General features: G+C 43.0%; 3 protein-coding genes across 3 annotated transcripts in view; all 3 read right to left on the bottom strand.

Annotated features, from left to right (window-relative positions):
• Positions 1-1,530: 1,530 nt before the first annotated feature.
• On the bottom strand, positions 1,531-40,634 carry LOC140929440 (uncharacterized). The gene is made up of 56 exons (XM_073379240.1): positions 40,569-40,634; positions 35,964-36,035; positions 34,482-34,810; positions 32,143-32,281; positions 31,419-31,747; positions 31,022-31,160; positions 30,298-30,626; positions 29,901-30,039; positions 29,177-29,505; positions 28,780-28,918; positions 28,056-28,384; positions 27,659-27,797; positions 26,935-27,263; positions 26,538-26,676; positions 25,814-26,142; positions 25,417-25,555; positions 24,693-25,021; positions 24,296-24,434; positions 23,572-23,900; positions 23,175-23,313; positions 22,451-22,779; positions 22,054-22,192; positions 21,330-21,658; positions 20,933-21,071; positions 20,209-20,537; positions 19,812-19,950; positions 19,088-19,416; positions 18,691-18,829; positions 17,967-18,295; positions 17,570-17,708; positions 16,846-17,174; positions 16,449-16,587; positions 15,725-16,053; positions 15,328-15,466; positions 14,604-14,932; positions 14,207-14,345; positions 12,362-12,690; positions 11,965-12,103; positions 11,241-11,569; positions 10,845-10,983; positions 10,121-10,449; positions 9,724-9,862; positions 9,000-9,328; positions 8,603-8,741; positions 7,879-8,207; positions 7,482-7,620; positions 6,758-7,086; positions 6,361-6,499; positions 5,637-5,965; positions 5,240-5,378; positions 4,516-4,844; positions 4,119-4,257; positions 3,395-3,723; positions 2,998-3,136; positions 2,508-2,602; positions 1,531-1,704 (listed from the first exon to the last, which is right to left on the bottom strand). Exons 2-56 carry the CDS (start codon positions 36,028-36,030, stop codon positions 1,531-1,533), a joined length of 12,504 nt encoding a protein of 4,167 aa, XP_073235341.1. The 5' UTR covers positions 36,031-36,035; positions 40,569-40,634.
• A 3,886-nt stretch (positions 40,635-44,520) lies between these two features.
• LOC140949955 (uncharacterized) lies at positions 44,521-59,074 on the bottom strand. Its single transcript, XM_073399110.1, has 13 exons — positions 58,671-59,074; positions 58,302-58,406; positions 56,909-57,061; positions 55,747-55,855; positions 54,838-54,875; positions 53,682-53,755; positions 53,498-53,586; positions 52,373-52,545; positions 51,169-51,390; positions 50,263-50,363; positions 49,443-49,664; positions 48,733-48,949; positions 44,521-47,394 (listed from the first exon to the last, which is right to left on the bottom strand). Exons 1-13 carry the CDS (start codon positions 58,842-58,844, stop codon positions 45,145-45,147), a joined length of 3,927 nt encoding a protein of 1,308 aa, XP_073255211.1. The 5' UTR covers positions 58,845-59,074; the 3' UTR covers positions 44,521-45,144.
• Positions 59,075-67,131: 8,057 nt separating this feature from the next.
• LOC140949869 (uncharacterized) overlaps positions 67,132-70,557 on the bottom strand; it is a 17,553-nt gene continuing 14,127 nt past the window's right edge. Inside the window, exon 4 of the mRNA XM_073399015.1 lies at positions 67,132-70,383. Coding sequence (XP_073255116.1) covers positions 67,397-70,383 — 2,987 coding nt within the window. The 3' untranslated portion in view covers positions 67,132-67,396. The remainder of the gene's footprint in view (positions 70,384-70,557) is intronic.

Raw genomic sequence — 70,557 nt, forward strand, 5'->3', positions numbered from 1 at the left:
GAGTTTGTGTCCAGGTAGAAAACGATCTTACCTTGATTCCGACCTGTCCTTGCTCCGTGTAGTATTGAAAGTTGACACCGTCGTCACTGTACTGCACTTTGTACTTGGTTACCCACTGGCCGTATCCATTTCTGCCTTGCGTTGCTAGGCCGGTTACCTTGGTGTGCTTATTACCCAAATCAATCTGCAGCCACTGGCCGAGGTTATTGTGTTTAGCTGACCATGATCCTGCTTTGCCGGGAACTGCTTTAAAGTGGAGTCTTGCCTGGATGGCAGCATGATTGGCATCCCACTCCGTAGAAGCACGAAGTTGGCCATTTGAGATGGCACCGCTTTCCATGCCCAGAGCATCCTGACATTCTGGAGATTGAGAAATAAAAGAGACCGTTGGTCGAGTTCAAAAGGATCATTAAATTAAGCGACCTGCTAGCTGTGTTGTGGCGCGAAATTGCAATTGGACAACAATCATCGCTGCGCCATTTGTTTGAGCAAGACTTATAAAAGGCGGAAAGACGGTATAGTTCGGAGAGTTTGTTACGGAGCTAGCGAGTGGACCATTGACGACGCAGTTTTTGTGCACGGGCTGTTGTAAGAGTGGGTACAAAAATTTTCATGTACTTGGAAATTGTTGGCTCTGAAGGGCGGGCGGCGAGCGTTTTCGGTTTTGTGGCCACAGATGCCAATTTCTGACGCGTATGGAGGAGATTGTGCCAAAAAGTGGTAGGCTAACTTTGGTGACGAAAATGCAGCGTTACCTTTACACCCATACACCTCCACCCTCATGGATATGTGAGCGTGCCAAGCTGTTGGTCTAAAACGGATGTAGCGCGCTCTGATTGCATGGCTGAGCTCGTGGTAGACCACAGTGTCCTGGTCTGCGTTTCCAACAAACTCCTGAAAGTAGAACGTGGACTTTGTTTGGAAAAGATCCTTCAACTATGTATAGGTAAGAGGTTGTGAGGCTTAGAAAGGAAGCAACAGCAGCGTTTTGGACGGGTGCAAAAGCATGGGAGATTAGAGGAGTAACATTGTTAACTTGGCGTTGGTTTTGCGCTTGGTGTTTGGCTTTTGCCGTGGACATTACGTAGTGGATATGTCAAGGAACGATAATTAGGTTAGGAGAGTTTGTGTCCAGGTAGAAAACGATCTTACCTTGATTCCGACCTGTCCTTGCTCCGTGTAGTATTGAAAGTTGACACCGTCGTCACTGTACTGCACTTTGTACTTGGTTACCCACTGGCCGTATCCATTTCTGCCTTGCGTTGCTAGGCCGGTTACCTTGGCGTGCTTATTACCCAAATCAATCTGCAGCCACTGGCCGAGGTTATTGTGTTTAGCTGACCATGATCCTGCTTTGCCGGGAACTGCTTTAAAGTGGAGTCTTGCCTGGATGGCAGCATGATTGGCATCCCACTCCGTAGAAGCACGAAGTTGGCCATTTGAGATGGCACCGCTTTCCATGCCCAGAGCATCCTGACATTCTGGAGATTGAGAAATAAAAGAGACCGTTGGTCGAGTTCAAAAGGATCATTAAATTAAGCGACCTGCTAGCTGTGTTGTGGCGCGAAATTGCAATTGGACAACAATCATCGCTGCGCCATTTGTTTGAGCAAGACTTATAAAAGGCGGAAAGACGGTATAGTTCGGAGAGTTTGTTACGGAGCTAGCGAGTGGACCATTGACGACGCAGTTTTTGTGCACGGGCTGTTGTAAGAGTGGGTACAAAAATTTTCATGTACTTGGAAATTGTTGGCTCTGAAGGGCGGGCGGCGGGCGTTTTCGGTTTTGTGGCCACAGATGCCAATTTCTGACGCGTATGGAGGAGATTGTGCCAAAAAGTGGTAGGCTAACTTTGGTGACGAAAATGCAGCGTTACCTTTACACCCATACACCTCCACCCTCATGGATATGTGAGCGTGCCAAGCTGTTGGTCTAAAACGGATGTAGCGCGCTCTGATTGCATGGCTGAGCTCGTGGTAGACCACAGTGTCCTGGTCTGCGTTTCCAACAAACTCCTGAAAGTAGAACGTGGACTTTGTTTGGAAAAGATCCTTCAACTATGTATAGGTAAGAGGTTGTGAGGCTTAGAAAGGAAGCAACAGCAGCGTTTTGGACGGGTGCAAAAGCATGGGAGATTAGAGGAGTAACGTTGTTAACTTGGCGTTGGTTTTGCGCTTGGTGTTTGGCTTTTGCCGTGGACATTACGTAGTGGATATGTCAAGGAACGATAATTAGGTTAGGAGAGTTTGTGTCCAGGTAGAAAACGATCTTACCTTGATTCCGACCTGTCCTTGCTCCGTGTAGTATTGAAAGTTGACACCGTCGTCACTGTACTGCACTTTGTACTTGGTTACCCACTGGCCGTATCCATTTCTGCCTTGCGTTGCTAGGCCGGTTACCTTGGTGTGCTTATTACCCAAATCAATCTGCAGCCACTGGCCGAGGTTATTGTGTTTAGCTGACCATGATCCTGCTTTGCCGGGAACTGCTTTAAAGTGGAGTCTTGCCTGGATGGCAGCATGATTGGCATCCCACTCCGTAGAAGCACGAAGTTGGCCATTTGAGATGGCACCGCTTTCCATGCCCAGAGCATCCTGACATTCTGGAGATTGAGAAATAAAAGAGACCGTTGGTCGAGTTCAAAAGGATCATTAAATTAAGCGACCTGCTAGCTGTGTTGTGGCGCGAAATTGCAATTGGACAACAATCATCGCTGCGCCATTTGTTTGAGCAAGACTTATAAAAGGCGGAAAGACGGTATAGTTCGGAGAGTTTGTTACGGAGCTAGCGAGTGGACCATTGACGACGCAGTTTTTGTGCACGGGCTGTTGTAAGAGTGGGTACAAAAATTTTCATGTACTTGGAAATTGTTGGCTCTGAAGGGCGGGCGGCGAGCGTTTTCGGTTTTGTGGCCACAGATGCCAATTTCTGACGCGTATGGAGGAGATTGTGCCAAAAAGTGGTAGGCTAACTTTGGTGACGAAAATGCAGCGTTACCTTTACACCCATACACCTCCACCCTCATGGATATGTGAGCGTGCCAAGCTGTTGGTCTAAAACGGATGTAGCGCGCTCTGATTGCATGGCTGAGCTCGTGGTAGACCACAGTGTCCTGGTCTGCGTTTCCAACAAACTCCTGAAAGTAGAACGTGGACTTTGTTTGGAAAAGATCCTTCAACTATGTATAGGTAAGAGGTTGTGAGGCTTAGAAAGGAAGCAACAGCAGCGTTTTGGACGGGTGCAAAAGCATGGGAGATTAGAGGAGTAACATTGTTAACTTGGCGTTGGTTTTGCGCTTGGTGTTTGGCTTTTGCCGTGGACATTACGTAGTGGATATGTCAAGGAACGATAATTAGGTTAGGAGAGTTTGTGTCCAGGTAGAAAACGATCTTACCTTGATTCCGACCTGTCCTTGCTCCGTGTAGTATTGAAAGTTGACACCGTCGTCACTGTACTGCACTTTGTACTTGGTTACCCACTGGCCGTATCCATTTCTGCCTTGCGTTGCTAGGCCGGTTACCTTGGCGTGCTTATTACCCAAATCAATCTGCAGCCACTGGCCGAGGTTATTGTGTTTAGCTGACCATGATCCTGCTTTGCCGGGAACTGCTTTAAAGTGGAGTCTTGCCTGGATGGCAGCATGATTGGCATCCCACTCCGTAGAAGCACGAAGTTGGCCATTTGAGATGGCACCGCTTTCCATGCCCAGAGCATCCTGACATTCTGGAGATTGAGAAATAAAAGAGACCGTTGGTCGAGTTCAAAAGGATCATTAAATTAAGCGACCTGCTAGCTGTGTTGTGGCGCGAAATTGCAATTGGACAACAATCATCGCTGCGCCATTTGTTTGAGCAAGACTTATAAAAGGCGGAAAGACGGTATAGTTCGGAGAGTTTGTTACGGAGCTAGCGAGTGGACCATTGACGACGCAGTTTTTGTGCACGGGCTGTTGTAAGAGTGGGTACAAAAATTTTCATGTACTTGGAAATTGTTGGCTCTGAAGGGCGGGCGGCGGGCGTTTTCGGTTTTGTGGCCACAGATGCCAATTTCTGACGCGTATGGAGGAGATTGTGCCAAAAAGTGGTAGGCTAACTTTGGTGACGAAAATGCAGCGTTACCTTTACACCCATACACCTCCACCCTCATGGATATGTGAGCGTGCCAAGCTGTTGGTCTAAAACGGATGTAGCGCGCTCTGATTGCATGGCTGAGCTCGTGGTAGACCACAGTGTCCTGGTCTGCGTTTCCAACAAACTCCTGAAAGTAGAACGTGGACTTTGTTTGGAAAAGATCCTTCAACTATGTATAGGTAAGAGGTTGTGAGGCTTAGAAAGGAAGCAACAGCAGCGTTTTGGACGGGTGCAAAAGCATGGGAGATTAGAGGAGTAACGTTGTTAACTTGGCGTTGGTTTTGCGCTTGGTGTTTGGCTTTTGCCGTGGACATTACGTAGTGGATATGTCAAGGAACGATAATTAGGTTAGGAGAGTTTGTGTCCAGGTAGAAAACGATCTTACCTTGATTCCGACCTGTCCTTGCTCCGTGTAGTATTGAAAGTTGACACCGTCGTCACTGTACTGCACTTTGTACTTGGTTACCCACTGGCCGTATCCATTTCTGCCTTGCGTTGCTAGGCCGGTTACCTTGGTGTGCTTATTACCCAAATCAATCTGCAGCCACTGGCCGAGGTTATTGTGTTTAGCTGACCATGATCCTGCTTTGCCGGGAACTGCTTTAAAGTGGAGTCTTGCCTGGATGGCAGCATGATTGGCATCCCACTCCGTAGAAGCACGAAGTTGGCCATTTGAGATGGCACCGCTTTCCATGCCCAGAGCATCCTGACATTCTGGAGATTGAGAAATAAAAGAGACCGTTGGTCGAGTTCAAAAGGATCATTAAATTAAGCGACCTGCTAGCTGTGTTGTGGCGCGAAATTGCAATTGGACAACAATCATCGCTGCGCCATTTGTTTGAGCAGGACTTATAAAAGGCGGAAAGACGGTATAGTTCGGAGAGTTTGTTACGGAGCTAGCGAGTGGACCATTGACGACGCAGTTTTTGTGCACGGGCTGTTGTAAGAGTGGGTACAAAAATTTTCATGTACTTGGAAATTGTTGGCTCTGAAGGGCGGGCGGCGGGCGTTTTCGGTTTTGTGGCCACAGATGCCAATTTCTGACGCGTATGGAGGAGATTGTGCAAAAAAGTGGTAGGCTAACTTTGGTGACGAAAATGCAGCGTTACCTTTACACCCATACACCTCCACCCTCATGGATATGTGAGCGTGCCAAGCTGTTGGTCTAAAACGGATGTAGCGCGCTCTGATTGCATGGCTGAGCTCGTGGTAGACCACAGTGTCCTGGTCTGCGTTTCCAACAAACTCCTGAAAGTAGAACGTGGACTTTGTTTGGAAAAGATCCTTCAACTATGTATAGGTAAGAGGTTGTGAGGCTTAGAAAGGAAGCAACAGCAGCGTTTTGGACGGGTGCAAAAGCATGGGAGATTAGAGGAGTAACGTTGTTAACTTGGCGTTGGTTTTGCGCTTGGTGTTTGGCTTTTGCCGTGGACATTACGTAGTGGATATGTCAAGGAACGATAATTAGGTTAGGAGAGTTTGTGTCCAGGTAGAAAACGATCTTACCTTGATTCCGACCTGTCCTTGCTCCGTGTAGTATTGAAAGTTGACACCGTCGTCACTGTACTGCACTTTGTACTTGGTTACCCACTGGCCGTATCCATTTCTGCCTTGCGTTGCTAGGCCGGTTACCCTGGTGTGCTTATTACCCAAATCAATCTGCAGCCACTGGCCGAGGTTATTGTGTTTAGCTGACCATGATCCTGCTTTGCCGGGAACTGCTTTAAAGTGGAGTCTTGCCTGGATGGCAGCATGATTGGCATCCCACTCCGTAGAAGCACGAAGTTGGCCATTTGAGATGGCACCGCTTTCCATGCCCAGAGCATCCTGACATTCTGGAGATTGAGAAATAAAAGAGACCGTTGGTCGAGTTCAAAAGGATCATTAAATTAAGCGACCTGCTAGCTGTGTTGTGGCGCGAAATTGCAATTGGACAACAATCATCGCTGCGCCATTTGTTTGAGCAAGACTTATAAAAGGCGGAAAGACGGTATAGTTCGGAGAGTTTGTTACGGAGCTAGCGAGTGGACCATTGACGACGCAGTTTTAGTGCACGGGCTGTTGTAAGAGTGGGTACAAAAATTTTCATGTACTTGGAAATTGTTGGCTCTGAAGGGCGGGCGGCGGGCGTTTTCGGTTTTGTGGCCACAGATGCCAATTTCTGACGCGTATGGAGGAGATTGTGCCAAAAAGTGGTAGGCTAACTTTGGTGACGAAAATGCAGCGTTACCTTTACACCCATACACCTCCACCCTCATGGATATGTGAGCGTGCCAAGCTGTTGGTCTAAAACGGATGTAGCGCGCTCTGATTGCATGGCTGAGCTCGTGGTAGACCACAGTGTCCTGGTCTGCGTTTCCAACAAACTCCTGAAAGTAGAACGTGGACTTTGTTTGGAAAAGATCCTTCAACTATGTATAGGTAAGAGGTTGTGAGGCTTAGAAAGGAAGCAACAGCAGCGTTTTGGACGGGTGCAAAAGCATGGGAGATTAGAGGAGTAACGTTGTTAACTTGGCGTTGGTTTTGCGCTTGGTGTTTGGCTTTTGCCGTGGACATTACGTAGTGGATATGTCAAGGAACGATAATTAGGTTAGGAGAGTTTGTGTCCAGGTAGAAAACGATCTTACCTTGATTCCGACCTGTCCTTGCTCCGTGTAGTATTGAAAGTTGACACCGTCGTCACTGTACTGCACTTTGTACTTGGTTACCCACTGGCCGTATCCATTTCTGCCTTGCGTTGCTAGGCCGGTTACCTTGGTGTGCTTATTACCCAAATCAATCTGCAGCCACTGGCCGAGGTTATTGTGTTTAGCTGACCATGATCCTGCTTTGCCGGGAACTGCTTTAAAGTGGAGTCTTGCCTGGATGGCAGCATGATTGGCATCCCACTCCGTAGAAGCACGAAGTTGGCCATTTGAGATGGCACCGCTTTCCATGCCCAGAGCATCCTGACATTCTGGAGATTGAGAAATAAAAGAGACCGTTGGTCGAGTTCAAAAGGATCATTAAATTAAGCGACCTGCTAGCTGTGTTGTGGCGCGAAATTGCAATTGGACAACAATCATCGCTGCGCCATTTGTTTGAGCAAGACTTATAAAAGGCGGAAAGACGGTATAGTTCGGAGAGTTTGTTACGGAGCTAGCGAGTGGACCATTGACGACGCAGTTTTAGTGCACGGGCTGTTGTAAGAGTGGGTACAAAAATTTTCATGTACTTGGAAATTGTTGGCTCTGAAGGGCGGGCGGCGGGCGTTTTCGGTTTTGTGGCCACAGATGCCAATTTCTGACGCGTATGGAGGAGATTGTGCCAAAAAGTGGTAGGCTAACTTTGGTGACGAAAATGCAGCGTTACCTTTACACCCATACACCTCCACCCTCATGGATATGTGAGCGTGCCAAGCTGTTGGTCTAAAACGGATGTAGCGCGCTCTGATTGCATGGCTGAGCTCGTGGTAGACCACAGTGTCCTGGTCTGCGTTTCCAACAAACTCCTGAAAGTAGAACGTGGACTTTGTTTGGAAAAGATCCTTCAACTATGTATAGGTAAGAGGTTGTGAGGCTTAGAAAGGAAGCAACAGCAGCGTTTTGGACGGGTGCAAAAGCATGGGAGATTAGAGGAGTAACGTTGTTAACTTGGCGTTGGTTTTGCGCTTGGTGTTTGGCTTTTGCCGTGGACATTACGTAGTGGATATGTCAAGGAACGATAATTAGGTTAGGAGAGTTTGTGTTCAGGTAGAAAACGATCTTACCTTGATTCCGACCTGTCCTTGCTCCGTGTAGTATTGAAAGTTGACACCGTCGTCACTGTACTGCACTTTGTACTTGGTTACCCACTGGCCGTATCCATTTCTGCCTTGCGTTGCTAGGCCGGTTACCTTGGTGTGCTTATTACCCAAATCAATCTGCAGCCACTGGCCGAGGTTATTGTGTTTAGCTGACCATGATCCTGCTTTGCCGGGAACTGCTTTAAAGTGGAGTCTTGCCTGGATGGCAGCATGATTGGCATCCCACTCCGTAGAAGCACGAAGTTGGCCATTTGAGATGGCACCGCTTTCCATGCCCAGAGCATCCTGACATTCTGGAGATTGAGAAATAAAAGAGACCGTTGGTCGAGTTCAAAAGGATCATTAAATTAAGCGACCTGCTAGCTGTGTTGTGGCGCGAAATTGCAATTGGACAACAATCATCGCTGCGCCATTTGTTTGAGCAGGACTTATAAAAGGCGGAAAGACGGTATAGTTCGGAGAGTTTGTTACGGAGCTAGCGAGTGGACCATTGACGACGCAGTTTTTGTGCACGGGCTGTTGTAAGAGTGGGTACAAAAATTTTCATGTACTTGGAAATTGTTGGCTCTGAAGGGCGGGCGGCGGGCGTTTTCGGTTTTGTGGCCACAGATGCCAATTTCTGACGCGTATGGAGGAGATTGTGCCAAAAAGTGGTAGGCTAACTTTGGTGACGAAAATGCAGCGTTACCTTTACACCCATACACCTCCACCCTCATGGATATGTGAGCGTGCCAAGCTGTTGGTCTAAAACGGATGTAGCGCGCTCTGATTGCATGGCTGAGCTCGTGGTAGACCACAGTGTCCTGGTCTGCGTTTCCAACAAACTCCTGAAAGTAGAACGTGGACTTTGTTTGGAAAAGATCCTTCAACTATGTATAGGTAAGAGGTTGTGAGGCTTAGAAAGGAAGCAACAGCAGCGTTTTGGACGGGTGCAAAAGCATGGGAGATTAGAGGAGTAACGTTGTTAACTTGGCGTTGGTTTTGCGCTTGGTGTTTGGCTTTTGCCGTGGACATTACGTAGTGGATATGTCAAGGAACGATAATTAGGTTAGGAGAGTTTGTGTCCAGGTAGAAAACGATCTTACCTTGATTCCGACCTGTCCTTGCTCCGTGTAGTATTGAAAGTTGACACCGTCGTCACTGTACTGCACTTTGTACTTGGTTACCCACTGGCCGTATCCATTTCTGCCTTGCGTTGCTAGGCCGGTTACCTTGGTGTGCTTATTACCCAAATCAATCTGCAGCCACTGGCCGAGGTTATTGTGTTTAGCTGACCATGATCCTGCTTTGCCGGGAACTGCTTTAAAGTGGAGTCTTGCCTGGATGGCAGCATGATTGGCATCCCACTCCGTAGAAGCACGAAGTTGGCCATTTGAGATGGCACCGCTTTCCATGCCCAGAGCATCCTGACATTCTGGAGATTGAGAAATAAAAGAGACCGTTGGTCGAGTTCAAAAGGATCATTAAATTAAGCGACCTGCTAGCTGTGTTGGGGCGCGAAATTGCAATTGGACAACAATCATCGCTGCGCCATTTGTTTGAGCAAGACTTATAAAAGGCGGAAAGACGGTATAGTTCGGAGAGTTTGTTACGGAGCTAGCGAGTGGACCATTGACGACGCAGTTTTTGTGCACGGGCTGTTGTAAGAGTGGGTACAAAAATTTTCATGTACTTGGAAATTGTTGGCTCTGAAGGGCGGGCGGCGGGCGTTTTCGGTTTTGTGGCCACAGATGCCAATTTCTGACGCGTATGGAGGAGATTGTGCCAAAAAGTGGTAGGCTAACTTTGGTGACGAAAATGCAGCGTTACCTTTACACCCATACACCTCCACCCTCATGGATATGTGAGCGTGCCAAGCTGTTGGTCTAAAACGGATGTAGCGCGCTCTGATTGCATGGCTGAGCTCGTGGTAGACCACAGTGTCCTGGTCTGCGTTTCCAACAAACTCCTGAAAGTAGAACGTGGACTTTGTTTGGAAAAGATCCTTCAACTATGTATAGGTAAGAGGTTGTGAGGCTTAGAAAGGAAGCAACAGCAGCGTTTTGGACGGGTGCAAAAGCATGGGAGATTAGAGGAGTAACGTTGTTAACTTGGCGTTGGTTTTGCGCTTGGTGTTTGGCTTTTGCCGTGGACATTACGTAGTGGATATGTCAAGGAACGATAATTAGGTTAGGAGAGTTTGTGTCCAGGTAGAAAACGATCTTACCTTGATTCCGACCTGTCCTTGCTCCGTGTAGTATTGAAAGTTGACACCGTCGTCACTGTACTGCACTTTGTACTTGGTTACCCACTGGCCGTATCCATTTCTGCCTTGCGTTGCTAGGCCGGTTACCTTGGTGTGCTTATTACCCAAATAGATCTGCAGCCACTGGCCGAGGTTATTGTGTTTAGCTGACCATGATCCTGCTTTGCCGGGAACTGCTTTAAAGTGGAGTCTTGCCTGGATGGCAGCATGATTGGCATCCCACTCCGTAGAAGCACGAAGTTGGCCATTTGAGATGGCACCGCTTTCCATGCCCAGAGCATCCTGACATTCTGGAGATTGAGAAATAAAAGAGACCGTTGGTCGAGTTCAAAAGGATCATTAAATTAAGCGACCTGCTAGCTGTGTTGTGGCGCGAAATTGCAATTGGACAACAATCATCGCTGCGCCATTTGTTTGAGCAAGACTTATAAAAGGCGGAAAGACGGTATAGTTCGGAGAGTTTGTTACGGAGCTAGCGAGTGGACCATTGACGACGCAGTTTTTGTGCACGGGCTGTTGTAAGAGTGGGTACAAAAATTTTCATGTACTTGGAAATTGTTGGCTCTGAAGGGCGGGCGGCGGGCGTTTTCGGTTTTGTGGCCACAGATGCCAATTTCTGACGCGTATGGAGGAGATTGTGCCAAAAAGTGGTAGGCTAACTTTGGTGACGAAAATGCAGCGTTACCTTTACACCCATACACCTCCACCCTCATGGATATGTGAGCGTGCCAAGCTGTTGGTCTAAAACGGATGTAGCGCGCTCTGATTGCATGGCTGAGCTCGTGGTAGACCACAGTGTCCTGGTCTGCGTTTCCAACAAACTCCTGAAAGTAGAACGTGGACTTTGTTTGGAAAGATCCTTCAACTATGTATAGGTAAGAGATTGTGAGGCTTAGAAAGGAAGCAACAGCAGCGTTTTGGACGGGTGCAAAAGCATGGGAGATTAGAGGAGTAACGTTGTTAACTTGGCGTTGGTTTTGCGCTTGGTGTTTGGCTTTTGCCGTGGACATTACGTAGTGGATATGTCAAGGAACGATAATTAGGTTAGGAGAGTTTGTGTTCAGGTAGAAAACGATCTTACCTTGATTCCGACCTGTCCTTGCTCCGTGTAGTATTGAAAGTTGACACCGTCGTCACTGTACTGCACTTTGTACTTGGTTACCCACTGGCCGTATCCATTTCTGCCTTGCGTTGCTAGGCCGGTTACCTTGGTGTGCTTATTACCCAAATCAATCTGCAGCCACTGGCCGAGGTTATTGTGTTTAGCTGACCATGATCCTGCTTTGCCGGGAACTGCTTTAAAGTGGAGTCTTGCCTGGATGGCAGCATGATTGGCATCCCACTCCGTAGAAGCACGAAGTTGGCCATTTGAGATGGCACCGCTTTCCATGCCCAGAACATCCTGACATTCTAGAGATTGAGAAATAAAAGAGACCGTTGGTCGAGTTCAAAAGGATCATTAAATTAAGCGACCTGCTAGCTGTGTTGTGGCGCGAAATTGCAATTGGACAACAATCATCGCTGCGCCATTTGTTTGAGCAAGACTTATAAAAGGCGGAAAGACGGTATAGTTCGGAGAGTTTGTTACGGAGCTAGCGAGTGGACCATTGACGACGCAGTTTTTGTGCACGGGCTGTTGTAAGAGTGGGTACAAAAATTTTCATGTACTTGGAAATTGTTGGCTCTGAAGGGCGGGCGGCGGGCGTTTTCGGTTTTGTGGCCACAGATGCCAATTTCTGACGCGTATGGAGGAGATTGTGCCAAAAAGTGGTAGGCTAACTTTGGTGACGAAAATGCAGCGTTACCTTTACACCCATACACCTCCACCCTCATGGATATGTGAGCGTGCCAAGCTGTTGGTCTAAAACGGATGTAGCGCGCTCTGATTGCATGGCTGAGCTCGTGGTAGACCACAGTGTCCTGGTCTGCGTTTCCAACAAACTCCTGAAAGTAGAACGTGGACTTTGTTTGGAAAAGATCCTTCAACTATGTATAGGTAAGAGATTGTGAGGCTTAGAAAGGAAGCAACAGCAGCGTTTTGGACGGGTGCAAAAGCATGGGAGATTAGAGGAGTAACGTTGTTAACTTGGCGTTGGTTTTGCGCTTGGTGTTTGGCTTTTGCCGTGGACATTACGTAGTGGATATGTCAAGGAACGATAATTAGGTTAGGAGAGTTTGTGTCCAGGTAGAAAACGATCTTACCTTGATTCCGACCTGTCCTTGCTCCGTGTAGTATTGAAAGTTGACACCGTCGTCACTGTACTGCACTTTGTACTTGGTTACCCACTGGCCGTATCCATTTCTGCCTTGCGTTGCTAGGCCGGTTACCTTGGTGTGCTTATTACCCAAATCAATCTGCAGCCACTGGCCGAGGTTATTGTGTTTAGCTGACCATGATCCTGCTTTGCCGGGAACTGCTTTAAAGTGGAGTCTTGCCTGGATGGCAGCATGATTGGCATCCCACTCCGTAGAAGCACGAAGTTGGCCATTTGAGATGGCACCGCTTTCCATGCCCAGAACATCCTGACATTCTAGAGATTGAGAAATAAAAGAGACCGTTGGTCGAGTTCAAAAGGATCATTAAATTAAGCGACCTGCTAGCTGTGTTGTGGCGCGAAATTGCAATTGGACAACAATCATCGCTGCGCCATTTGTTTGAGCAAGACTTATAAAAGGCGGAAAGACGGTATAGTTCGGAGAGTTTGTTACGGAGCTAGCGAGTGGACCATTGACGACGCAGTTTTTGTGCACGGGCTGTTGTAAGAGTGGGTACAAAAATTTTCATGTACTTGGAAATTGTTGGCTCTGAAGGGCGGGCGGCGGGCGTTTTCGGTTTTGTTGCCACAGATGCCAATTTCTGACGCGTATGGAGGAGATTGTGCCAAAAAGTGGTAGGCTAACTTTGCTGACGAAAATGCAGCGTTACCTTTACACCCATACACCTCCACCCTCATGGATATGTGAGCGTGGCAAGCTGTTGGTCTAAAACGGATGTAGCGCGCTCTGATTGCATGGCTGAGCTCGTGGTAGACCACAGTGTCCTGGTCTGCGTTTCCAACAAACTCCTGAAAGTAGAACGTGGACTTTGTTTGGAAAAGATTTTTGAACTATGTATAGGTAAGAGGTTGTGAGGCTTAGAAAGGAAGCAACAGCAGCGTTTTGGACGGGTGCAAAAGCATGGGAGATTAGAGGAGTAACGTTGTTAACTTGGCGTTGGTTTTTCGCTTGGTGTTTGGCTTTTGCCGTGGACATTACGTAGTGGATATGTCAAGGAACGATAATTAGGTTAGGAGAGTTTGTGTCCAGGTAGAAAACGATCTTACCTTGATTTCGACCTGTCCTTGCTCCGTGTAGTATTGAAAGTTGACACCGTCGTCACTGTACTGCACTTTGTACTTGGTTACCCACTGGCCGTATCCATTTCTGCCTTGCGTTGCTAGGCCGGTTACCTTGGTGTGCTTATTACCCAAATCAATCTGCAGCCACTGGCCGAGGTTATTGTGTTTAGCTGACCATGATCCTGCTTTGCCGGGAACTGCTTTAAAGTGGAGTCTTGCCTGGATGGCAGCATGATTGGCATCCCACTCCGTAGAAGCACGAAGTTTGCCATTTGAGATGGCACCGCTTTCCATGCCCAGAACATCCTGACATTCTAGAGATTGAGAAATAAAAGAGACCGTTGGTCGAGTTCAAAAGGATCATTAAATTAAGCGACCTGCTAGCTGTGTTGTGGCGCGAAATTGCAATTGGACAACAATCATCGCTGCGCCATTTGTTTGAGCAAGACTTATAAAAGGCGGAAAGACGGTATAGTTCGGAGAGTTTGTTACGGAGCTAGCGAGTGGACCATTGACGACGCAGTTTTTGTGCACGGGCTGTTTTAATACTCGGTACAAAAATTTTAATGTACTTGGAAACTGTTGGCTCTGAAGGGCGGGCGGCGAGCGTTTTCGGTTTTGTGGCCACAGATGCCAATTTCTGACGCGTATGGAGGAGATTGTGCCAAAAAGTGGTAGGCTAACTTTGGTGACGAAAATGCAGCGTTACCTTTACACCCATACACCTCCACCCTCATGGATATGTGAGCGTGCCAAGCTGTTGGTCTAAAGCGGATGTAGCGCGCTCTGATTGCATGGCTGAGCTCGTGGTAGACCACAGTGTCCTGGTCTGCGTTTCCAACAAACTCCTGAAAGTAGAACGTGGACTTTGTTTGGAAAAGATCCTTCAACTATGTATAGGTAAGAGGTTGTGAGGCTTAGAAAGGAAGCAACAGCAGCGTTTTGGACGGGTGCAAAAGCATGGGAGATTAGAGGAGTAACGTTGTTAACTTGGCGTTGGTTTTGCGCTTGGTGTTTGGCTTTTGCCGTGGACATTACGTAGTGGATATGTCAAGGAACGATAATTAGGTTAGGAGAGTTTGTGTCCAGGTAGAAAACGATCTTACCTTGATTCCGACCTGTCCTTGCTCCGTGTAGTATTGAAAGTTGACACCGTCGTCACTGTACTGCACTTTGTACTTGGTTACCCACTGGCCGTATCCATTTCTGCCTTGCGTTGCTAGGCCGGTTACCTTGGTGTGCTTATTACCCAAATCAATCTGCAGCCACTGGCCGAGGTTATTGTGTTTAGCTGACCATGATCCTGCTTTGCCGGGAACTGCTTTAAAGTGGAGTCTTGCCTGGATGGCAGCATGATTGGCATCCCACTCCGTAGAAGCACGAAGTTGGCCATTTGAGATGGCACCGCTTTCCATGCCCAGAGCATCCTGACATTCTGGAGATTGAGAAATAAAAGAGACCGTTGGTCGAGTTCAAAAGGATCATTAAATTAAGCGACCTGCTAGCTGTGTTGGGGCGCGAAATTGCAATTGGACAACAATCATCGCTGCGCCATTTGTTTGAGAAAGACTTATAAAAGGCGGAAAGACGGTATAGTTCGGAGAGTTTGTTACGGAGCTAGCGAGTGGACCATTGACGACGCAGTTTTTGTGCACGGGCTGTTGTAAGAGTGGGTACAAAAATTTTCATGTACTTGGAAATTGTTGGCTCTGAAGGGCGGGCGGCGGGCGTTTTCGGTTTTGTGGCCACAGATGCCAATTTCTGACGCGTATGGAGGAGATTGTGCCAAAAAGTGGTAGGCTAACTTTGGTGACGAAAATGCAGCGTTACCTTTACACCCATACACCTCCACCCTCATGGATATGTGAGCGTGCCAAGCTGTTGGTCTAAAACGGATGTAGCGCGCTCTGATTGCATGGCTGAGCTCGTGGTAGACCACAGTGTCCTGGTCTGCGTTTCCAACAAACTCCTGAAAGTAGAACGTGGACTTTGTTTGGAAAAGATCCTTCAACTATGTATAGGTAAGAGGTTGTGAGGCTTAGAAAGGAAGCAACAGCAGCGTTTTGGACGGGTGCAAAAGCATGGGAGATTAGAGGAGTAACGTTGTTAACTTGGCGTTGGTTTTGCGCTTGGTGTTTGGCTTTTGCCGTGGACATTACGTAGTGGATATGTCAAGGAACGATAATTAGGTTAGGAGAGTTTGTGTCCAGGTAGAAAACGATCTTACCTTGATTCCGACCTGTCCTTGCTCCGTGTAGTATTGAAAGTTGACACCGTCGTCACTGTACTGCACTTTGTACTTGGTTACCCACTGGCCGTATCCATTTCTGCCTTGCGTTGCTAGGCCGGTTACCTTGGTGTGCTTATTACCCAAATCAATCTGCAGCCACTGGCCGAGGTTATTGTGTTTAGCTGACCATGATCCTGCTTTGCCGGGAACTGCTTTAAAGTGGAGTCTTGCCTGGATGGCAGCATGATTGGCATCCCACTCCGTAGAAGCACGAAGTTGGCCATTTGAGATGGCACCGCTTTCCATGCCCAGAACATCCTGACATTCTAGAGATTGAGAAATAAAAGAGACCGTTGGTCGAGTTCAAAAGGATCATTAAATTAAGCGACCTGCTAGCTGTGTTGTGGCGCGAAATTGCAATTGGACAACAATCATCGCTGCGCCATTTGTTTGAGCAAGACTTATAAAAGGCGGAAAGACGGTATAGTTCGGAGAGTTTGTTACGGAGCTAGCGAGTGGACCATTGAGGACGCAGTTTTTGTGCACGGGCTGTTGTAAGAGTGGGTACAAAAATTTTCATGTACTTGGAAATTGTTGGCTCTGAAGGGCGGGCGGCGGGCGTTTTCGGTTTTGTTGCCACACATGCCAATTTCTGACGCGTATGGAGGAGATTGTGCCAAAAAGTGGTAGGCTAACTTTGCTGACGAAAATGCAGCGTTACCTTTACACCCATACACCTCCACCCTCATGGATATGTGAGCGTGCCAAGCTGTTGGTCTAAAACGGATGTAGCGCGCTCTGATTGCATGGCTGAGCTCGTGGTAGACCACAGTGTCCTGGTCTGCGTTTCCAACAAACTCCTGAAAGTAGAACGTGGACTTTGTTTGGAAAAGATTTTTGAACTATGTATAGGTAAGAGGTTGTGAGGCTTAGAAAGGAAGCAACAGCAGCGTTTTGGACGGGTGCAAAAGCATGGGAGATTAGAGGAGTAACGTTGTTAACTTGGCGTTGGTTTTTCGCTTGGTGTTTGGCTTTTGCCGTGGACATTACGTAGTGGATATGTCAAGGAACGATAATTAGGTTAGGAGAGTTTGTGTCCAGGTAGAAAACGATCTTACCTTGATTCCGACCTGTCCTTGCTCCGTGTAGTATTGAAAGTTGACACCGTCGTCACTGTACTGCACTTTGTACTTGGTTACCCACTGGCCGTATCCATTTCTGCCTTGCGTTGCTAGGCCGGTTACCTTGGTGTGCTTATTACCCAAATCAATCTGCAGCCACTGGCCGAGGTTATTGTGTTTAGCTGACCATGATCCTGCTTTGCCGGGAACTGCTTTAAAGTGGAGTCTTGCCTGGATGGCAGCATGATTGGCATCCCACTCCGTAGAAGCACGAAGTTGGCCATTTGAGATGGCACCGCTTTCCATGCCCAGAACATCCTGACATTCTAGAGATTGAGAAATAAAAGAGACCGTTGGTCGAGTTCAAAAGGATCATTAAATTAAGCGACCTGCTAGCTGTGTTGTGGCGCGAAATTGCAATTGGACAACAATCATCGCTGCGCCATTTGTTTGAGCAAGACTTATAAAAGGCGGAAAGACGGTATAGTTCGGAGAGTTTGTTACGGAGCTAGCGAGTGGACCATTGACGACGCAGTTTTTGTGCACGGGCTGTTTTAATAGTCGGTACAAAAATTTTCATGTACTTGGAAACTGTTGGCTCTGAAGGGCGGGCGTCGAGCGTTTTCGGTTTTGTGGCCACAGATGCCAATTTCTGACGCGTATGGAGGAGATTGTGCCAAAAAGTGGTAGGCTAACTTTGGTGACGAAAATGCAGCGTTACCTTTACACCCATACACCTCCACCCTCATGGATATGTGAGCGTGCCAAGCTGTTGGTCTAAAGCGGATGTAGCGCGCTCTGATTGCATGGCTGAGCTCGTGGTAGACCACAGTGTCCTGGTCTGCGTTTCCAACAAACTCCTGAAAGTAGAACGTGGACTTTGTTTGGAAAAGATCCTTCAACTATGTATAGGTAAGAGGTTGTGAGGCTTAGAAAGGAAGCAACAGCAGCGTTTTGGACGGGTGCAAAAGCATGGGAGATTAGAGGAGTAACGTTGTTAACTTGGCGTTGGTTTTGCGCTTGGTGTTTGGCTTTTGCCGTGGACATTACGTAGTGGATATGTCAAGGAACGATAATTAGGTTAGGAGAGTTTGTGTCCAGGTAGAAAACGATCTTACCTTGATTCCGACCTGTCCTTGCTCCGTGTAGTATTGAAAGTTGACACCGTCGTCACTGTACTGCACTTTGTACTTGGTTACCCACTGGCCGTATCCATTTCTGCCTTGCGTTGCTAGGCCGGTTACCTTGGTGTGCTTATTACCCAAATCAATCTGCAGCCACTGGCCGAGGTTATTGTGTTTAGCTGACCATGATCCTGCTTTGCCGGGAACTGCTTTAAAGTGGAGTCTTGCCTGGATGGCAGCATGATTGGCATCCCACTCCGTAGAAGCACGAAGTTGGCCATTTGAGATGGCACCGCTTTCCATGCCCAGAGCATCCTGACATTCTGGAGATTGAGAAATAAAAGAGACCGTTGGTCGAGTTCAAAAGGATCATTAAATTAAGCGACCTGCTAGCTGTGTTGTGGCGCGAAATTGCAATTGGACAACAATCATCGCTGCGCCATTTGTTTGAGCAAGACTTATAAAAGGCGGAAAGACGGTATAGTTCGGAGAGTTTGTTACGGAGCTAGCGAGTGGACCATTGACGACGCAGTTTTTGTGCACGGGCTGTTTTAATAGTCGGTACAAAAATTTTCATGTACTTGGAAACTGTTGGCTCTGAAGGGCGGGCGGCGAGCGTTTTCGGTTTTGTGGCCACAGATGCCAATTTCTGACCCGTATGGAGGAGCTTGTGCCAAAAAGTGGTAGGCTAACTTTGGTGACGAAAATGCAGCGTTACCTTTACACCCATACACCTCCACCCTCATGGATATGTGAGCGTGCCAAGCTGTTGGTCTAAAGCGGATGTAGCGCGCTCTGATTGCATGGCTGAGCTCGTGGTAGACCACAGTGTCCTGGTCTGCGTTTCCAACAAACTCCTGAAAGTAGAACGTGGACTTTGTTTGGAAAAGATCCTTCAACTATGTATAGGTAAGAGGTTGTGAGGCTTAGAAAGGAAGCAACAGCAGCGTTTTGGACGGGTGCAAAAGCATGGGAGATTAGAGGAGTAACGTTGTTAACTTGGCGTTGGTTTTGCGCTTGGTGTTTGGCTTTTGCCGTGGACATTACGTAGTGGATATGTCAAGGAACGATAATTAGGTTAGGAGAGTTTGTGTCCAGGTAGAAAACGATCTTACCTTGATTCCGACCTGTCCTTGCTCCGTGTAGTATTGAAAGTTGACACCGTCGTCACTGTACTGCACTTTGTACTTGGTTACCCACTGGCCGTATCCATTTCTGCCTTGCGTTGCTAGGCCGGTTACCTTGGTGTGCTTATTACCCAAATCAATCTGCAGCCACTGGCCGAGGTTATTGTGTTTAGCTGACCATGATCCTGCTTTGCCGGGAACTGCTTTAAAGTGGAGTCTTGCCTGGATGGCAGCATGATTGGCATCCCACTCCGTAGAAGCACGAAGTTGGCCATTTGAGATGGCACCGCTTTCCATGCCCAGAGCATCCTGACATTCTGGAGATTGAGAAATAAAAGAGACCGTTGGTCGAGTTCAAAAGGATCATTAAATTAAGCGACCTGCTAGCTGTGTTGTGGCGCGAAATTGCAATTGGACAACAATCATCGCTGCGCCATTTGTTTGAGCAAGACTTATAAAAGGCGGAAAGACGGTATAGTTCGGAGAGTTTGTTACGGAGCTAGCGAGTGGACCATTGACGACGCAGTTTTTGTGCACGGGCTGTTGTAAGAGTGGGTACAAAAATTTTCATGTACTTGGAAATTGTTGGCTCTGAAGGGCGGGCGGCGGGCGTTTTCGGTTTTGTGGCCACAGATGCCAATTTCTGACGCGTATGGAGGAGATTGTGCCAAAAAGTGGTAGGCTAACTTTGGTGACGAAAATGCAGCGTTACCTTTACACCCATACACCTCCACCCTCATGGATATGTGAGCGTGCCAAGCTGTTGGTCTAAAACGGATGTAGCGCGCTCTGATTGCATGGCTGAGCTCGTGGTAGACCACAGTGTCCTGGTCTGCGTTTCCAAGAAACTCCTGAAAGTAGAACGTGGACTTTGTTTGGAAAAGATCCTTCAACTATGTATAGGTAAGAGATTGTGAGGCTTAGAAAGGAAGCAACAGCAGCGTTTTGGACGGGTGCAAAAGCATGGGAGATTAGAGGAGTAACGTTGTTAACTTGGCGTTGGTTTTGCGCTTGGTGTTTGGCTTTTGCCGTGGACATTACGTAGTGGATATGTCAAGGAACGATAATTAGGTTAGGAGAGTTTGTGTCCAGGTAGAAAACGATCTTACCTTGATTCCGACCTGTCCTTGCTCCGTGTAGTATTGAAAGTTGACACCGTCGTCACTGTACTGCACTTTGTACTTGGTTACCCACTGGCCGTATCCATTTCTGCCTTGCGTTGCTAGGCCGGTTACCTTGGTGTGCTTATTACCCAAATCAATCTGCAGCCACTGGCCGAGGTTATTGTGTTTAGCTGACCATGATCCTGCTTTGCCGGGAACTGCTTTAAAGTGGAGTCTTGCCTGGATGGCAGCATGATTGGCATCCCACTCCGTAGAAGCACGAAGTTGGCCATTTGAGATGGCACCGCTTTCCATGCCCAGAGCATCCTGACATTCTGGAGATTGAGAAATAAAAGAGACCGTTGGTCGAGTTCAAAAGGATCATTAAATTAAGCGACCTGCTAGCTGTGTTGTGGCGCGAAATTGCAATTGGACAACAATCATCGCTGCGCCATTTGTTTGAGCAAGACTTATAAAAGGCGGAAAGACGGTATAGTTCGGAGAGTTTGTTACGGAGCTAGCGAGTGGACCATTGACGACGCAGTTTTTGTGCACGGGCTGTTGTAAGAGTGGGTACAAAAATTTTCATGTACTTGGAAATTGTTGGCTCTGAAGGGCGGGCGGCGGGCGTTTTCGGTTTTGTGGCCACAGATGCCAATTTCTGACGCGTATGGAGGAGATTGTGCCAAAAAGTGGTAGGCTAACTTTGGTGACGAAAATGCAGCGTTACCTTTACACCCATACACCTCCACCCTCATGGATATGTGAGCGTGCCAAGCTGTTGGTCTAAAACGGATGTAGCGCGCTCTGATTGCATGGCTGAGCTCGTGGTAGACCACAGTGTCCTGGTCTGCGTTTCCAACAAACTCCTGAAAGTAGAACGTGGACTTTGTTTGGAAAAGATCCTTCAACTATGTATAGGTAAGAGATTGTGAGGCTTAGAAAGGAAGCAACAGCAGCGTTTTGGACGGGTGCAAAAGCATGGGAGATTAGAGGAGTAACGTTGTTAACTTGGCGTTGGTTTTGCGCTTGGTGTTTGGCTTTTGCCGTGGACATTACGTAGTGGATATGTCAAGGAACGATAATTAGGTTAGGAGAGTTTGTGTCCAGGTAGAAAACGATCTTACCTTGATTCCGACCTGTCCTTGCTCCGTGTAGTATTGAAAGTTGACACCGTCGTCACTGTACTGCACTTTGTACTTGGTTACCCACTGGCCGTATCCATTTCTGCCTTGCGTTGCTAGGCCGGTTACCTTGGTGTGCTTATTACCCAAATCAATCTGCAGCCACTGGCCGAGGTTATTGTGTTTAGCTGACCATGATCCTGCTTTGCCGGGAACTGCTTTAAAGTGGAGTCTTGCCTGGATGGCAGCATGATTGGCATCCCACTCCGTAGAAGCACGAAGTTGGCCATTTGAGATGGCACCGCTTTCCATGCCCAGAACATCCTGACATTCTAGAGATTGAGAAATAAAAGAGACCGTTGGTCGAGTTCAAAAGGATCATTAAATTAAGCGACCTGCTAGCTGTGTTGTGGCGCGAAATTGCAATTGGACAACAATCATCGCTGCGCCATTTGTTTGAGCAAGACTTATAAAAGGCGGAAAGACGGTATAGTTCGGAGAGTTTGTTACGGAGCTAGCGAGTGGACCATTGACGACGCAGTTTTTGTGCACGGGCTGTTGTAAGAGTGGGTACAAAAATTTTCATGTACTTGGAAATTGTTGGCTCTGAAGGGCGGGCGGCGGGCGTTTTCGGTTTTGTGGCCACAGATGCCAATTTCTGACGCGTATGGAGGAGACTGTGCCAAAAAGTGGTAGGCTAACTTTGGTGACGAAAATGCAGCGTTACCTTTACACCCATACACCTCCACCCTCATGGATATGTGAGCGTGCCAAGCTGTTGGTCTAAAACGGATGTAGCGCGCTCTGATTGCATGGCTGAGCTCGTGGTAGACCACAGTGTCCTGGTCTGCGTTTCCAACAAACTCCTGAAAGTAGAACGTGGACTTTGTTTGGAAAAGATCCTTCAACTATGTATAGGTAAGAGATTGTGAGGCTTAGAAAGGAAGCAACAGCAGCGTTTTGGACGGGTGCAAAAGCATGGGAGATTAGAGGAGTAACGTTGTTAACTTGGCGTTGGTTTTTCGCTTGGTGTTTGGCTTTTGCCGTGGACATTACGTAGTGGATATGTCAAGGAACGATAATTAGGTTAGGAGAGTTTGTGTCCAGGTAGAAAACGATCTTACCTTGATTCCGACCTGTCCTTGCTCCGTGTAGTATTGAAAGTTGACACCGTCGTCACTGTACTGCACTTTGTACTTGGTTACCCACTGGCCGTATCCATTTCTGCCTTGCGTTGCTAGGCCGGTTACCTTGGTGTGCTTATTACCCAAATCAATCTGCAGCCACTGGCCGAGGTTATTGTGTTTAGCTGACCATGATCCTGCTTTGCCGGGAACTGCTTTAAAGTGGAGTCTTGCCTGGATGGCAGCATGATTGGCATCCCACTCCGTAGAAGCACGAAGTTGGCCATTTGAGATGGCACCGCTTTCCATGCCCAGAGCATCCTGACATTCTGGAGATTGAGAAATAAAAGAGACCGTTGGTCGAGTTCAAAAGGATCATTAAATTAAGCGACCTGCTAGCTGTGTTGTGGCGCGAAATTGCAATTGGACAACAATCATCGCTGCGCCATTTGTTTGAGCAAGACTTATAAAAGGCGGAAAGACGGTATAGTTCGGAGAGTTTGTTACGGAGCTAGCGAGTGGACCATTGACGACGCAGTTTTTGTGCACGGGCTGTTTTAATAGTCGGTACAAAAATTTTCATGTACTTGGAAACTGTTGGCTCTGAAGGGCGGGCGGCGAGCGTTTTCGGTTTTGTGGCCACAGATGCCAATTTCTGACCCGTATGGAGGAGCTTGTGCCAAAAAGTGGTAGGCTAACTTTGGTGACGAAAATGCAGCGTTACCTTTACACCCATACACCTCCACCCTCATGGATATGTGAGCGTGCCAAGCTGTTGGTCTAAAGCGGATGTAGCGCGCTCTGATTGCATGGCTGAGCTCGTGGTAGACCACAGTGTCCTGGTCTGCGTTTCCAACAAACTCCTGAAAGTAGAACGTGGACTTTGTTTGGAAAAGATCCTTCAACTATGTATAGGTAAGAGGTTGTGAGGCTTAGAAAGGAAGCAACAGCAGCGTTTTGGACGGGTGCAAAAGCATGGGAGATTAGAGGAGTAACGTTGTTAACTTGGCGTTGGTTTTGCGCTTGGTGTTTGGCTTTTGCCGTGGACATTACGTAGTGGATATGTCAAGGAACGATAATTAGGTTAGGAGAGTTTGTGTCCAGGTAGAAAACGATCTTACCTTGATTCCGACCTGTCCTTGCTCCGTGTAGTATTGAAAGTTGACACCGTCGTCACTGTACTGCACTTTGTACTTGGTTACCCACTGGCCGTATCCATTTCTGCCTTGCGTTGCTAGGCCGGTTACCTTGGTGTGCTTATTACCCAAATCAATCTGCAGCCACTGGCCGAGGTTATTGTGTTTAGCTGACCATGATCCTGCTTTGCCGGGAACTGCTTTAAAGTGGAGTCTTGCCTGGATGGCAGCATGATTGGCATCCCACTCCGTAGAAGCACGAAGTTGGCCATTTGAGATGGCACCGCTTTCCATGCCCAGAGCATCCTGACATTCTGGAGATTGAGAAATAAAAGAGACCGTTGGTCGAGTTCAAAAGGATCATTAAATTAAGCGACCTGCTAGCTGTGTTGTGGCGCGAAATTGCAATTGGACAACAATCATCGCTGCGCCATTTGTTTGAGCAAGACTTATAAAAGGCGGAAAGACGGTATAGTTCGGAGAGTTTGTTACGGAGCTAGCGAGTGGACCATTGACGACGCAGTTTTTGTGCACGGGCTGTTGTAAGAGTGGGTACAAAAATTTTCATGTACTTGGAAATTGTTGGCTCTGAAGGGCGGGCGGCGGGCGTTTTCGGTTTTGTTGCCACACATGCCAATTTCTGACGCGTATGGAGGAGATTGTGCCAAAAAGTGGTAGGCTAACTTTGGTGACGAAAATGCAGCGTTACCTTTACACCCATACACCTCCACCCTCATGGATATGTGAGCATGCCAAGCTGTTGGTCTAAAACGGATGTAGCGCGCTCTGATTGCATGGCTGAGCTCGTGGTAGACCACAGTGTCCTGGTCTGCGTTTCCAACAAACTCCTGAAAGTAGAACGTGGACTTTGTTTGGAAAAGATTTTTTAACTATGTATAGGTAAGAGGTTGTGAGGCTTAGAAAGGAAGCAACAGCAGCGTTTTGGACGGGTGCAAAAGCATGGGAGATTAGAGGAGTAACGTTGTTAACTTGGCGTTGGTTTTTCGCTTGGTGTTTGGCTTTTGCCGTGGACATTACGTAGTGGATATGTCAAGGAACGATAATTAGGTTAGGAGAGTTTGTGTCCAGGTAGAAAACGATCTTACCTTGATTCCGACCTGTCCTTGCTCCGTGTAGTATTGAAAGTTGACACCGTCGTCACTGTACTGCACTTTGTACTTGGTTACCCACTGGCCGTATCCATTTCTGCCTTGCGTTGCTAGGCCGGTTACCTTGGTGTGCTTATTACCCAAATCAATCTGCAGCCACTGGCCGAGGTTATTGTGTTTAGCTGACCATGATCCTGCTTTGCCGGGAACTGCTTTAAAGTGGAGTCTTGCCTGGATGGCAGCATGATTGGCATCCCACTCCGTAGAAGCACGAAGTTGGCCATTTGAGATGGCACCGCTTTCCATGCCCAGAGCATCCTGACATTCTGGAGATTGAGAAATAAAAGAGACCGTTGGTCGAGTTCAAAAGGATCATTAAATTAAGCGACCTGCTAGCTGTGTTGTGGCGCGAAATTGCAATTGGACAACAATCATCGCTGCGCCATTTGTTTGAGCAAGACTTATAAAAGGCGGAAAGACGGTATAGTTCGGAGAGTTTGTTACGGAGCTAGCGAGTGGACCATTGACGACGCAGTTTTTGTGCACGGGCTGTTTTAATAGTCGGTACAAAAATTTTCATGTACTTGGAAACTGTTGGCTCTGAAGGGCGGGCGGCGAGCGTTTTCGGTTTTGTGGCCACAGATGCCAATTTCTGACCCGTATGGAGGAGCTTGTGCCAAAAAGTGGTAGGCTAACTTTGGTGACGAAAATGCAGCGTTACCTTTACACCCATACACCTCCACCCTCATGGATATGTGAGCGTGCCAAGCTGTTGGTCTAAAGCGGATGTAGCGCGCTCTGATTGCATGGCTGAGCTCGTGGTAGACCACAGTGTCCTGGTCTGCGTTTCCAACAAACTCCTGAAAGTAGAACGTGGACTTTGTTTGGAAAAGATCCTTCAACTATGTATAGGTAAGAGGTTGTGAGGCTTAGAAAGGAAGCAACAGCAGCGTTTTGGACGGGTGCAAAAGCATGGGAGATTAGAGGAGTAACGTTGTTAACTTGGCGTTGGTTTTGCGCTTGGTGTTTGGCTTTTGCCGTGGACATTACGTAGTGGATATGTCAAGGAACGATAATTAGGTTAGGAGAGTTTGTGTCCAGGTAGAAAACGATCTTACCTTGATTCCGACCTGTCCTTGCTCCGTGTAGTATTGAAAGTTGACACCGTCGTCACTGTACTGCACTTTGTACTTGGTTACCCACTGGCCGTATCCATTTCTGCCTTGCGTTGCTAGGCCGGTTACCTTGGTGTGCTTATTACCCAAATCAATCTGCAGCCACTGGCCGAGGTTATTGTGTTTAGCTGACCATGATCCTGCTTTGCCGGGAACTGCTTTAAAGTGGAGTCTTGCCTGGATGGCAGCATGATTGGCATCCCACTCCGTAGAAGCACGAAGTTGGCCATTTGAGATGGCACCGCTTTCCATGCCCAGAGCATCCTGACATTCTGGAGATTGAGAAATAAAAGAGACCGTTGGTCGAGTTCAAAAGGATCATTAAATTAAGCGACCTGCTAGCTGTGTTGTGGCGCGAAATTGCAATTGGACAACAATCATCGCTGCGCCATTTGTTTGAGCAAGACTTATAAAAGGCGGAAAGACGGTATAGTTCGGAGAGTTTGTTACGGAGCTAGCGAGTGGACCATTGACGACGCAGTTTTTGTGCACGGGCTGTTGTAAGAGTGGGTACAAAAATTTTCATGTACTTGGAAATTGTTGGCTCTGAAGGGCGGGCGGCGGGCGTTTTCGGTTTTGTTGCCACACATGCCAATTTCTGACGCGTATGGAGGAGATTGTGCCAAAAAGTGGTAGGCTAACTTTGGTGACGAAAATGCAGCGTTACCTTTACACCCATACACCTCCACCCTCATGGATATGTGAGCATGCCAAGCTGTTGGTCTAAAACGGATGTAGCGCGCTCTGATTGCATGGCTGAGCTCGTGGTAGACCACAGTGTCCTGGTCTGCGTTTCCAACAAACTCCTGAAAGTAGAACGTGGACTTTGTTTGGAAAAGATTTTTTAACTATGTATAGGTAAGAGGTTGTGAGGCTTAGAAAGGAAGCAACAGCAGCGTTTTGGACGGGTGCAAAAGCATGGGAGATTAGAGGAGTAACGTTGTTAACTTGGCGTTGGTTTTGCGCTTGGTGTTTGGCTTTTGCCGTGGACATTACGTAGTGGATATGTCAAGGAACGATAATTAGGTTAGGAGAGTTTGTGTCCAGGTAGAAAACGATCCTACCTTGATTCCGACCTGTCCTTGCTCCGTGTAGTATTGAAAGTTGACACCGTCGTCACTGTACTGCACTTTGTACTTGGTTACCCACTGGCCGTATCCATTTCTGCCTTGCGTTGCTAGGCCGGTTACCTTGGTGTGCTTATTACCCAAATCAATCTGCAGCCACTGGCCGAGGTTATTGTGTTTAGCTGACCATGATCCTGCTTTGCCGGGAACTGCTTTAAAGTGGAGTCTTGCCTGGATGGCAGCATGATTGGCATCCCACTCCGTAGAAGCACGAAGTTGGCCATTTGAGATGGCACCGCTTTCCATGCCCAGAGCATCCTGACATTCTGGAGATTGAGAAATAAAAGAGACCGTTGGTCGAGTTCAAAAGGATCATTAAATTAAGCGACCTGCTAGCTGTGTTGTGGCGCGAAATTGCAATTGGACAACAATCATCGCTGCGCCATTTGTTTGAGCAAGACTTATAAAAGGCGGAAAGACGGTATAGTTCGGAGAGTTTGTTACGGAGCTAGCGAGTGGACCATTGACGACGCAGTTTTTGTGCACGGGCTGTTGTAAGAGTGGGTACAAAAATTTTCATGTACTTGGAAATTGTTGGCTCTGAAGGGCGGGCGGCGGGCGTTTTCGGTTTTGTTGCCACACATGCCAATTTCTGACGCGTATGGAGGAGATTGTGCCAAAAAGTGGTAGGCTAACTTTGGTGACGAAAATGCAGCGTTACCTTTACACCCATACACCTCCACCCTCATGGATATGTGAGCGTGCCAAGCTGTTGGTCTAAAACGGATGTAGCGCGCTCTGATTGCATGGCTGAGCTCGTGGTAGACCACAGTGTCCTGGTCTGCGTTTCCAACAAACTCCTGAAAGTAGAACGTGGACTTTGTTTGGAAAAGATTTTTTAACTATGTATAGGTAAGAGGTTGTGAGGCTTAGAAAGGAAGCAACAGCAGCGTTTTGGACGGGTGCAAAAGCATGGGAGATTAGAGGAGTAACGTTGTTAACTTGGCGTTGGTTTTGCGCTTGGTGTTTGGCTTTTGCCGTGGACATTACGTAGTGGATATGTCAAGGAACGATAATTAGGTTAGGAGAGTTTGTGTCCAGGTAGAAAACGATCCTACCTTGATTCCGACCTGTCCTTGCTCCGTGTAGTATTGAAAGTTGACACCGTCGTCACTGTACTGCACTTTGTACTTGGTTACCCACTGGCCGTATCCATTTCTGCCTTGCGTTGCTAGGCCGGTTACCTTGGTGTGCTTATTACCCAAATCAATCTGCAGCCACTGGCCGAGGTTATTGTGTTTAGCTGACCATGATCCTGCTTTGCCGGGAACTGCTTTAAAGTGGAGTCTTGCCTGGATGGCAGCATGATTGGCATCCCACTCCGTAGAAGCACGAAGTTGGCCATTTGAGATGGCACCGCTTTCCATGCCCAGAGCATCCTGACATTCTGGAGATTGAGAAATAAAAGAGACCGTTGGTCGAGTTCAAAAGGATCATTAAATTAAGCGACCTGCTAGCTTTGTTGTGGCGCGAAATTGCAATTGGACAACAATCATCGCTGCGCCATTTGTTTGAGCAAGACTTATAAAAGGCGGAAAGACGGTATAGTTCGGAGAGTTTGTTACGGAGCTAGCGAGTGGACCATTGACGACGCAGTTTTTGTGCACGGGCTGTTGTAAGAGTGGGTACAAAAATTTTCATGTACTTGGAAATTGTTGGCTCTGAAGGGCGGGCGGCGGGCGTTTTCGGTTTTGTTGCCACACATGCCAATTTCTGACGCGTATGGAGGAGATTGTGCCAAAAAGTGGTAGGCTAACTTTGGTGACGAAAATGCAGCGTTACCTTTACACCCATACACCTCCACCCTCATGGATATGTGAGCGTGCCAAGCTGTTGGTCTAAAACGGATGTAGCGCGCTCTGATTGCATGGCTGAGCTCGTGGTAGACCACAGTGTCCTGGTCTGCGTTTCCAACAAACTCCTGAAAGTAGAACGTGGACTTTGTTTGGAAAAGATTTTTTAACTATGTATAGGTAAGAGGTTGTGAGGCTTAGAAAGGAAGCAACAGCAGCGTTTTGGACGGGTGCAAAAGCATGGGAGATTAGAGGAGTAACGTTGTTAACTTGGCGTTAGTTTTGCGCTTGGTGTTTGGCTTTTGCCGTGGACATTACGTAGTGGATATGTCAAGGAACGATAATTAGGTTAGGAGAGTTTGTGTCCAGGTAGAAAACGATCCTACCTTGATTCCGACCTGTCCTTGCTCCGTGTAGTATTGAAAGTTGACACCGTCGTCACTGTACTGCACTTTGTACTTGGTTACCCACTGGCCGTATCCATTTCTGCCTTGCGTTGCTAGGCCGGTTACCTTGGTGTGCTTATTACCCAAATCAATCTGCAGCCACTGGCCGAGGTTATTGTGTTTAGCTGACCATGATCCTGCTTTGCCGGGAACTGCTTTAAAGTGGAGTCTTGCCTGGATGGCAGCATGATTGGCATCCCACTCCGTAGAAGCACGAAGTTGGCCATTTGAGATGGCACCGCTTTCCATGCCCAGAGCATCCTGACATTCTGGAGATTGAGAAATAAAAGAGACCGTTGGTCGAGTTCAAAAGGATCATTAAATTAAGCGACCTGCTAGCTGTGTTGTGGCGCGAAATTGCAATTGGACAACAATCATCGCTGCGCCATTTGTTTGAGCAAGACTTATAAAAGGCGGAAAGACGGTATAGTTCGGAGAGTTTGTTACGGAGCTAGCGAGTGGACCATTGACGACGCAGTTTTTGTGCACGGGCTGTTGTAAGAGTGGGTACAAAAATTTTCATGTACTTGGAAATTGTTGGCTCTGAAGGGCGGGCGGCGGGCGTTTTCGGTTTTGTTGCCACACATGCCAATTTCTGACGCCTATGGAGGAGCTTGTGCCAAAAAGTGGTAGGCTAACTTTGCTGACGAAAATGCAGCGTTACCTTTACACCCATACACCTCCACCCTCATGGATATGTGAGCGTGCCAAGCTGTTGGTCTAAAGCGGATGTAGCGCGCTCTGATTGCATGGCTGAGCTCGTGGTAGACCACAGTGTCCTGGTCTGCGTTTCCAACAAACTCCTGAAAGTAGAACGTGGACTTTGTTTGGAAAAGATCCTTCAACTATGTATAGGTAAGAGGTTGTGAGGCTTAGAAAGGAAGCAACAGCAGCGTTTTGGACGGGTGCAAAAGCATGGGAGATTAGAGGAGTAACGTTGTTAACTTGGCGTTGGTTTTGCGCTTGGTGTTTGGCTTTTGCCGTGGACATTACGTAGTGGATATGTCAAGGAACGATAATTAGGTTAGGAGAGTTTGTGTCCAGGTAGAAAACGATCTTACCTTGATTCCGACCTGTCCTTGCTCCGTGTAGTATTGAAAGTTGACACCGTCGTCACTGTACTGCACTTTGTACTTGGTTACCCACTGGCCGTATCCATTTCTGCCTTGCGTTGCTAGGCTGGTTACCTTGGTGTGCTTATTACCCAAATCAATCTGCAGCCACTGGCCGAGGTTATTGTGTTTAGCTGACCATGATCCTGCTTTGCCGGGAACTGCTTTAAAGTGGAGTCTTGCCTGGATGGCAGCATGATTGGCATCCCACTCCGTAGAAGCACGAAGTTGGCCATTTGAGATGGCACCGCTTTCCATGCCCAGAGCATCCTGACATTCTGGAGATTGAGAAATAAAAGAGACCGTTGGTCGAGTTCAAAAGGATCATTAAATTAAGCGACCTGCTAGCTGTGTTGTGGCGCGAAATTGCAATTGGACAACAATCATCGCTGCGCCATTTGTTTGAGCAAGACTTATAAAAGGCGGAAAGACGGTATAGTTCGGAGAGTTTGTTACGGAGCTAGCGAGTGGACCATTGACGACGCAGTTTTTGTGCACGGGCTGTTGTAAGAGTGGGTACAAAAATTTTCATGTACTTGGAAATTGTTGGCTCTGAAGGGCGGGCGGCGGGCGTTTTCGGTTTTGTTGCCACACATGCCAATTTCTGACGCCTATGGAGGAGCTTGTGCCAAAAAGTGGTAGGCTAACTTTGCTGACGAAAATGCAGCGTTACCTTTACACCCATACACCTCCACCCTCATGGATATGTGAGCGTGCCAAGCTGTTGGTCTAAAGCGGATGTAGCGCGCTCTGATTGCATGGCTGAGCTCGTGGTAGACCACAGTGTCCTGGTCTGCGTTTCCAACAAACTCCTGAAAGTAGAACGTGGACTTTGTTTGGAAAAGATCCTTCAACTATGTATAGGTAAGAGGTTGTGAGGCTTAGAAAGGAAGCAACAGCAGCGTTTTGGACGGGTGCAAAAGCATGGGAGATTAGAGGAGTAACGTTGTTAACTTGGCGTTGGTTTTGCGCTTGGTGTTTGGCTTTTGCCGTGGACATTACGTAGTGGATATGTCAAGGAACGATAATTAGGTTAGGAGAGTTTGTGTCCAGGTAGAAAACGATCTTACCTTGATTCCGACCTGTCCTTGCTCCGTGTAGTATTGAAAGTTGACACCGTCGTCACTGTACTGCACTTTGTACTTGGTTACCCACTGGCCGTATCCATTTCTGCCTTGCGTTGCTAGGCCGGTTACCTTGGTGTGCTTATTACCCAAATCAATCTGCAGCCACTGGCCGAGGTTATTGTGTTTAGCTGACCATGATCCTGCTTTGCCGGGAACTGCTTTAAAGTGGAGTCTTGCCTGGATGGCAGCATGATTGGCATCCCACTCCGTAGAAGCACGAAGTTGGCCATTTGAGATGGCACCGCTTTCCATGCCCAGAGCATCCTGACATTCTGGAGATTGAGAAATAAAAGAGACCGTTGGTCGAGTTCAAAAGGATCATTAAATTAAGCGACCTGCTAGCTGTGTTGTGGCGCGAAATTGCAATTGGACAACAATCATCGCTGCGCCATTTGTTTGAGCAAGACTTATAAAAGGCGGAAAGACGGTATAGTTCGGAGAGTTTGTTACGGAGCTAGCGAGTGGACCATTGACGACGCAGTTTTTGTGCACGGGCTGTTGTAAGAGTGGGTACAAAAATTTTCATGTACTTGGAAATTGTTGGCTCTGAAGGGCGGGCGGCGGGCGTTTTCGGTTTTGTTGCCACACATGCCAATTTCTGACGCCTATGGAGGAGCTTGTGCCAAAAAGTGGTAGGCTAACTTTGGTGACGAAAATGCAGCGTTACCTTTACACCCATACACCTCCACCCTCATGGATATGTGAGCGTGCCAAGCTGTTGGTCTAAAGCGGATGTAGCGCGCTCTGATTGCATGGCTGAGCTCGTGGTAGACCACAGTGTCCTGGTCTGCGTTTCCAACAAACTCCTGAAAGTAGAACGTGGACTTTGTTTGGAAAAGATCCTTCAACTATGTATAGGTAAGAGGTTGTGAGGCTTAGAAAGGAAGCAACAGCAGCGTTTTGGACGGGTGCAAAAGCATGGGAGATTAGAGGAGTAACGTTGTTAACTTGGCGTTGGTTTTGCGCTTGGTGTTTGGCTTTTGCCGTGGACATTACGTAGTGGATATGTCAAGGAACGATAATTAGGTTAGGAGAGTTTGTGTCCAGGTAGAAAACGATCCTACCTTGATTCCGACCTGTCCTTGCTCCGTGTAGTATTGAAAGTTGACACCGTCGTCACTGTACTGCACTTTGTACTTGGTTACCCACTGGCCGTATCCATTTCTGCCTTGCGTTGCTAGGCTGGTTACCTTGGTGTGCTTATTACCCAAATCAATCTGCAGCCACTGGCCGAGGTTATTGTGTTTAGCTGACCATGATCCTGCTTTGCCGGGAACTGCTTTAAAGTGGAGTCTTGCCTGGATGGCAGCATGATTGGCATCCCACTCCGTAGAAGCACGAAGTTGGCCATTTGAGATGGCACCGCTTTCCATGCCCAGAGCATCCTGACATTCTGTACGTGAGAAATATTATAGTGGTTGTTTTTTTCCTTAGTATATAGCTTTGTTTTGGATTGTTGGGTATATTAGAAGATTGTAGTTTGTTATGGACGACGTAGAAAAGACTTTCTTTGTTTTGTTGCTTTTTCTTGTTTAAGTTTTTTTTGATTATGGTTAAAAATATAATTCTTTAGTGATATTTTTGCAGAAGTAAAATCTCAGGTGAGTTTTACTTACTGAAGGAATTACTTTGCAAAGAAACGCAAATCGGGATCGAGGGCTTTAACGAGAAGTTGGCGAAACACGTTGTCCCCGAAAAGAAATATAAAGAGAGGATTTGTAATTTGGTTTCGTTTTGTAAATATAAAAGCATTACTCCTAGGCATTGTTCATGCTAAGGAAACTGGGGTAAGATTTGGCAGTTTGGGCATTTGGCTGGTGTGAGCCTTTACCCTTTTCTTAATACCTTATGGGTTTACAACAGAATTGTGAAGAGTGTAACTGATAACCTGGTCAACATTTATTTCCATCCGCCAAACTGACGTTGACAGATTAATGATTCGTACACAAAGTAAAGGTTAGGGTTAGGGTTTTTGCTATATATATTCAAATCAAACCATTCATTGTCAGGAAATCCTCGGTGGTGTAGGGGTTAAAGTGAAGCATTGCAGAGCCGATGCTCCGAGATGGAATCCTTCTAGTGCTTTCCGAAATTTTTTTCCTTAAAAAGTGAAGAGACTTATACTTTTATGAACAGAAATTTTAAGAGACAGAGAAATTTCATGTAAGAAAAGTGAAATGTCTTGTGAGAGCCACTGAGAGGAAAAGGTCAGTTTGGCGAATGGAAAGAAGTGACGACCTGATAACCTTTACATTACTTAGGTTTCTGGAGTGCTAAGTTACCGTACCTTTACATCCGAATACTTCAACTCTCATTGAAATGTGACCATACCAGGCTGTTGGTTGGAAACGGATGAAACGCGCCCTGATCGGTTTGGTAAGTTTATGGAAAACCACAGTGTCTTGATTTGTATTCCCTGCGAACTCCTAAATTAACAAAACAGACACAGTCTCTGTATTTTTATCATTAGGTAAGTCAATGGATAGTAGTTTTAGTTTTTCGAGTATATTGGAACTACCTGGCTTTTCACTGCTGGGGACAGTTGGGCTAGGGAGAGTTGTTTTTGCGAAAAATGAAGCAGCTTTCTCTAAATAAAAATTCAAGAAAAGGATAAAATTTGGAGTTTCAGTGTTTAATGGTAGAAAAAACACACTTATTTCAATTAATTTTTATAAAATCATGAAATTATAACATGCTCTTGGGAGAATTTGCGAACGTTATATTTGTAATGATCTTTTTCATTGAGAGACAAATACCTTTTTGTCTTATTTACCTGAGTTTGAAAGAATTTTTTAAAATACTTTCCCCCTCAGGGTCGTTGTACAGGGCTAAATGTATACCTATAGGCTTCTTGTCTAAGTACTATCCACCACTATTTGCTTTCCTTTTAGGGAGAGATGTTGAGTATGTTAAGGGCAAAAAAGCCACTATAAAATGAAAATTTCGTTGAATATCAGTTGTGCATAAAATAGTCAGCGCCCTGTTCGTCGTAAAAGTTTGTCTCACCTTGATTGCCACATTTCCTTGTTCCTTGTAGTAATGAAAGTTGACACCATTGTCACTGAATAGTAACTTGTATTTTGTAACCCACTGATTGTATGCATTCCTGCCTTGCGTGGCTATGCGTGTTACTTTTGTATGCTGATTAGCCAAGTCAATTTGCAGCCATTGGTTCATGTCATTTGAGCGAGCTGACCATGATCCTGCTTTGCCTGGAATTGTTTTAAAGTGGAGTCTTCCCTGGATGGCAGCATGATTACCATCCCACTCTGAAGAGGCTTTTATTTGGGCATCTTGTATCGCACCGTTTTGCATACCGAGGGGTGTTTGACATTCTGCAAAAATATGCAAATCTTAACTTTCTGTTAAAAATGTACAGTAAGCTCTCTCGTAAGCGACCACCCATGGTGCACGGAAAAGTGGTCGCTTACGGGAGGTGGTCGCTTATGGGAGGACGTAACAAAGTACTTTTAAACTTAATTGATTAACGTAAGTAGATAAAGATAACAAGTACAATGCAGTTTAAAATTTGTCTCTTGTTAATCATAAATCGCCTAAATGGGGTGCATATACTTAATTGTACTCCAATTCAGACTTAACAGTATTTACATTTCACAATCACTCGGTCGCATTCGAAAGCTTCTCGACGAAATCTAGAATGCTCGATTGCTTTTGTGTTTTGAGCCTTAAGTCAAAAAGAATATCAGGCACTTTCGTCTGCAGACCCCGATTATCGGCGAACTTATCTTTACTTGAAAGTACACTCTGTACTATTATTAAAGTGTATTTTTTGCTCTGGGTCAGCGATGTTAAAAACTGAACATTTGTGACATTCGAGTAACTCTACAAGGAGAGTGGTCGCTTACCAGAATTAGAAACAGAAAACAAAAGAATATGTCAAATTTTTGGCCTTAAAAGTGATCGCGGTCGCGTAAGAAATAGGAAAAGTGGTCGCTTATGAGAGTTTTTGAAACAGTATTTGTGAGAAACAAAACGTTTATTTTTAAAGTGGTCGCTTACGAGAAGTGGTCACTATGAGGAAACTGACTGTAAACAGAATTGTGCAACTTTTCAAATCCATAAGACCCCAAGCTAAAAATATAGTACATTACTTATCACTACATTGTAATGTTAGTACTGCCTTTCCTTTAGATCAAACTGCGTTCCTTCCTTCCTGATGAGTTGCGTTTTGATTCAAAGTCAGTTCTAGACCAGAATCATCCTCGGAGACCCAAGGGCGATCAGTCGGATCTTGACAAACTGCCCCTGCTTTTTGACCCTTCGCGATTGACCACCCCTGGGCCTCCGAGGATGGACCGTGATAGCTCATGACATGTTCCAAAGTCAACAAGAAAACTTAGCATTGTTTGGTCAAATTTTCCAATATTTTCTTTTTCTATTTTGAAGCTTCACATCTTTATTATGGCGCGGGCCAGATTCCAATTCCAAAGAGTTGGCCTTCGAGTACATGGTAAAAAAGGGGCTTACTTGGAATTCCACCTTCCGCTATTGTAAAGCAGACCAACAGTAAAGGTGCCACCGTGAAAGGAATCATTTTCCCTGCGTAGAAAAGAAAAAGAAACTTTGGGAATACTTTCTAAATGTCATATATTCACCCTTGTTTAGACTCTGGACTGCGAATTCCTGAAAACACTGTAGAAATCCTACTGCAGTGTTTTTAATTTTCCCTCCCGTATAGCTTTTCTAGTGTTTCCTTCTTAAACCCAATATATATTTATATTTTATTTACATAAGGAAGTTCAGAAAATTGTGATGCATACTTCATTAACCTTCCTTACATCCGAAATTTATCTCTTTTCTCCTTTCCCCCCAAAATGTCCAATATACTTCACTACATGTAGGTTCCAATCTTCAACAACTAGAGCCCACTAAAGTCATTGGAAGTCTAGTCGTAAAATACCTCGTTAGTTAGGTATGACCCAATACAAGCACTCTTCAATACCTGTTTGATGTATTTTAGAAGCACAGCACAAATAGAAATGAGGCGGTCCAGTGAATTTTATTCGTGCTTCCAGTGAAATCTAGTCTTGTGTGCTGGACCCAAATAAGGAACCTTCAAATTTTAAGTACTTTTGTTGTTAGACAGGTTGATAACAAGCGTGCTACACGCAGGGTTTGTACAGAGTTTAAAATTCTTGAAAAAGTCTTGAAATTTGCCCTGCAGTTTTCCAGACCTGGAAAAAGTCTAGAAAATGGAGGTAAAGTCTGGAAAAATGATGAAAAGTCTTGACTTTTTTTTTCAAAGCTATAACAAGCGCTGTAAAAGTGAAAATTTTTTATTTTGGTCAAATTTTATTCAATATAGCCAATACGTTTGCAGCACATCATGAAAAAAGTTTTGTTCCTGCGTTTTCTAAGGTCTCTATTGATCACCCATTTGATAATCGTTGAGTCTGGAAAAGAAATTATTGTTTGTAAAAAATGTCTGAAAACATTCCTGAAGTTAATTTGGATTCAAAAATCGGTAGGAACCCTGTACAAGCTTGCACACGCTGAAATTGAGTTGGATTCACTTGTTAATTCAAAACAAAAGGATCTATCTATCTTTCTTCTCAGGAAAACATTTTTGGAAACGGGTGATATATAAACCGTCCTAAATAGTTAAAAAACCTACAAATAAACGCGGTCTGCTCTGCATGTATATCTTTTGTAGTTCCATAGTTTCCTCTTGTAGAAAGTTTTGGTTTGAAAAGGAGAAATCCAAGACAAATTTCCTGACTACCGTTGTCTTAAGGATTACTGCATAAATCTATGGATGTTATAAAAATAGTGTTCTTTTATATTTCAAATTTTTGAACCTGTATCTTTCTAAGTTTAGTTTTCTCATAATCATCTTTATTGATCCGCGTCGATTAAGGGGATTTGTTAGATTATATTTAACCCATCAATATTTTCACTACAGTTCTAACCAGTCTATTGTGATCGTCCCAGTCACCTAAAGTGTTTCGTGTGGTCGTCTTGATGGCCGAAACATACTTTGAGAAGGATCGCGCAGTATTTGGTGCTTTAAAAATCACGATGAATAAAGGACAGTGAAGAGCACGGGCAATTTAATACAACATCTTCCAGCAGGTTAGTATTAGAAGAGGAAAAAACGAATCAGAAGCCAAATCAAGGTTTTATAGTTGTCAAGTTTCCAAATGACACGTAGGCAAACGAAGTGTGGTTGTTGCAAGCGCGCGAAGAACTGAGGTACTATGTTTTGGTAAACGTTTTGAATGTTCTTTTGTGTACCACAGGAAAAAAAAGGGAGAAAAAGTGCCAAGACATGAAAAATATGTTCTCTTGATAGAAGAAGACGTCAGAGAGCAGTGTTATAAACTATTATTTTCGAAATTTGAGTCAATAGTTATTTTCGTCTTGCTGCGATTGGTCGTGAATTGACTGAAAGGAAATCACAACTAAAGAAATCAAAAAATTACGTGAAACATTGCTTCGTTATATCAGTAATACTCACCTGCGCAGTTTCCTCTGAAGACGTTGCTTTGTCTGGCAAAGGCTATTTCTGGCTTTCCATTTTTAATAATTTGTCAGAGTAAACATAAAGAAATTATTAAAAATTTGGATGGTAAACTAATTTTTGGCCACTTGTAAATAAATCATACTGCATGTGCTCAAGCCCTCCCAAGGCAGTTAATTGCTTTAAATAAATACCGTGGCATGTGGGATGTGGTATAGGGATGGTGGTAGGGGTGGGAAGAAATATGAAATATGCTCAATCCCTACCAAGAAATTTTCCCTTTTATCAACTTAATACCTTTTGCATCTCAAACAAATAGATGCTTCTAAAACCTTAGGTAATGAACAGTAACGTACCACTAAAGATACAATCGATACATTATCAGTCTTAACCTTTTATTGAATACAAATGGACAACGTTTCTAAGCGTTTAAATGGGTGTAAGCGGGTGGATTCCAAGGTGGTGGGAAAGGGGGAGGAGAGGAGGAGATGCTTTTGAAATAGATGGTCTTTTTGTTCCATAAATACAAGTCGTGAATGAGTGGAATAACGTGTTTCTCCATAGAAGTAGGTTCCTATTTGCGCATAGTAAAGTCACTTGTTTTGTGACCAATAAAAGTGTCTTCTGCGTACGTGCACGGGTTGAATCTTTGCGAAGGAAAAAGTAGGAAAGTGAGCAACAAGGTAAACTGTCATATTTGATAATTAAATTCGGAACAATAAACGTTAGGTAGTAAATACACTTAACAGTTATAAAATAATAAGTGTTATAACATTGGTGGCGCGCCTTTTCGCAAACTTGCACAATTTGACGGTTCAATAAACGTTATTGACCATTGTTAAGGTGGTAGTTGTTAAGCTAGATGAAGAACTGAATACTCAGGGATAATCACTACTTTAAGTGCCCAGAAAGGATGTGGAAAGTGCTGTGGACTTTAATCAAAACTGAAAGCAATCTTAAGTCGTTGTTCTGATTGATTCATCTTTATGCTGCATCTTTGAAGTTTTTTAGGTGATTACGAAAGGTATGAACCCAGGAGTCATTTCATCACTGGGAGGAGTATAATCGTAGGAGTAAACGTAGTCCTGGAAACGACTGTTATTGACAGTGACTGACGTTTCGACAAGCTGTGCGGAGAGATCTTTAGAGTCATAGTGAATTGTATCACTTCAGTTGATGGTATTAAATAACCAGATTTTAATGCCATCAACAATTGATACAATTCACTTTTCACTCTAAGATGACTACCCAACAGATTGTCGAAACGTCCGTCACTGTCAACAACACTAGTCGTATTCCGGCAGGACTATGCTCACCTCTTTCGGATCATATCCCACTTCAGTACATTTGCGATTGCTTCCCATTTAATTCCCGCCTTTCTTATTTCACTGTTTTTGTTTCACGATCACTCATCAGACTTTCTTTGAATATTATCGAGCTGCATATGTTTAGATATGTTCGTTTATTCTGATTATCAAACACAATGGGTCAGAAAAAAATTTTGTGGTAAAGCCATTACCATTCCGATTCTGTCCACCTAGTTCATATTTATCCAGTTTGCAGCTATTATTATTTTGCCGCATATTAAAAATAAAGCGTGACAACAAAAGGAATAAAATAATTAATAAATGTCATAACAGTGATATCAATAAATATCCCTTGTTTATTCTCTGTAGCACCAGGATAATGCCTTTTTGAACATTCGATTATGAAAAGCAAATAAAGAGCTGATCGGTACGTGGGCGAGGATTTTAACCAAGTGCCGAGTCAGACATCGGCTAAATCGGATCACACACAAAATTTCTAAAGAAATTCTTTTACTCTGTCATAAAAAGGCACACAAGTTAACTAGCACCATAAAGACTTTTACTTTTCATTGGGTGATGCAATCGTGTAGTCACGTTCCATAACTGCATTTATATAACTTAGTGTAATTTAAGTCGATGGCAATAACAATAATTATAATTAGCATTAACGTGGCTTTCAATATCTGGTGCATCTCGATCTTCGCTAAAGGCTGATGGACTTCAAAGCTAAAATTGTAGCTCTAAGTGCTCCATTGTGGCAAAGATTCACAGTTTTGTTGTCTATTCCTGGTTGTTGGAATTCTGGAATCTTACCTTTCCTGTTTATGTACAAGTTAGGGTGAAGTCATACGTGGATGGCCTTTCTTACCATACGAAAGTGTCAAATGCTGCTGAAAGTTCTAATAGAAAGGAGATGAATGCTATCCTATCCTGCGCACAGAGGATGTCATTGTTTAAAGCAGTTTAAGTACTTTGATATTTTTTGTATGCCGATAGGTCTCGCGCAACTTGTTATCCTAAAAGAGGCTGTCATATCCTTATCAAGTACTTTTGTAAGTAAAAGTATGCTATCTTATTCTTTTTTACTTCTTAGATTGGATCGTCAATCGTCTTAGCAAGTTCATGTTTGTTGAGGTCAACCAAGGCACTTAATATGACAAAAAAACAATTTTTTTTGCGTGTCTTAGGAAAAAATAAGTAGAAATAGATAAAAGGCGAGAACTATATCTTCTCCACATAAGATCATGTCTGAAAGCAGTCTTTTAAACTGTTAAAATATTGTTGCGTTATATTAGTAACACTAACCAGCTCAATTTCTTCTGAAGACGCCTTTGCTTCGTGTGGCAAAGGCTACTTCTGTCTTCCTGTTGGTATTATTTGTCTGGGTAAACATGAAAAAGTTATTAAAAGTTCAGATGGTGAATTAATTTTTGGCTACTTGCAGATCAATCGTGTCGCACAAGGCCAAGCCCTCCCAAGGCAGTTATTTACTTCAAATAAGTACCGTGGCATCTGAAGCAAACGCCGACGCCTCTGTACCCTGTGTTACATAGCCTTAGTATAACTGGTCGTCTCTGACTAGGATGTCTAGATTTTCCCACTCTTACTAGAAGGTCAGGGAACAAATTGGATGGTTGGCTCGGAGTACTGTCAGGTTTTAGAGTAAACCGGGCTGTCAAACAGCGCTTAAAACCTTGCAGAAATTTGTGTTTTCGATTGTGTCTGTGGAAAATCCGCTGATTTAGTGTCAATTGGACCAAGGCTCGAGGATAAAACTTGAGTAACTCGATCTCGTTGCTGTCAACTCCAGAGGTAAATCTTATTGCGAAGTCATTTGAATGTTAAAAAATGTAAAACTCAGAACGTTTAGCAAACGTTTAAGAAACCAAAAATACAGTCAGAATTCTAACAACAGTTGACATTCGCATACGCCTCTTTGTCTGTTTTTGTGTTGTAAGGCCGGTCCCTGTTTAGAAAAGTTCAGTTGTCCTCTTAATTCTCTAGCCAAGAGCTGACAATTGCGCTCTCGAATGCTACGATTGTTTATATGTAGAAAATTTGTCCCTGTTAGTAGGAGGACCCTACAATCGAAATCCGGCCGAGCCAACTCTTTTTTCGCATATAAACGGTTCGCCAAGTTTTGTAAGGAAATGTTGGAAAAGTTGTCTCGCCGAGGGTAGCTCGGGTAGGCGAATGTAAAAATGCTGTATATATATTTTGAAGTCATAAAGTTATGACTCTGCAAAAATATCCTATCCAGACTTAATGCAAACTGGTCACTCTTTTAAATTACAAACTTCCGCTTTGCCTCAACGGAATCAAAAAGTTGTTGTGAGTATTTCAAAATTCTGTCAAAAAGGTCTTTACCTTATTTCCCAACAAAGAATTACAAAATCGAGTGCGTCTTTCGCCGTGTATGTTGTACCTTTGAAATTTAACCAAAGCGCCACCTAAAACAAAGACTAGAAGGGTTTCATTATCAGCATATTTTCAAGTTAATTTTTCGTTAAAATGTAAACAATCGCACTCGTAGACATGCTGAAATGCTGGCAACGCAAATCGTCAATGATCCAAAGTAAAAAAAAAATAGATAAAAAAGGCAAGATGGGCAGGTAGTAACCAAAACCTAAAAAAAAATAGAGAAAAAAAGCGAAGAAAAAGTTTTGCAGCTTGAGCGCACTTAAAAATTTTTTTCCTTTACGCAAATAATCGAGGTTGACGTTTTTGCTTACATTATAGCAAATTAATTCAACAATTATATTCTCCAAAGGCAAGGGAGGTATGATTATTCCCTCGCAAATTATTATTTGATACAATTAAGTCTGAGACGAATAATTGCTTAAATATGATATATCAAGGGAATATCGGAGAGAAAAAGAACAACCTACTCAAAATGATAAATGTCATTGTGTCTTACGCGTCACCAAACAGCGAGACTATGCGATTTGAATTTCATGATTTATTATACAAGAAAAAAAAATGTTGTCCTGAGAAAACAATTCTTGGTTCGCAACCGCGTGACAAGGCGGCCGAAGAATTTACATGGAAATGGAGTTTTGTTCCCAAAAGAGAAAGATGCTTCTGTTCTTGACCACCAACATGGCCTCTGTGACGTCACGTGCAATCCAGCAATTGAAACGGAATCCATCAGGAAATAAAGAAATTTTAATCTTCAGCGGACAAAAACCTCGTACCAGAATAATTTAATGCATATTGCATTCTTTTTTACATTTTTCAACGGCTATGGATGTAATTAGTTATGTGTAATAACCCCAAAGGAAATTTCTTATGGGGGCCCGAGAAAATTTATGTCAAACTTAACAAAATGACAACTTGTACATGAAATTTTCAGAATTTCACGTGTGTTTTTTCAATTCTTGTGAAATTTGACTTTCACTATCTCGGGCTCCTATAAGAAAATTTCTTTGGTGTTATTACACATAACCAATTACATCTCTAACCCTTGAAAAATGTAAAAAAGAATGCAATATTGTTTAACTTATTCTGGTACAAGGTTTTTGTCCACTGAAAATTTAAATTACTCAATTTCCTGGTGGATTCCGTCTTAAAGCCATTTTCCCCTTTCTCTCCTTCCCCTGACACATTCTACAAAACTTCATGAGACATAAATCTTTTTCATTCTATATTTCAAGTGAAGTTTTGTTAGCTGATATCAACAGCTAGATCGACATCGAGTATTATTTCTACCAAAAGGATCTAAAAGGTCTGGGCCCCAGTTGTTCAAAAGGTGGATAACGCTATCCACCGGATAAATCACTATCCACTGGATAGCGCAATTGGTTTCCCTAACAGGGTGATTTATCCGTTGGATAGCGCTATCCAACTTTTGAACAACTGGGGCCTTTCGTTTAGAACTGCCATTTGTCAGACCTTGGCCGGTGGGTAAGCGTTATTAACCAGGTGCTGCTCAGCATAGGGGTGGCTGATAGCATCCGTTTAAAGTTTTCTAAATCATATCCAATAACGTTACAATTTCAAAAAGCCCAACTGCAAGATGAAAGACCACTCTCCTCTGGAATGCCAGAAAAAGAAAAGAGGAAATGACGGAAATGGAAAAAAGATAAAACGGTTGAAAGAACTCCAAAGAGGGCTCAATGTTTCGCGGTGCCCGCATCCACGTTTTTTCCGGCCTGCCTGTATTTTTGCAGCTAGAAATTAAAGCTGTGGATGAAAAATGGAGCATTTTCTGTCCTTTTATATGTATAATCGTTTTTCGTGTGTGAATTTGTGGCTAGCCACCCAATCGAAAGCCTGAATCAATTCAGGTTTTTTACGGGATTCGAACCCGGTGCAGCGCTCTACCAATAGACCTCATTCACGATACCCGCCATCTTCGCACGCGGTTATTAAAGACTTACGGGATAAAAGCAATGTCACGTGGTTTCTTAGGGGGCAAACAAGTGATGAAATCAGCCGATACAAGGAAAGGCGGTCGAGTTTGCTCTAGACAACAGAAAAGAAAGAAATTTTTCTCCTTAAGACGACAATAGAAATATTATGAGGAGAAGTTATCTTTGCTATCTTTTTTTGGATGTAGTAGCGACCGTAGATGTCCTCACAGGAAGCTGTTATGGTGTAAAACTTGTCAAAACTCGAACTGTTCAAACATTTTGCAGGACCGAACAGAGTAGGGAGCTTTAGAAACGACGACCGCGACGGCAACGAGAACGTCAAAAAAGTGGTAGCCTTACATAGCAAAAAAACAACTTTGCTCGTGCATCACTCTTTTTTGTACATTTCTTTGCCGTTGCTGCACGACTACAACGTGAAAATGCCTAATTTTTCGTTTTATGGAGGACGTAAACAAGAGACGACGAATTTTCTTTCTCTTTCTAAACTTGAGTGCGGTCCTCAAGAAATCAACTCCAGGGAACTACATTTGACATTTTCAGCGATTTGGAATAAACGAGACTTAGTTTGAAAAAAAGGTGAATTCAGGTTAAGGGCAACGTTTTTGCTGCCACCGCGGTCGTAGATGCTAAAGCTCCTTACTACTCAAACTCGACCGCGATTGTGTACCCGTATCGGCAAATGTTATCTCTTGTTTGTCCCCGGAAGTACCAGTTGACATTTAAAGCGTGTACAAAAGATAGCGGGTACCGTGAATAAGCTACACTGAGCCAGCTGGGAGTAGGTTATTGAGTTAGTTCGTTAAAAGCCTAGAACATGACGATGAAAGAATGAAAAAGAAAAAAAATGGGCGTAAGTCGGGACAGATCAATTAAATTTCATTAAATACCTTGAACATTTTAATCCATTTTCTCCTAAATATTTACCATAGAAAAAATTATGAAATCAATGAGAGCCCCCTTAAAAACGGGACTGTCGTGAAAATTATAATAAAAGCCCTGATTTTAGGCAACATGTTAAAACCTAGACGTGCCGTTCATTATCCACAGGTTCTTCTTTACGTGGGTACTTACTTTATCACATTCAGGCCCTACGAGCCTTAGGTAAAAAATTGGTACAATGGAATTTTAGTGTACGATCTGATCACTATACTCCTATTTGCAATGTTTTTTTGCTTCAGAACTGTACATGTTTAGTAGAGATAACCCTAAAATTTCTTTACAATATGAAAGATATTCTTCATGTGTGGAGGGCGTCATAACCATAACAACACTCACCACTACTGCGACGATTACTCGCGCGGAAAGAAAGGACTCAACTTGTTTTCGGTGGAATTGTTTGTTGCGCCTTTCTTTCCCCTAAGCAAATTTTACGCTGGTCCTGTTCTTTGAAAGAAACAAAGTTGATTAACTGCTTGGATAAACACAATCCTTGAGACTGATCTCTGATCTGTCTGATAAGCAGATGTTTCAGCAACCATACAAAAGCTAACTAACACAAAACCGTAATGCTATTTAGTTCCATACAGGATTAACGTCCAAGACTCTAGTATGCCCGAATTGTCCTTTCCATATTTCTCCGGGTCCACATAGTACGTTTGAGACGACTTATGTTTCTGAAATTGACGCGATATTCTACTCCGTTCTAACTCGTCCTTATCTTCACTGATTTCAGTAATTTCTGGATATGATGCCAGTGGAGTGTCCGAATAGTCCTCCACATCAATATCTTCATCTTCTGGAGAAAGGCTCCTGGCAACTCTAGAAATATCAGTCTTTCCATCTGCGATCTGAGCTTCTAAAAGCTCTAAGTCATTTATATCAGCATGATTGATATCGTCCCGAACACGGGCTAAAAAATCTGCGTTTGATTTTTTAGATTCCGGATCCTTGGATAAACGAGACAACTGTTCTTCCAAAGCTTTCTGAAGGACCTCTAAATCTTTGCCACTATATCTAGAGTCCGCATACTCCTGCTGATCACCGTTTGGATTTTTATCTTCTCTAAGAGACGATGATTGCAAAGAACTGTCATCTTGATCTTCAAAGCTTTCCAAAACAGTGCCCCCTGAAGTTGACTTTAACTTGTCAACTGCAAGATAATGTGCTAACGTTTTGTCCTCCTGGTCTCTTTCAGTGTTGCGCGTATGATTTTCTGAGCAATGAAGTCTTCGAGTGATAGATGAACCATTTTTTGGAAAAGCTGAGATGTTTCTGCAAAGACCTGTGTAATATTCATTGACGCTATCCGAACTAAGTCCAAATTCTGGACCTAAATCACCTTCCTCTTCACTTTCAAAAGCCTTTTTCATATTTTCAAAGAAATTTTCCCCATCTCCATCTTCGTATTGGTTGTCGCCTTCATCTCCGCCAGTTTCTGAAGATAAATTTTCCTCCTTTTCAGACACCTCTGATATTTCTCTAGCTGTTTCACCAGAGCCAAACAACCCGGAAGCATCTTCTATTTTTGTTTTTCTACTTTCCAACAGTTGTGAATTCTCTAAATGCCAGCCTTTGACATTTCCAGATCCGCTTCCTTGAAGGTTTTCTCCACTTCCAGAGTCGATAAAACCTCCACTTCCTGAGTTTTCACCGCCACTAGCGACTTTTTCTCCAGTTTTTTTTAGTATTTTAAAAAACTGAATTTTTCCGGGTTTGATTGGACTCTTAGCTCTGCTGGATTCGAAATATTCCGGCTTTTCATTTGGACTTGTGTAACTGCTTTCTTTTTTTGCGCCATTGAGAATTTTGTCTAATTTTGCTTTCCGTGTGTCAATCTGATTACCATTGTTTAAAGACAACCTAAGTGCGCTTGTCGAGTTCTTAAATCCTTTGATTTGTTTCCCATCCCTTCTTGATGATAAACTTTCGTGGAATGTTTCGGCTAGTTTTTGAGAAGGATCAATTCCAAATAGTTCACCAATAGAAGGATTTTTCAATGCTTCCATAGCAATTTTAGTCACTAATGGATTTTTCTGAATTTCTAATACTAGCTTTGTGATAAGATCAAGAACCTTTGCATTCTCAGATGTGTTCATCACCTTTAACATTGAGGCATTTGATTTGCTCAAAGTCTTGACGAGAAAAGGGACCACAGCTGAAGCCGCGTTCTGTTTTTCTTCTGAATTTTGTTGACTTGTCATAACCGTCTTACCATCCTGAAGTTTTTCCCTTAAAGTGACGTTTGACTTTTCATGTTTCACTGTTTTCCTTGCAGGTTTCCTCTTTTTCGACCAGTGTTTGTAATGTTTGATTGACATTGAATTTTTAGGAGTTTTTTTCCTCGACACAACTGCACTATTTTGCTTTGCTTTACCCACTTTTCTGATGTTACTTAGTCTATTTTTCCAATAATGGTTCTTCAAACTGGCCGAATGAATTTCTTTTTTCTTTTTATGATGTCTTACCAACCCATTCTGTTTTATTTTTATCGCTGGAAGTTTATTACTTTCATGCTGAGATTTCTTTCTCTGGAGGTACTTCGAAAATCCAGGTCCGTTGAAAATCTTCTCAGCGGTGTCTTCCATCGTTTTCAAGACATGATCCTGCGCATGACCATTTATGGCCTCCCGCTGAGATTCTCCCCTTAGCCGATGTTCTTCTGTCTCGTCCATTAATACTCTGGTTACATCTTCCTCGTCTGCTTGTGTGTGCTTCTCCAGATAATGTTGACGGTTATTATTGTCATTGTCAGTAACAATTACAGTCCACGGTCCTCTAGGATCTTCACCCCAGCAATGTACAGTCATAAAAAGCCAATTCTGAAAATGTGAAGAAAGCCAGTTTTTAGTTTAATAATATAGCATTGAAATACTTGACAGTCGAATATTCTCTCAGAGACTATCCAAAATACCAAGGTTAAGAAGCAGCTGTTGGGAGGTGGTCCCTTATGATAGTCGAATTGCAGGGGGGTCTCTTTTAGGAACATACAGGTCTAATAGATGTACTTATCAGTTGATGCAAATTTTTCTTCCTTTTCATTGGCCGAGAGCCCATCATGTGATCTGGAAATAATTCCCACAAATAATGGTCTGCTCATGCGCAATGTCGTCCAACTGTATTTGGCTGCAAATAATATTCTGCTCATGCGTTAATGAAACCACGCTTTTCTCTTTCTTGCAATCGCTCCTGTTTGAAAATGGCAGCTCGCTTCGCTGACCTTTTCTATAATTGATATAACCGATCTGCTCACCACTGACAAAGCACGAGATTTTGCTCAACGTCGTCCAGTAGTTCAGGTGTTAATTATCTGCCGAAGAGGAATTACTTCATACAATTTCTAAGTTACGACTGAGTTTAGTGCCATGTCAGTGAACGTGGCGTACTGCGGACTTCAAGATCAGACCATGTGTTAAATGTTCGCTTGACAGAAGTTATTAATCACAGTGGAAAGTTATAAAATCGTCACGGCCCCCAAACTCTAGTCGCTTACGAGAAGTTTTAATTAAGGGGCTTTAGTTGAAAAATTGTCGTGTTTTGGATATGTAGTCACATGTGGTAATTTCAACCATGGATCATATTCAATTCTAGGTCAGCAAAGAATTTTGTTAACAAAAGTTTCAAAAAAGCACGAGCGACATAAATTGATAAGAAACGTAAAACACACTTTTCTACCTGCTACTGTAGTGGAACGATCAAAACGAGTGTGATTTCAAAAATTATTAAATTATTGTAAGATCATTGTCTATTATAACAGGGCGACCAAAAAAGTATTTTTCATCATCTCATATACTTTTTAAAACAAAGGTTGTGTTACCAATATGATACGTCAGAAAATAGGTCTGAAGAGTATTCAACTGATATAGAAGGCAGCATGGCCGAGTGGTTAGAACGCTGGAATTGCAATTTGCAGGTCCCGAGTTCAAGTCCCGCCCACCGCTTGCTGGATTTGTTCACGGTAGTCCCGACTTCAAATCCTCGGTCACGCTTGTAAATAGCCAACTGGTTCGCCTCCGGCCAGTTGGGATTCTTAACCCTGTTAAGTTCAATTTGAATTGTTTGTTTCAGGCATTTGCTCGGCCCCACTAGCATAAGTGCTAAAATACTGCCGAGGGTAAGTAACAGAATTATTATTATTATTATTTTTATTTTTTAGCTACCTTGATTCCTCTGGCCGAGTGGTCATTCCGCCTGGTAGTCAAAAGCTGGCTTCTTGTCCCGGATGGTGAGATGAGGGTAATGCTTAAATCCCCTCGGTGACGGTGTTGCAATGTAACGTTTAGCTGCACGTGTTCTACCCTTCGTATTTCTGAGGACGTGCCTGAACATGCTGAGGTGTTTGCTGATAGAATCAGACTCCCAGATGATGGAATGTACCTGTTAAAGTAGATCGTTTAAAATAAACACACAGATGTATGTGTTCGATGAGGATTAGACGATGAGATTCAATGAAAGGTTGACTCATGACTTAGCGTTAACTTGCATTCAGGATATTACTTCTAGTTATTTATGCGCATGCTCTCAAAGGCTCGGGTAAAACGTCGTCGTTCACATGAGCTAAACCTATTGCTAGTGAGCAACAATTATATTTTTGATGATGATGTGAACTGCGGAAATCCAAATTTTAAATGAAGATATGATCGTCGCAGCGGTCTCGGCGTTAGCGCTGAAGTGCACTCCATTTGAGCTATGAAGACCCATACAAATTTGTTGAGTCCATCTTAACCCGTGAAACTGAGGAATGAAACATGAAGATGAAGTGAACTGCGGAAATACACATTTTAAATGAGGGTCAACTCATGGAAGAATACTAATTGCAAATTACAATCATGGGACTGAACAAGGGAATGTCACATTAGTTTTCACAAACCTTTTTTTACTGTGCTCAGCTCCATGACATATTTTTTGTTTCTCCACGTTCTTCCATGTAAGAGCCTTGTTTACCATTTTGCTAACGTCTAACCTTCCAAAACCAAACTTGTGGTTGTACCGTTTACCTGCGCCGTTGGTCTTCCATCCCTCATCCAGCGGACTTGTCACCTGCGACGACTCTACGATGACGTGCTGCACGTCACGCCAGGTTAACCTAGGACTAAAAAAAACAGCATATTTTCCGCTTGGTAATGACTAGCGAAGACGTTGCAAAAAAAAAACAGAAAAAAAAAACAGCACATAGACGTTGCAGTAGAGTAGATATATTCCTCACACTTCATTTAGCTCTAGTAAGATGATTACTGTTAGTCCAGCCACTTACTGGTGGTAAGAGTAATAACACGATAAGAAATCGCAAGCAGCTGATAAAATCTGACTTGAAATCAAATTGAATGCCGTGCCAAAAGGAGACCGAAGGCCATTTGCACGATAGTGTCATTTTACTACTATGACAAGAATCCTTTTTCTTTTTTTCTAATTATACCACAATTTGGTAATCACAGCAAGGTTAGAATAACAAAAACCATAATTTCCGCACAGGAACGTATTCTGAAGGATTCTGGTCGTAGTAGCAAAATAACGTCGTTATGAAATTAGCCAAGTTTATATCAATACAAATACATTTAAATTTGCGTTGACTTGGGGGCCTTAAGGTAAAATGCCAGCTAGTTCATAAAAACTGTTGACCAGTCTATATGGCCTCAGAAGATCAAGTAAATCATTATTTTGATTACGGTATTTTGACGATATGTACGTACTTCGCTTCTAGTACAAGAGCCAGCATTCCTGCAGCCAGTGGGGCTGCGGAAGATGTGCCTTTGAAGACTTCAGTGCATTTGTGATGTAGATCCGTGGTCACCTAAAACAGAACAGACGTCAAATAGCGCAAATGGAGCAAATAAAATCTCCAGAACATTAAATGACAAATAGCGGCTATGTTATGATGCTTGCTTCAGTCCAGCCTTGAGTTATGAATACCGATCTTGTTTTCTTTTTGGTGTTATGCAAAATTTGTTATTCTTGGTTTGCAACCACGTGGTAAGGCGGCCATGTTGGTGTTCAATACAATATATATAGTAAGGTAGGAATACACTTATAAAGGAGAAGAAGAAGGAAAAAAAATAATGGCTTGGTTAGAAGTGTACGGTGGTCAGAGGAGCTTAGCTTTCGAGCTAACCACCGCAAGTAAGAATCGAACCTGGAGCGTAGTGTCTGCAGTCCATCACCTACACCACTACGCCACTGAGGATTACCCGTCGTGGATTGGTTTGATTTAAACAACTCTAACCCTAAATAGAAGCTAACCTTTTCGAGTCAATGCTCAGCCCAAATCACTATAGTCAGTTCTCGAAACCAAAATGGTAAGGAATACTACGTTGTGTAAACTTCAAAACGTGTCCAAGGGCCTTTCGACGAATTTTATTGAGGAACATCTTTTCCTTCCTGCCTTCCTTTTCGCGCAAATTTTTAGCCAGAGACGTCTGGGTACGAGAGAGGTTTTACATGGTCATCACTTGCAAACATCGGGCGATTTTATTTTGTAATGGATAAATGTATTAACAGTTAGTTACTCTGTAATGTGTTATTACGGGGATAAACACGACTGAGAGAAAAAACTCTGCTAGATCATTGCCAACGGTGAATTGAAAACCTAAAGAACTTACAACTTTGTTCTCTACTGTCTCTCTATGTGATCCTCCAGAGAATGTGACGGCCAAGGTGGATGCGCATGTCTCTGTATAATACGTAGAAAGACCATGGTCACTAATGGCGCCAATTGATATGGTGTATATACTGGTAGTGTATCCATCGCAGTTACAGTCGTCATCTGTTAGTCCTCCATTGCCAGTTGCCCACACATAAATGTTACCTTTACCTCCACGACCCTGGAGAAAAATAAAGGGTACTCAGCACGTTTTCTTAGTTTGCGATGATTTTGAATGAGTTGTTGAACCAGGAAATAAACAATGGTGCAAAACGGATCTAAAGATCTTCTTTTCAGTTTTGTAATGCTGGAATGCTGAATTTGGTAAACAAGGCGATCTACCTTTCCCGGCAATTTGGAGGTCTTCAGCGAATGTCATAATACTCCAAAATAATATAAAACGCTTTATTGTTCTCAGGTTAACACATGTATGTGGCGTTCACCCTAGTTTGATCTAGAATTTGTTTGTTTCCCAGCCAAATTATTATTCTTAAGAGATGAAAGAAGTTCTCGTTTGAGGACAGATTTTAGCTACAAAATACACACAACAGAGAATTAATAAACTCTGCTGGATCATGAGATGCTCGTAACGTAAATTAACGCAAACTTATTGCAAGGCTGGCAATGCGACACAACAGACCATCACAGCAATGATGAAAAGCTGACATTTCAAGCGACACTGATTCCTGCGTCAAAGTGAATCACCACGGCAAAAGGGTAATTTTCATATCAAAATTGCAACCGTAAAAAATGGCCCTTGTGCAATCACTTTGGTTTATTTCATGCACTAAACTAGCTCTAGGAAATTCAGAGAACATAGGCGAGGGAAAGACAAGAGCGAAGAGAACTTCATTAGTTCTTATATCATTTATGTCCAAGAGAGGATAAAGGGGTTAAGTCTCAGTAACACGCAGTAACTTCAAAACCGTACCTATGGGAAAATAAACCAAATTTTTCTGCCTCGCTAAAGTGAGATACGGAAAAGACACTATGTAGCCTGAAATGTCGCCCATCTCCTCGCGCCACTCCCTTGCCGCCCGTTGAAGAGGTGGGGGGAGGGGGGGGGGGAGGGCGAAGGGACGGATGACATCTGTTTCAGACTACACACCATGCAGTTTATCTCAGTCAAAAGTCAAGAATATGGCACAAAATTGTATTATTACCCGCTCAGCACCAATTTGAAGCGCTTTGCCAGCCAAGTAACCAGGTTTTCCAAATCTCGTTCCATCATCTTTTGGGCCCCAACAGCAGCTATAGATGTCGATGTAGTCGGCGCGATAGCTTAGGGAACTCCCCTCAATTGTGTCGGTAGCTTTGCCATCTAACATACGAATACCTTTTAAAAGAATTCATTGCAGATTAAAAATTATCATTATTAGGGCAAAAGTTTGAGCAGGTTTCTGCTGATTGAGAGAAAATTCTAATTTCTATTACGCGGAGAATCTAACCAGAGTTTCTTGCGTTTTAATTGGTTATTTTATGAAGTCATGTGACTTAAACTTAAGGGCTTTTAAGCTAGTGTGCGACCGTGCTGAAGTTGAAGTCATGAATGATTTTTCTTGAAAAACGGACGCTATAAGGGTATACAAGTAAGTTTAAAGGAAAAAAATCTGACTGTCTTCAAGACGTAGACTAGACTAGTTATAGCCACCTATTTTTGCGTACCGAGATCGAGTGCTCATTGTAAGGCCATTCCAAGAAAATGTTTTGTTTCCCATCGCCCGACCGACCCATTGTTTCGAAAAGTAAAAAAAAATTCTAGACTCACTAGTCAAAGAAGCAAGTACTTTAATTTACAAACACACGATCTTCTTTTATTAACAACAATTTATATGATGTGATGTCTTTGTCTTTAATTAACATCGATACTACGTTTTTTAAAGGCTGTTTAGACATTTGATAGTAAAAAAGACCACGTTTTCGGGTTGACTTTGTAACCAGGCTTTCTTACTTAACAGCCCTGCCTTCTCTGGAACCCAGACCCCTTCAGACCCCTTCGACCCACCATCACAAGAGACTGGGCGATGGGAAACGAACCATTTTGTTGGGATGGCCTAAGGAGCGGAAATTTCAAATCAGTGTACCATGGGGAAGGGAATCAAATCTCTCTCTCCGCTATATATCGTGACATCCAGATCCTCGGTATTTTTTAACTTAGGATGGCGGCACATTACTGTAATGGCTCGATCTCGATGATCTTTTTTAAAGCGGCAAAATAGGAGAATGTAAGCAGTTTGCATAAAACACCACTCTTTGATTTGTAATGCATAAATATAAAATGATTTCACCTCCAATGCTTGCATTGAAAGACACCCCCACTCCGCAGATGCCATTATCCGCTTGGGCTGCTACCTCTCCTGCGCACTTTGTGCCATGACTACAGAAACATACGGTAGGTCAATCAAACAGGAATCAATTGTAAGATTAGTTCCGGAAAATTTCTTACAACCTACATTTCACTGTATTTTTTACCAGTTTTCCAGGTTATCGTCACGTGGTCTTGGATCCCCATCAAAGTCATTGAAGTCAAAACTTGCGTCAGCATCCTATAGACAATGGATTGAAAACATGACGCGATAAATTTCAACGTAGCATGTTGTCACCGATAAAAGTGAAAAAATGTTTTTTTTAATTTTGCTTATTTACCATTTACTAAGGTAAACCGGTAGCTTGGCGGTGTGGGCAGATGGTGATCAAGGACTGGTAAATTTCATTGTAGTAATGGCGCAAATGAGAAAAAGCCGCGAAAACCTGAAACTGGTATCAATGATGAGTTTGAAGAAATGGAACAAGAATTTCCGTTTGTACATTCCGTCCGGCGAGAAAAGGAATACTTTTCAGACGCTCTATTGCTCCGGGAAATTTTTCACTGGAACTAACCCTAAAACTTTGTCGTGTTCCATTTACTTTCTAAAGGGTTTTTTTAGAAACGGTTTGCAAATGGCAAACCAGCCATGTCTTCGTTTGGGTAAGGGTTCATATTTCAAGGGTTTATACTACTACATGAGAAATTTCTGCAATTTGATTGGCCTAGAGCAGTGGTATTTCAGCTTTATTTTGAAATACCTAAATGGGAAAATAACAAACCTTTTGCGGGTAGTAGTATAAACAAATAATACCATGATTTGTACGTGATATTTGGCATAAATACCACTCCTGATGTTTTAAAATTGTCTCAAATTTCACTCGCCTAACGGCTCGTAAAATTACGTTTAACAATTTTAAAATATCCCTCGTGGTATTTATGCCAAATATCACTACAAATCATGCTATTACCTATACTAATATTACTGCCTAAGGCCGAAACATCCTCTCTGAATTTGTATTACCGAACTTTCTATTACAGAGCGAAGTGATGCCGTGTCAAAACCTCCTTATTCTTTAAGTATAACTTGGTCTATATGAGGGGTTTCACGGTCATTTCCAAGCCTTTTGAGGCCAGAATAGCTATAAAGTGCCTCAAGTCTAATCAAAGAGACTCGTTCACGCTATTTGAGACAGCTAAGCTAGGGTTCAAACTTTTGCGATGTTCTTTATTTTTATTTTCGAGTGTAAACCATTAGGAAATCTGAATTCAACTAATACGCTTGTGAAATATTTAAGTTTCAATGTTGTTGGAAAAACTCACGTAGTTGTTTTTCAGGTCTGGGTGACTGTGATCAACTCCTGGAAATGAAAAAAAAAAAAAGAAAACTCATATAAAACCTTGGTTATTGTGGGCGACAAGAGGAGCTATGACGCATTAGTCAGCTTTCGTGTGGACTTCCACTAAGAATAATTGGGATGCACAGAGCGTATCTGCTCTGATCAAGCGCTTCGGACCCTCTATAAGTATAAGCGCTATATAAATATTTTATTATTATTTATTATTATTATTATTAAATCTGATAACACGCATTTTGATCTTCTTCAAGCTTGAAACTTACCCAAAGCACAGCATTGGAGCAAGAGCGTATTGACCTTCGATCGATTTCGCCCACACACCCTAATCTTTGTTATTACTTGTTTAGTAGCTATTATAGGTTTCCTTTTAACACGGTCTCGCGCCATTATCTGAACAAAAAACTCAAAGTGAACTTTTCGAAACTTTGTTTGCATTTTGTCAAGATAAGTATGTAGCATTAAGGTTAACGGGGCGTGCAAAAAAAATCAAAATGTTAAAAGAAGCAGGCTCGACACGCATATTTCGCTGTTTGTGTGTACTTAAAAAAAAAACATTTTACCAGAGCTAGCTTTATTTTCCCGTGTTAAGTTTTTTCACTAAAATATTGAGAAAATGTCAACGGTTTTAAAGTTAAAGTTATCTATTTAAATTTGCTACCAAAGTTAAATGTCCCACGTTTGTCTAAACACTTACACTATACGCCCTTCTTCTTTGTTCATGATTAAAAGTTCAACTCAGTTAAGTGTTCTGTTAACTCGGTAGCTTTCCATCGTAACATCCGTTGTTTTCTTTTTTTGTTCTCATTGTACCGCTATGCAATTTATGTAAGACTTATTTTACATTTTTATTTAAATTTCATTTAAAATAACTTACCGTCATCGAGGACCGAGACCACTACTCCTTTACCGGAGTAACCTTGAGCCCAGACTGGTAAAACGTTGATATCAATTCCCCGGGGACCAGAAGATTGTCCGATGTTTTGCTGAGGAAAAAATAACGAGAAGAATTTTCTCAAAATCAGTTAAAGTTATCACAATTGAAACCCTTACTGGAAAGCTACAACAGTCCACTACTGAATGCTGAAAGCTACATCGTAGTTGCTTTGCTTTGCCGTTGATACGCTTTGTGATTGGTCAAAAATAAAAACTCACGCCACTTTCAGAAGTCACGGTGGCATAAAGAGCGTGCACGCGCTTGACGGTGGCTACATTAATTCGATTCGATTTCCGACTGGTCAACTGGATTGTCTGTAACTGTTCATGCTTCGTTTCTTTATTTCTCGTCTGATTTTACTACACCATGTCAAGGAAGCTTTGTGGTTCCCTTTTGCTTCCTATCATAACAGCATATAGAGCTCTACCGAAAGATACATGTATACATGTTCTTTAACCATCATGTTGATGCTGGGCTCAAAACACGTGACGACGAAGTAATTGAGGCTGTTGAGAACTTCAAGTATCTTGGTTCATGGATCAGTGACACAGAACATGATTTTAAGGTCAGAAAGGTCTCAACTTGGATAGCTCGCGACAAAATTGAAAAAATTGTGGAGCTCAAAGCTGTTACAAGCATCGAAGATCAAATTGTTCCAAGCAACTGTGGAGTCTGTCTTTTCACGGATCTACTTAAGGTTGTTATTTTTCATATCGTCATTTTATTGCTTTGGTAACTTTGATGTCAGCAAAATAGTGCTCATAAAAGATATTTTCTCCTTATATGATATCGCTGTGGTGTTCATTTTCCAATATCTTTGCTAATGGCGACGTAGATTATGCTTGAACTTGGAAGTTATTGGCCCTGGAAACTGATCCAGTCAAGTCACCTTCAAACAGAGTCTTTCAATCGGGATGTCAATCCCTCATTCGTTAATTCTCTCTAATAGAGGGCCTGTTTTAACTCTATGGTTACTTAATTAAGAAAGGTCTTTTGTTGATGAATCATGTGCGACTTTTCCCGTTAACACGCTATCTTTGTATTCCAGTTCGATGCACTTGCTCATTTGTAAAAGTATATGTTTGAAATATTCAGTACGTACTAGGTACCACTGATCTTTGTAGAAAGGATCGCGTATTGTAACAGCGGTGTCCCGTCGCAGTCTTGCTACCGCCCTCTCCACCAGTTCATCCTCTCCTGGAATGACGTCACGCTTGCTTCGTTCCAGAATCCTTTGCTGTTCTACCCATTTCACCTGTGAAGAGTATAATGCTAACTTAAGACAGGACCAAAACTGAGTCAAAAAGTAAAACATTACTCTTTTCTCAAAACCCTGCACTGCTGAGCATATCACTTATAAATAGTCCGATCTGATTGGATAGTCATGATTAATAGCGGAAATTTCTTTACAACTTGACCGGTCTGGCCGGCGAGTCTAAACAAATGGAAAGCGCCCTAAGATGCCTGTAAGTTTGTATATATATATATATATATATCCCTTATTACACCCACAGACGAAAGTTTTTCAGGGAAACTGCCCTTCGTGAGCTCTGTATTAGTGCCACTCCATCAATCTTACGGTCAGCTGTCGTCGTTTTATTTTTCATTGGTTAGCTAAAAGTTGGCATTTCATTCTTGTCTGAAGCACTCTGCATTCCTACTAGGGTGTGCGTTCTTCTTTTTCTTAAGGATATAATCACTATTTATCCGAGGGCCCGGGAAGAGAGCACTAATCGAAATGATTGGTTGCCGTGCAGTTCTCCAAATCCTAACTCTATAGACCAGACCAAAATTTTGCGTCTGGACTTTTAAGAAATTAAAATTTCTCATCCCAATATTCTGTTACGAAGCGGTAAATCAATCACACCGACACGATCACAGTCCCAAAACATTTTTGTGTAGTTCTAACCGTTTGCGTCTATGGATGAAATTCTATGGTGTAACAATTCAAGTCAAACCTCTTCAGCAGTACTTTCACATGCTACTATCTATTTAGTATGTAGAGTGTGGATGAAATCCTATGGTGTGACTATTCAAGTGAAGCCTCTTCAATGGTGCTATTTATTAGTCGTTGTTCTAAGATTCTTGAGTTTGTGATCAAATTTTTCTGATGTGACATTTCAAATGAAAATTCTTTATCAGTACTCTCACATGGTTCTATATGGTTTATTGCTTAGTGTTTTAGAAGATGTAACTTGGGATTTTTGTTTTGCTTCATTGAGGGTTAAGTTACGCTCCATATGATTAGCACGTCTCTTCAAGCTGGTTACCCTGGGTTCAGTGAGCCGTTACTCAGGCAAAAAATTTATGAAAACCATTTTCACTTTGTAAAGCATTTCCCTTGGCAACTTTCTCTATATGATTTTTTTTTCAGTGTAGAATGAGGGATGTGTTATAAGCGAATATTACGATTAATTAGTTTTATTGTCTTCTAGTCAACATCCACCAGCAACACACCAAATAATGATAAAAGACACAGACACTGGAAATCTTACCCTAGGCTCGGATAACAATGTTTCGCTATGTTCGTCCAAACTTCTGCGCGATCTTTCCCCCACAGAGTGTTTGACAAAGTGATAATAACCCGGAAGACTTCCTATCTAGGAAAACAAAACACCATCTATTTTAATGGCAGGTTTATCATTGACGGTTGTTGATCCTTAAAACGTGACACGATTTCTGGTACCTTGCCTCTTTTTGATAACACAACAACCGGTCGCCGGAAACACTGCCCTCGACTAAACAACAAACTAAGCGTTTGAAATTTCTCGCAGAGTTGGCCCTGGTTTACAACATGAATTACGTTATATTTTAAAATCACGTGCTCCAGAATATTGCACAGAGCTCTAGAGAATTTCACCTACCTGTCCTTGATTCACAAATCCGTGTTTTTTCGCAATATCGTTTACAAGATCGATGTCATCATTTTCGATGTGGACTGCCCAAGAGTTGGTGAAGTGGACGTCTTCTCCGCTTTCTTCGTTCGTGGTTGCTAAAGCAATCCAGGCCAGAAGAAAAACGGCCACGGAAGCTCGCATATCGATGCGCTAGACATTGGGTATATCGTTTCCTTAATATTGCGCGGGAACCTTCTGACATTAAGTGCCGACCGGTAATTTCTTATTCTTACTCAATATAGCCAGCCTCACTTTCATTGCCTCTGATTCATATTACTGTTTCCCTTTTAAGGTCATTGCAAACAAAGCGCGCGAAAGGCAAACACTTAACGAAAGCTTTTTTGTTTCTTTGGATATAGAATCGTCGACAGTTATTTGATGGGAATTAAAGCAACAAAGTTATCTACGGTTCTTTAAATTCAGTTACTCTCCTTTTAAGAGAATTCATTGTTTGACTGATTTGAAACTGGGAACTGAAGTGCCAACTCTAACAGGATTCACTTAACAGATTAAGAAAAAAAAATCCACAACGTTACTTGGGTGGGATCAAAATGCCCCTAATTTGTTTTTACTTAAGGGCTCTCGTCACTGTCCGGTCTATTAGGACTTGTTTTGCCACTGACAATCTGTAATTTTTCGTGATAATTTTTCGGCAAAATGAACTCAATGTCAAGAAAATGAGCTTGCCAAGATGGCGAAACTTGTTAATTACGCCATCTCGATCTAACTCGACCTGACGTCCAGTGCTTTCCCGCACAACTTGAAAATGTGACTGTGATTGTTAGCAGAAAATTACTTGTATGCTGTTGAATTGCTGTAAGTTTCACAGTTTTTGCAATTTGAAGAGGTGTAATTTTAATCCACTGAAGATATTCTCCACTGTCATTAGTAAAGAAGATTCTTTTAGTTTTTAAGAGAAGCTTAATCGGTGACCCACATGAATTTTAGGTCAAATGTTTTGCCGTTGAAGCATTTGTGTCGTGTTGATCAGGGCGCGCGTTAACAGCTGATGCGGAAACATATCTGCCTCTTTCAAGGGCTTGGAGACTGCTACGCACAAGTAAGCGTGACAGCATCAAGGCGCTGGTGTGTCCAACCAACTTATTCGACCTTAGAGGGGAGAAGATATCTCCTTCGCTGGTTTTCTATGCTTGGATGCATCGCTGTGCTGACAGGTTGATATGGTTTTAAAACAAAAATTAAACGGTTAGATAGTTTTGTGAATTAACACCGGTTCTCGATTCGTTTATTTGTAGATATCACCTATTAAAAGTGCAACTGAACTAATGTATGTCATGTAATAACGAATTCCTCTCCCACAACAGACATTCAATATGTAGTGGGAAGATCAAACTTTAACTTGAACTTTTTAATAGGTACAACTATAATCAAGCCCAAGAATGAAACTTTTGAAATCACCTCACGCTTTTGTGTTATGAAGGACTGGCCATTGTATTTTACTAAACATGAATGACTCCAAGCAAATGCAAAGTGAGAAGCAGTAACATGCTGAGACACTTCTTTTAAGCTTATGTTAAATTTTGAGATATAATAAACACAGTAACTTAAAATAGCTTGCTGGTGCATTTGCGAGAGATAAGATTTGCACAGAGTATCGACGAACTAAAAAGCAGTTCAACTACATTAGTTCTTTAAAGAAAAATGGTTCACTAGTTCTGTCAATACTCTACATTTATGCTAGTCAAAGGCTCCAAATAGGCATGCTGCTCGAGAAAAACCCAGTGTTACTAGAGGCAATGTGACTTTACTTCCTGAACTATAGAGGTATCTCACCAGTATGTCAGTATCGAGTTCCACTAACTTAGTTAACAAGGGCGGTGCAAGCCCTTTGAAAAGGCTTTTGAATACGTATTACAACTTATATATAGACGAAAGGTCCTTTAGTTGTATTAAGAATTCTCCTTTATTGAGCCAATTAACGAATTTTTGTTTTTGTATGTCATACCCTAGGCTTACTTTTTCCTGGTAGTGTAAATTTTATTTCATGTGTTCTCTTCATACTTGGAACTAAATCGAAGCTTCGAAGTCATATTTTTGCCAGCTAAACGTTCAATTATCTGGATTTCATTGGAAATATCTATACATTCAACAAATTATGTGATACTATTTCTCTATGGATTGTTTCTGTAGACGATCGGTTTTCTTCTTACAATGGAATAAAAAGAAAGGAAGAAAAAGTTGCCTTTGAAAAGCTTACACAAGATATGAAAACTACGAAATATTTCCCTGATAAACGTTAGAGAAACAAAAATAATCTGACAAAGGTTTTTAATGTAATTTTTTTTTTCAACTAAAACCACTAAGCGTATTTATTTGATTCTTTCTAATCTTGACCGTTCTGAAGCAAAAACGTTTACGTTTATAAATTATAAAGATAAGGAATGTTTTTTTTTCTGCGATTTACTGTTGCAGCAATTAGGTCTACTTATTCAAGACATGTAAGTAGCTGTTATTTAGTTCCATATTAAAGCAAATATATTTCTTGACTAGGAACGTAATGTTCGATGAACCATTTGACGTAAAGTTAATGGTCATGTCATGCGTATCTTGCACTTGTTTTAGACTCATGAAGCGCGAAATAAAACATGGAACATCCTCTTTGCTATTTACGAAAGCAAAGAACCGATCACAAATAATGACAAGATGATTCCCGGTGTCCAAATTTTTTTGCTGTGTTCACATTGCTGTAACGGAAAGCGCAACAAACCGAGGAAAGAGTAGGCTCGACTTTTAACCTTGAAGTTCTTATTCAGTTTTAAACTGCATGATCTTATTAGGAAAATGAAGGCTGTGTAGCATGCTTCAATGCATTGGCCAGACCGAATAAGGTTATTTCGTGCTCAGTAGTCCCTGCCAGGTTACAGGCTTATCGAGTTAGTCAAGAGCCGATGAAGACTACGGTTACTTCAACTGTGCTGCAGGCCGCCCCTTGAACTCGTTCCAGCCGAAGAGGGAGAAAGAAGCCTAGAAAGCTTGACCAAACAAGAAATTTTTTAGTTGATAGACAGTTAGAGATAGATGCATCCAGTTTCAGGTTTTTCACATATAATTTTGCATCCACTGAGCTGAAATACGATGATGCTTAAAATACTGAAAATATGAATGTCAGCTATTAATGATGAAAAGTGATAAAAACTATTCTCAACAATGGTGGTCAGTTAACATTTAAGCATGCGCCTCTTTCTAAACGTTAACACTTTGTGGTCAAGTCAACAAGTTAAAAGTTGTTTGTGACTCTCGTTAACTAGCCAGTTTTTCATTGGTGACTTCACAGAACTTGTTTGGATTCGTTTCTTTTTAAGAACGCGTACACTTACAACTTTCGCCATCTGGTTGAACAAACCACTGCCGTCTTGGTTGGAAGGATTCGTAAATATTGTAATTGTTTTGACAATTTGCTGTTAGAACTTAACCAAGGACCCAAAAAGCGTCACTCCTCCCACTTTTTCGGTTGTTCTGCTAGTCCTGACATACCATAAGTAATAAGAAAAACACTTTGTACGCGCTCTCTAGTTGAGTGTTCTCCCAACCCCCCCGGGGGGGGACTCCTCATATGAAAGGGGTGGGGATGCTCGTCGGAAATTTTGAATTAAACCCCTAAAGAAGACCGATCTGGGCGTGACCCAAGCTTTTTTTGACCCCTAAAAGAGACCATGTTAAAACACAGACAATATATATTTTTATATTTTTTAGCGTGCAACCCTAAACGAGACCTTCACGGCTAAATATGATGGCGTTTTGCCCAGAACACCCTAAGTGAGACCAAAATCCGAAATTTATACCACTAAGCGAGACGACGAGCATCCCCACCACTTTCATATGCGGAGTCCCCCCCCCCCGTCCCAACCAAACCATCGGTGACCTTCATAGACCAGTTGATATGTTTTAAGGCATTGTCGGTACCTAGAACGGAGAGCGTAACGGAAAGATCGTTTAATATTCACATCCCAGTTTCCATCCATAGAATTCTACGTAGATCTCAGGGACAGTATTTGGCAAAGCTTTCCTTTTAGGAAGTGTAAGGACCCATGCGTGCTCCACTATTCTTCATAAATACCTCAAGAGCTTTAAGGAGAAGTTCGTAAAGTTTTATGTTTCAACAGGAGCCCATCAAATGGAGCCTCCATCTCCATTAATTTCTTGAGTCAACCCTTTCCCGAGTAGATTTATAAATAGAACGGCTTGTTTCCCGCGAAAAGTGTTATATTTCCGTGAGTCTCGTGTGTCACCGTGAAAAAATAAAATTTGATGAAGTCGAACTCAGAAGCCCGTCCTTCGACCGTTTTCCTTTTTTCCTTTATGTCCATTTTTACAATTTTACAGCCGCTGGGATCTGGGTATCATGAAATAAAAATTAATGAATTACCCGACTGAGACTGAGCATGAAGCGATGGGACAAAAGCAGCGAACTGAGGATCACGGAAATGTTATCTTTGCGAGTGTTTTTTTTTTTGGCCGTCATACATTCCACATTTAAGCATGCACCTTGAAAAGAGTCGACGAGTAATATTATTTAAGCGTTCTGTGGACGATTTGGAACTTTTCGATGATCAGCGCCGAAAAAGTGCCAGGATCATTTGATTTTTGTCATCACCGTGGAGTGGATTGACCTAAGTCGCAACTAACGAGGAATGCTTCAGTTCCGAAATTTGAGAAATTGCAGTCTTCCTTTACAACTGACTTGTATCACCATGAGAGTTGCCTGATAAAACTGGCACTTGAAAAGTTGAACAGAAGACAACAGTTGCTCGACCGTGAAGCTAACTCAAAAGAAATTTGCTAACGGAGGAATTTGTGACATCGCGCTCCAATCCAAAGACCCACTTATCTCAAGAAAAACAAAATGGATTGTATCTGCGCCAAAAGAATTATGACTGACTAACAGGACAATTCTCAGCAGTTTAGTAGAAGTTTAGGCTCAATTCCTTTCTTCGAATTCGCATCTGTAGATCACTTTTTTGCGAGAAAACAATGGCTGGGCCCGGCGTTACAAAACATGGCAGGGAATCATCACACTAGGTGATGGACAAAACAACCACAAGGACTACAAGTATTTATTCAGATAAACGCATTTCGGAAAAAAAAGACCTTGAAAACTAGAAATTTGATTAATATTGAGTCATTAAGCCGAAATAAGAACCTTAACGCTCAAAACACTTGGCTAAAGAAAACGAATCCTGTCAGAATTACAGACTGCAGGTATTAGTTAATCATTATGCATGTAACAGACCAGCTTCATGGCCTCTTAATGTGAGACAAGCAACCAAAATTAAGATTAACATAGTCAGAGTTTAAAACTCTCCACAGTATAATCTACCCGCTAGAAAGAAAAAAAAAAGAAAATCTCTGAGGAGTTAAAACGCTAGAGTCACGTTTCACTAGCTTATGATTGTGTTTGGCCTGTCAACACCGAATTTCCTGCGGTTTGATGAAGTACAATAGCAGTGTCATTTCGTCGTTGTGATTGGCTCTTCCCACCGTCTACGCGCGAAGTCTCCCCTGGGAACCGTTCTAATTATAAATCTACTCGGGAAAGGGTTGACTCCAAGGGCTTTGATGGGCTCCTGGTTTCATTCCTTATTTAGAGTTCTCAGTTGGTTGTACGGAATACGGCCATGTAGACCAGGTAAGTACTGCACGAAATCTTTAACATTGAGCTGTCTTCATATGTTTCGTGAGAAAAGATTCATCCTCCTCATACCTTCAATAGATTCTAAAGCTTTCAAGAGTCGTTGGTGTTGCTTGTTTCACTTTATTTCTATCACAGCTGGATACAAAAACACTCGAATTACAACAATAAATGTGATAACATTTCAAGAAGATCAACAAAAGTGAAGTCAGCAAGTGACTTTGGACTTGACGTTTAGCGTTGCGAGAGGCTAGAGGGAAATCTTCGGGAGTTTTGAAATTTGACGATGAATCCTTGCGAAGTTGGAAACTACTAAGGAGTGGCCATAAAAGGAAACCTGTCTATGGCGTTGGCGAACTAGTAGCCCCACATGAAAAAAAAAAAAAAAAAAAGCTGGTAAACCATCAGGGACATTTACCTGCCACTATTAGTGTGGAGATGACACGCCTTGCAGTGCCGAATGTATAGCGTGGCGATAACAACAGCAAAAGTTGAACTTGACAAGAATCCCAAATATTAACTACTGACACTTAGTGATTTTAACTGTACCTTCTCCTCGCACTACAAGGACTTTGGAACCAACTCCTGGAATGAACATCTCTAACAGGGTCGAAACCGACAGTAACGATGCGAGGAGCTGATAGGGTGGCATAAGAACGAAACGGAAATCACGCTGAACCTGAACGTTGTTTTTTTTTTTCACTTTTTAGAACAAGGAGAATCCATCGGGAAACATGGAGACATGCCATGAGAGAAAAGTGGAGGTGGGTCGATTATATTTGCACTACAAGGCGGTTTGCCAATTTTTTCCTCGGCTGCCAGCCGAGTGTACGTTGGACATTTCGTTTGTTTGACACGAATCATCGCCTACAAGTGATAAATATAGAATTCCCCTCACGATTCGGGTTACGGCACCAACTAACTAAGTCACTGAAACGTAAAGTAAATCAGACACCTTATACCCATGCACTACAGGAGAGCCGAGAGATCGTAAGAAGACTGACGGAGAAACTGAACACCGCATTTCAGGGAGTTAACGTCAAGGAAGTGAATGAACGAATAGTTATAGGAATTGAAGAAGTCTAGTTGAAGACTATCCCATTTAAGAAAAAAGACCCTTGAAGAGACGCAACCATCAAGAAACTGAAGTAGAAACTGAAGAATGGGTACGTCCGGGAAATGGCGAACTTTGCGTTCGAGAACCATCACTACCCCCTGAACTAGAGACACCTGAGGAACGACGATTCAAATATCAACCAACGTGTCCTAGGAGAACGAAAAGGTATAGAAGTTATCAAGAGCTTTAAGAACAACAGCATACTGGAGGAACTAAAGCAGCTGAAAGATAAAGGGTTGAACTAAAACTTCAGCAAGGGCTTGTTTGGTGCAATCTTTACCCTCTTAATCTTGATCTGGACATGTGTTGTCATTCCAACAGGATGCAGGACTACACGCCAATATCACATATCTATTTAAAAAGGGGTAAAGAATGTGGCTACAAACTATTGTGGACTCTCTGTAAGGGCAAACATGAGCCGAATACTTGCAAAACTTATTAATCGATTTAGAGATGCATATGAAATCTGCGCGAGTGAGTAATACGGAGTCCATCAGAGTCGAGCGACACTTGATGGAATAATAAATGTTAAGACAGCGATTAAGAGAATAGGGAACGTTGAAAGCAGTGTCTGTGGATTTAATTACAGCGTACGACTACGTCCTAAGAGATTTCGCCTCTCGAATAACATAGGGAGCAACCCAGATAATAGCAGTACTACCGAAATTTACCACGGCCTCAACATAAAAGGGACAAAATCAACATTTTATGCGTGCATTGGGTTTCGTCAAGGTGGGCAAAAATCGCTTTGTCTGTTCAATTGTAGGTGAGATTACATTATTCCGCACACCAGTACAAACAGAGAACAGCGCCGTAGTGAAAGGATGAGCGGCGTAGAGGTGATACGTTGTATTTTATATGTCGATCTTACAGTGTGAAACACTGAGCTTGCTTATTATCGGCAGAAGCTTGAAAGAACACGAAATTACCATTCATAAGGACCTTTCCTATACCGTCTTCATCGTTGTCTCTTGATAGTGTACCGACACACTGATATCGCCTTCGGTAGATTGAACAGTGACAACGTTCTGCGGGCGACAGACTAAGAACCGACATGACCAATGCACCAGATACTTCAGATGTCGCTTTCATTTGCGTTCTCATTCGACGTTGTATCGTCTTGGCTAAATCTGCTTAACATATTGGCCCAGGCAATTGCACTAGCATGGCTGTAACTCGAACGTCAAACCAACACCTGAACCACTATTCTCTTTGCCTCAACGCATGTCAAAAGGACAACTGAAGTTGAACTCTCTCCCAGATTTCCCTTTTATTTCTAACTCTGAAATGTCCCTGGCTGGGTGATCACCGTAGGGGGCGAGATTAGATTAGGTTTTCTTTTCTCTTGAGAGGAGGCAGCCTTACGTACAGACGTTCTTAGGGGTTCATGTGTGTCCACCTTTCTATCAGTATCAAAACAGTTACAAGGTACAGGTACTACTTTAACAACAGTACAATATATGTCTCATCAAAGAGTTAACAATAGATAATAATACTAAACGCCGTATTTACTAATCCATCTGTGTTAGAGCGGTTTTCACTTGACTGTCGTAAAACCAAAACCAAAGTAAATACACTAGCCAACCAAAGGACGTAGTAAAACCAAAACCAAAACCAAAACCAATCCCAATTCGACAGTCAAGTGAAAACCGCTCTAATGTTGAATTGTGTACCAATACTTCCGCCAGTGTAAAATACAGTAACACAGAAGAGAAACCATTATTTGAAAAATTAAACTCTTATTAAGGAATTGTGACTGATTGCTTCTGTCGATGCAGTACAGTCACTAGTACCAAGTTCATTCCATGACAAATCCAACTGAGTTATTGTTGAATTGTGTTTGATTACTTCCTCCAGTGTAGTACAGTCACCAGTACCAAAGAGATTGTGTAACAACTGCGTTATTGGTGAATTATGTTTGATGCTTCAACCAGTGCAGTCACCATTCCCGAGTTGATTGTGTAACAAATCCAACTGTGTTATTGTTGAATTGTGTTTGATTGCTTCAGCCAGTGCAGTGCAGTCACCAGTACCAAAGCCATTGCGTGACAAATCCAACTGTGTTAATGTTGAATTATGTTTGATTGCTTCTGCAAGTGCAGTACAGTTACCAGTACCAAGGAGATTGTGTGACAAATCCAACTGCGTTATTGTTGAATTGTGTCTGATTGCTTCCGCCAATACATTACGGTCAGAATCGTCAAGGAGATTGCTTGACAAATCCAACTGTGTTAATGTTGAATGGTGTTTGATTGCTTCCGCCAGTGCAGTAAAGTCACCAGCACCAAGGCTATTAAAAGACAAATCCAAATGCGTTATTGTTGAATTGTGTTTAATTGCTTCCGCCAGTGCTATGCAGTCACCAAAACCAAGGCCATTGTTTGACAAATTTATTTGTGTTATTGTAGAATTGCAAATGATTGCTTCCGCCAGTGCAGTACAGTTACCAGCATCGATGTCATTGTGTGACAAATCCAACCGTGTTATTGTTGAATTGCAAATGATTGCTTCCACCAGTGCACCAAATTCACCAGCACCAAGGATATTGTTTGACAAATCCAATTGCGTTATTGTTGAATTGTGTTTGATTGCTTCCGTTAGTGCAGTACAGTCACCATAACAAAGCTCATTGTGTGACAAATCCAACAGTTTTATAGTTGAATTGTGTTTGATTGCTTCCCCCAGAGCAGTGCAGTCACCAAATCCAAGGCCATTGTATGACAAATCCAACTGCGTTATTGTTGAATTGTGTTTGATTATTTCCGTCAGTACATGACAGTAATCAGCACCACGAAAACTGCCTCTCAAATCCAACTGTGTTATTGCTGAATTGTGTTTGATTGCTTCCACAAGTGCAGTACAGTCACCAGCACCAAATACATTGCATGACAAATCCAAATGTGTTAATACTGAATTGTGTTTGATTGCTTTCGCCAGAGCAGTACAGTCACCAGTACCAAGGAGATTGTATGACAAATCCAACTGTATCAACGTTGAATTGTGTTTGATTGCTTCCGCCAGTGCAGTACAGCCATCATCATCAAGTTGATTGTATGATAAATCCAACTGTGTTATTGTTGAATTGTGTTTGATTGCGTCCGCAAATGCGTTACTATCACCAGCAAAAAGGTGATTGTATGACAAATCCAACTCTGTAATTGTTGAATTGTATTTGACTGCTTCCGCCAGCGCAGTACACTGACTATCGCCACGAAGACTGTCACTCAAATTTAACTGTGTTATTGTTGAATTGTGTTTGATTGCCTCTGCCAGTGCAATACATTCACCCTCACCAAGGTCATTGTATGACAAATCCAACTGTGTTATTGTTGAATTGTGCTTGATTGTTTCTGCCAGTGCATTACACTCATTAAGACCAAGGCCGTCGCCTGACAGGTTCAGCTCCTTTATTTGAATAATTGACCCAAGGGTTTGAGCTAACAGCCAATGAAGAGAAGAACGTGAGTCATTCTTACATTCGCCAATGCACTGTAATGCCACCAATAATTTATCATCATTGTCTGCCTGAACAGCAATACTGGCGATCAAAGGCTTTACCTTTTCTTCAGATTGCAAAGCTAACAGGCCGCAAGTGAACACAAGCACCTGTTTGAGGTCATGGAAATATCTATGGTCGGTAATCATGTTTTCTGGACAAATTGTGTTATCCTGAATTTGGCAACACAGGTAAAATGCTGCAAATAGTTCCTGAAATGTTTTATGTAAAAAGGAATAGAATAAAGATGGTCGCAGTTTGCTCCGACTACACTCAACGGACAAAAAGCCAAATTCTGGTAATTCGTCTGAACAATTTTCAAACTTGCTTTCCTCAAAGGACATGTTATTCTGAAGGAGGCCGCTCAACGCGATTGAGCCAAGCTGTTTCAGTTGAGTCTTGTATAGCTTAGTAAGGTCTTCGCCCTTGGCCTTTGGTAGTGGTAAACCATTCTTTTTCATGTATCTTCTAAGAACACAGTCTACTATTTCTAGATACAGCTGTGTACCACTCTCTGGAAATACACCATTAAAGTCTTCACATAGGAGACAAAGAAGTACAGTGTTTAAAGGACTTTCTGTCAACTGTCTGAGGTTTTCGTCAAGGTTTAGTTTGATTAATAGCTTCTCGGCCAAATGAGCGTCCTCTTTGAAGTATTTGACGATAAACTCTCGGGCGTCGTCTTTGGTAAAACCTTCAATTTCTAGCAACCTGTCGCAGCATTCGCGCACCTCCATACCAACCTCCTGTCGTGCTGTTACTACAATGTGACATCTTTGTAAGATTCTTCCTTGAATAACTTCCTTAAACGCTGGTAACATATTGGTAGGCAACTCATCCAATCCATCAAGTACCAGTAAAATGTCTGGCTGATTATGGCGAATGAATTTGAAGAATTCGTCCTTATCTTCTTTTGTGACATCTTGAGGCAGAAGTTGATCATCAATGGCGTTCCAAAGAACGGATTTAAAGATTTCTTCGAGTTGTTCTTTCTTGGATCGAGGCAAAAGTTGTCCTTCCCAAAGGTAAGACTCTATTTCTCGGCATTTAAGCAACAAAACTAGTTGGAAGTTTGGGAAAAAACTTCCTGAAGGATTTTCTTCCCCTTGTTTCTTCGTTGCCCAGTCGTAAGCAAGTTTATTACAGAATGTGGTCTTTCCTATACCTGGTTTCCCTTCAATCAACACCGTCCTAGGATGTAAGCATTCCTCGTATGGTTTGAAGATATCGTTCATCGTAACAGTTTCATCAGTCTTTTTACCCCTTTCTTTCTTCCTGCTCGCTATTTTGAGTCTGGTAAAATTGTTATCAAGGCTCAACCGAAATTTTTCCCACCACGGAAAGGGTGCAATCCATCTTTCACGGGTGCTGTAGAGTTGGCGAATGCCATCGATAAATTCAGTTGGGTCAAAAGCACCTGATAGAGAAAAAAAATCATAGCACCGCGTTAGTCTAACCAAGTTCAACGGACATCCACTTAATGGGGGCACCTCGTTGTTACAAACAGTTTTTTTGTTGCAGGGAAAGCCCTTACATTATCTCTAAATTCAATCTCCCTCAAACAAACACCTGTAAATGAGGACACTATTTC

This window comes from Porites lutea, chromosome 1, assembly GCF_958299795.1.
Source record: "Porites lutea chromosome 1, jaPorLute2.1, whole genome shotgun sequence".
Classification (NCBI taxonomy): Eukaryota; Metazoa; Cnidaria; class Anthozoa; order Scleractinia; family Poritidae; genus Porites; species Porites lutea.

What these genes read in the sequence shown, in the direction of transcription:
- LOC140949955 (XM_073399110.1), bottom strand. Translation starts at nt 58,844, where the DNA reads ATGCGAGCTTCCGTGGCCGTTTTTCTTCTGGCCTGGATTGCTTTAGCA. An exon ending in GACGATAACCTGGAAAACTG is followed by an intron (nt 53,587 to 53,681) that starts GTAAAAAATACA and finishes ATGTTTCTGTAG; the next exon opens with TCATGGCACAAAGTGCGCAG. An exon ending in TTCAAATTGGTGCTGAGCGG is followed by an intron (nt 51,391 to 52,372) that starts GTAATAATACAA and finishes ATTTTTCTCCAG; the next exon opens with GGTCGTGGAGGTAAAGGTAA.
- LOC140929440 (XM_073379240.1), bottom strand. Translation starts at nt 36,030, where the DNA reads ATGATTCCTTTCACGGTGGCACCTTTACTGTTGGTCTGCTTTACAATA. An exon ending in AAGGACAGGTCGGAATCAAG is followed by an intron (nt 8,742 to 8,999) that starts GTAAGATCGTTT and finishes TTCTACTTTCAG; the next exon opens with GAGTTTGTTGGAAACGCAGA. An exon ending in AAGGACAGGTCGGAATCAAG is followed by an intron (nt 5,379 to 5,636) that starts GTAAGATCGTTT and finishes TTCTACTTTCAG; the next exon opens with GAGTTTGTTGGAAACGCAGA.